The sequence below is a fragment of the Medicago truncatula genome, chromosome 7 (assembly GCF_003473485.1).
Source record: "Medicago truncatula cultivar Jemalong A17 chromosome 7, MtrunA17r5.0-ANR, whole genome shotgun sequence".
In the NCBI taxonomy this organism is placed as follows: Eukaryota; Viridiplantae; Streptophyta; class Magnoliopsida; order Fabales; family Fabaceae; genus Medicago; species Medicago truncatula.
The window spans coordinates 40,336,028-40,402,573 of record NC_053048.1 but is presented as its reverse complement, the minus strand read 5'-3'; the positions used below and the strand labels follow the sequence as shown (position 1 = coordinate 40,402,573).

At 32.3% G+C, this 66,546-nt stretch overlaps 5 protein-coding genes across 9 annotated transcripts; 2 read left to right on the top strand and 3 right to left on the bottom strand.

Annotated features, from left to right (window-relative positions):
* Positions 1-1,961: 1,961 nt before the first annotated feature.
* LOC112416696 (crooked neck-like protein 1) lies at positions 1,962-2,867 on the top strand. The gene has a single exon (XM_024771023.1). It carries the CDS (start codon positions 1,962-1,964, stop codon positions 2,865-2,867), a length of 906 nt encoding a protein of 301 aa, XP_024626791.1.
* Positions 2,868-14,433: 11,566 nt separating this feature from the next.
* LOC11438449 (uncharacterized) lies at positions 14,434-21,686 on the bottom strand. 3 transcript variants are annotated; one of them, XR_005643170.1, is made up of 7 exons: positions 19,518-19,673; positions 18,737-18,934; positions 17,738-17,815; positions 17,340-17,501; positions 15,818-15,904; positions 15,418-15,504; positions 14,434-14,604 (listed from the first exon to the last, which is right to left on the bottom strand). XR_005643170.1 is itself a non-coding variant. In XM_003624659.4 (6 exons), exons 2-6 carry the CDS (start codon positions 18,914-18,916, stop codon positions 15,481-15,483), a joined length of 531 nt encoding a protein of 176 aa, XP_003624707.2. In that variant the 5' UTR covers positions 18,917-18,934; positions 21,548-21,686; the 3' UTR covers positions 15,155-15,480. The 3 variants fall into 3 exon arrangements, 2 of the variants coding, with proteins under 2 accessions (XP_003624707.2, XP_024625245.1); XM_003624659.4 differs by lacking the exons at positions 14,434-14,604; positions 19,518-19,673 and adding an exon at positions 21,548-21,686 and having other exon boundaries at positions 15,155-15,504; XM_024769477.2 differs by lacking the exon at positions 14,434-14,604 and having other exon boundaries at positions 15,155-15,504.
* Positions 21,687-35,898: 14,212 nt separating this feature from the next.
* Positions 35,899-39,981, top strand: LOC11430152 (uncharacterized). 3 transcript variants are annotated; one of them, XM_024770063.2, is made up of 9 exons: positions 35,899-36,032; positions 36,722-36,771; positions 37,539-37,610; positions 37,706-37,773; positions 37,857-38,020; positions 38,974-39,051; positions 39,134-39,205; positions 39,306-39,378; positions 39,501-39,981. In XM_024770063.2, exons 3-9 carry the CDS (start codon positions 37,553-37,555, stop codon positions 39,648-39,650), a joined length of 663 nt encoding a protein of 220 aa, XP_024625831.1. In that variant the 5' UTR covers positions 35,899-36,032; positions 36,722-36,771; positions 37,539-37,552; the 3' UTR covers positions 39,651-39,981. The 3 variants fall into 3 exon arrangements, with proteins under 3 accessions (XP_024625831.1, XP_024625830.1, XP_003624702.2); XM_024770062.2 differs by having other exon boundaries at positions 36,722-36,776; XM_003624654.4 differs by lacking the exon at positions 36,722-36,771 and having other exon boundaries at positions 35,931-36,032.
* Positions 39,982-41,608: 1,627 nt separating this feature from the next.
* Positions 41,609-47,669, bottom strand: LOC11435913 (cationic amino acid transporter 4, vacuolar). The gene is made up of 14 exons (XM_003624651.4): positions 47,326-47,669; positions 46,476-46,677; positions 46,083-46,167; positions 45,676-45,816; positions 45,464-45,582; positions 45,283-45,379; positions 44,901-45,073; positions 44,735-44,801; positions 44,204-44,362; positions 43,849-44,110; positions 42,905-43,013; positions 42,656-42,768; positions 42,133-42,208; positions 41,609-42,050 (listed from the first exon to the last, which is right to left on the bottom strand). The coding sequence occupies exons 1-14, from the start codon at positions 47,474-47,476 to the stop codon at positions 41,894-41,896; spliced, it is 1,911 nt and encodes a 636-aa protein (XP_003624699.1). The 5' UTR covers positions 47,477-47,669; the 3' UTR covers positions 41,609-41,893.
* A 4,440-nt stretch (positions 47,670-52,109) lies between these two features.
* LOC11435912 (BTB/POZ and MATH domain-containing protein 4) lies at positions 52,110-59,897 on the bottom strand. Its single transcript, XM_024769844.2, has 5 exons — positions 59,442-59,897; positions 58,049-58,394; positions 57,611-57,890; positions 54,203-54,596; positions 52,110-52,247 (listed from the first exon to the last, which is right to left on the bottom strand). Exons 1-4 carry the CDS (start codon positions 59,810-59,812, stop codon positions 54,541-54,543), a joined length of 1,053 nt encoding a protein of 350 aa, XP_024625612.1. The 5' UTR covers positions 59,813-59,897; the 3' UTR covers positions 52,110-52,247; positions 54,203-54,540.
* Between the last annotated feature and the right edge of the window lie 6,649 nt (positions 59,898-66,546).

Genomic DNA, 66,546 nt, shown 5'->3' with positions numbered 1-66,546 from the left:
AAATTTGGTGTTCATGATCCGCACTTTCAACAAATCACCTTAACTCTAATCCTAGACAAGATTATCTTCACTCACCGATGTTACTTCTTTGCTTAATTTCATCTGATGTAAATACGGATATCAATCCTTTTTTGCTAACTCTACAACAACGACACTCTTTTTTATAATTTTGGATAATATGTAATCATAATTCACACATCATTGGTTCCTTTTTGGTTCCAATTGTTTTCATCCTAAATATTATGTCAATTCCTAATCTAATAAACTGATTATAAGATCTCTAAATCAGCCCATACATATTTTATGATGAATCACAATGTTCCGTCGTTTTAACATCTTTTCTTTCGAAGAATTTTTTTTATGTCATGATTATCTAAGGTTATTATTTTACCTTAGAAAAACATTAAATGTAAAAGTGTGGAGGGAAAAATTAGGTTAAAATTAGAGCTGACATTTTGCATAAATTAAATCTAGGGTTAATATAGTAAAGTCACACGAAAAAATTAGGTTAAATCTAGGGTTAATATTGCGTCACGGGTTAACTTTTAGAAATAAGAGATGTCATTCTGCATAAATTAAATCTAGGGTTAATATAATTTGTTTAATAAAATTAAAGAGAAAAATTAGGAGCATTTGTTTATTTTTGATTTCCCTAAAAATTAACGTTAATATTTTGATTAAATTAAACAGAGTTAATTAAATAGGGTTAATACAGTAAAATTAAACAAAGAAATTAGGTTAAATCTAGGGCAAAATTTTGCGTTCGGGTTAACTTTAAGAAATAAAATAGGTTAAGTATAGCAAGACGAGTTAACATTTATAAGTAAGAGATTAGGTTAAGTATAGCGAGATGAGTTAACGGTTATTCCTTTCCAAAAAACAGCATATAATTGGGAACATAATTTTATTTTACTTTAGATAAACATTAAATGCAAAAGTGTGGAGGGAAAAATTAGGTTAAAATTAGAGATGACATTTTGCATAAATTAAATCTAGGGTTAATATAGTAAAATCACACGAAAAAATAGGTTAAATCTAGGGTTAATATTGCGTCACGGGTTAACATTTAGAAATAAGAGATGACATTTTGCATAAATTAAATTTAGGGTTAATATAGTAAAGTCGCATGAAAAAATTAGGTTAAATCTAGGGTTAATATTGCGTCACGGGTTAACATTTAAAAATAAGAGATGACATTTTGCATAAATTAAATATAGAGTTAATATAGTAAAGTCATACGAAAAAATTAGGTTAAATCTAGGGTTAATATTGCGTCACAGGTCAACGTTTATAAATAAGAGATTACAATAGTTGTTATGTTATTTTTTATGTAGTGCTTTAAGCTTTATGTTGCAAATTTTGGTTTACGCAACTTTAATTTTCACATTTATAAAGGACAACAATTTTCCGTAATTTATAAGATCTTTCCTTCGGAGTTAAATTTTAAAAAAAAATACGTAACTAGTTTCTATATGGAAAAATAATGACATTTCAAGAAATTTCAATAGTTTCCTTAAAAAAAAAAAAATATTGCATTATATATGCAGGGGCTGGGGTTCGAACCCCGGACATTTCACTTCTCCACAAATAAATTGTGTAAGCTTTAGCTATTTAACCAAAAAAAAAAAATTAATTGGAGGATCGATAATAGAGTACCAAAAGGAAATAAATTTTGTTGATTAGCACATTTGATGCCTATATATATGAGAAAACAAAAGGAAAAGATGCAAACAAACAAGACTGGTGACCCCGGGCGGCACTGGTTAAGCATACCATAAAATAGAATTATTACCATAAAAATAAACTATTTTTTACTTTATTATAAATTAATTACACAATTTCAATGAATTAATTATTATATAATTTTCTTTTTCATATTCTTAACTAGTGACTGGCGCACCGTTACCATTTCCCAACAAACAAATGCACAGTTGAGGAACCCTAAACCTAAAAACGGTGCCATGTCTTCTTGTTCTAAAAACGCAGAAAGGAAGCTAGGTTTTCTCACTCGACCAACTAGGGTTAAGAACAAAAACCCTGCACCCATTCAAATCACAGCGGAGCAGATTCTTCGCGAAGCTAGGGCACTCCAAGAGCCTAAAATCCGTCCTCCAAAGCAGAAAATCATCTACGGAAAAGAGCTAGGCACTTACCATCTTCGAAAGCGAAAGGAGTTTGAAGATTTAATCCGGCGAGTTGGAGGATTAAACGTAAACGTATGGATTAAATATGCACATTGGGAAGAGTCACAGAAAGACGTCAATCGTGCACGTTCCGTTTGGGAAAGAGCCCTAGAACAACAAGTTCACTACAAAAACCATACTCTATGGTTAAAATACGCTGAGTTTGAGATGAAGAATAGATTCGTCAATCATGCAAGGAATGTTTACGATCGCGCTGTTATTCTTTTACCGCGGGTCCATCAATTGTGGTATGAGTACATACATATGGAGAAGATTCTTGGCAATGTCGCCGGAGTTAGAGAGGTTTTCGAGAGGTGGATGGAATGGATGCCTGATCAGCATGCATGGCTCTCTTACATAAAATATGAACTAAAGTACAATGAAATCGAACGACTTAGAGGAATTTTCGAGCTTTTTGTTACATGTCATCCTAGTGTTGGTGCTTGGTTACGTTATGCGAAATTTGAGATGAAGAATGGTGAAGTTCCTAGGGCAAGAAGTGTTTATGAAAGAGCTGTGGAGAATATTGCTGATGATGATGATGAAGCTCAGCAGCTTTTTGAAGCTTTTGCTGAGTTTGAACAAAGTTGCAACGAGATAGAGCGTGCAAAGTGTATTTCTAAAATTGCACTTGATCATGTTCCCCCTAAGGGAAGAGCTATGCTGGAATCTTCTATTTTTTGAGCAATACTAGGTTTTCTTCTTGTTACTTTTCTTGTTGGTTGTTCGTATGTTCTGGATTTTAGATGCCTTTCTGTATACATTATGGTTTAATTATGCTCAATTTTACGTTTTTGTCACATTAGATTAATAATTACTATAGGTACTTGGTTGATGTTAAGAGTATAGTACTATTCTTTCAACTTGATTGTTAGTTATTCTTCACACTTTGGTTTTACTAATGAGCAAGGCTTGTGTAATGTGATCGAAACCACAAATTTAAATGGTTTAGACACACTAACAAATGGAAAAAGAAAGAAATACTGTCTTATGTGCTGGCCCTTACACCATAGCAAATAGACCTAGTTATTGTCAAGAGTTGGGCACCTGATTTTGATTTCCAGAAGGAGATTCTAAAAGTGGTTCCTCTTTGGATTCAATTGCCTAACCTACCTCTAACATGTTGGGGACTAGATTCTCTGAGCCGAATTGGTAGTACCTTGGGAAATCCTTTGTTTGCTGATGAATGTACTTCAAAGCAATCGAGGATTTCTTATGCTAGGCTTTTGGTTGAAATTGATGTAACAAGACCTCTCTTATACAAAGTGATGGTAGAAAGTCCTGATGGAAAATGTTTTGAACAAAGGATTGTGTATGATTGGGAGCCATCCTTTTGTAAGAAGTGTCAGCAAGTTGATCATGTGTGTGATAAGCAATCTGTCCAACCTGTAGAAAGGCCTAAGAAAGATTGGATTCCAAAGACGCAAGTTAATTTAGTTGATAAGGGGAAGCAACCTGAAAAAATAAATTCTGACACTGAGTGGAATGTTCCGAGGAAAACAGCCACTAAACAGCATGTTATTAGTCAAAACTCTACCATGGTACCTACCTCAAACTCTTATGTTTTCTTACCTACTAATGATGAACTGCATGTATGTGAAGCTTCTACTTCTGAAAGGGGCGGGGACCCTATCCCCTTTGGTTCGATATGAAACTAGTGTGTTGGAATGTGAGGGGTTGTAACAAGCCCTTCAAGCAAAAAGAAATCAAAAACTTTTTGCTTAAAAATAAGTTTGATATGTGTATTTTAGTAGAAACTAGAATTAAAGCTGACAAGTTTAATAAAATTTCTAGTATGATTTTTAAGAGGTGGCCAGTGCTTAATAATTATGATAGTGCCGCTAATGGTAGAATTTGGGTCTCTTGGAATCCAACTGTATTGGATGTCAAGCCTATTGCTTCTAGTGCTCAAGCCATTCATTGTGAAGTGGATAATCTAACTTCAAGTGAGTGTTTCAATTTTGTAGCTGTGTATGCTTTTAATACCTTGGAACAAAGGAAGGAGCTTTGGAATTTTATTGCTCATACTAGTGCTCAAAACTCTAGAAATTTGTTAATAGGTGGTGACTTTAATAATGTGTTGTTGGTTGATGATAGGCGTAATGGTAATCCAGTGACTCAACATGAGATTCAAGATTTTTCCGATTGTCTGCTGCATAATAGACTATCGGAAGTGAGAACAATCGGAGATTATTATACTTGGTGTAATAACCAAACTAGTGGAGATAGAATATATTCTAAGATAGACAGATTTATTGCTAATACTAGTTGGCTGCAAAAGTTCACCAATGCAGTGGGCGAAGTGCTTCCTAAAGGAGTATCTGATCACTGTCCTATATCTATGGATATGTCTTGTCCTGCTTCTCCTAAGAATACTCCTTTTAGATTTATTAATGTTTTGACTGACCATCATCTTTTTCCTGCCTTGATACAAGAGAAATGGGGTCCGAATTTGCATACTATGGTTCAAGTTGAAAGCCTTGAAAAAAGATCTAAAAGAGTTAAATTCTACACATTTTCAAGGTATTGTCAAAAAAGTTGAAGATGTTAGAACTACTTTAGTTGATGTCCAAAAGCAGCTTAGTACTGATCCTATGAATCCTGATCTCATTGAAGCTGAAAAAATTTGTTTGTCCTCTCTTGAAAAGTGGAGTACTATAGAGGAGAAGATATGGATGCAGAAGTCTAGAGCTAATTGGATTCAGCTTGGGGACTCGAACACTAAATTTTTCCATGCCTATGCAAAGGAAAGAAGATGTCAGAATAATATTAAGTTCCTCATAACAGAAGATGGCACCAGAATTGACAAGCATAACCTCATCAAGGAGGAGATTAGAGGGTTCTATTTAAAATTGATGGGTAGTTCCGTTGATTCATTACCTATGGTGGACAAAAATGTTGTTAAAAGAGGTCCTATGTTATCTCAGCACCAACAAGACTTGTTGTGCTCCAAGTTCACAGCCGTGGAAGTCAAAAATGTGTTATTCTCCATGGACTCTTCTAAAGCTCCAGGTATTGATGGTTACAATGTTCATTTCTTTAAATGCTCTTGGAATATTATTGGTGATAGTGTCATTGATGCTATATTAGATTTCTTTAAGACTGGATTCATGCCTAAAATTATTAACTGTACTTATATGACTTTGCTCCCCAAAGAAGTTAATGTTACATCAGTTAAGAATTTTAGGCCCATTGCTTGTTGTTCAGTGATTTATAAGATTATTTCTAAAATTTTAACAAGCAGAATGCAAGGAGTCTTAAATAGTGTTGTAAGTGAAAATCAATCTGCTTTTGTCAAAGGTAGGGTAATTTTTGACAATATTATTTTAAGCCATGAACTAGTCAAAAGTTATAGTAGGAAAGGGATTTCTCCGAGATGCATGGTGAAAATTGATCTTCAGAAGGCTTATAATTCGGTTGAATGGCCGTTTATAAAACATTTAATGCTTGAGTTGGGTTTTTCCTACAAATTTGTAAATTGGGTGATGGGTTGTCTTACTACTGCCTCATATACATTCAATATTAATGGAGATTTGACTAGACCTTTTGCTGCCAAGAAGGGTCTTAGACAAGGCGACCCTATCTCTCCATATCTATTTGTGATATGTATGGAATATCTTAACATATGCCTTATACAACTTAGGAAAAATGCTGCTTTCCGGTTCCACCCAAGATGTAAAAGGTTGAACTTAATTCATGTGTGTTTTGTTGATGATTTGCTGCTATTTTCTAGAGGTGATGTGGATTCTGTCTCACAGCTTTTTGAAGCTTTTAGCTTGTTTAGTGCTGCTTCTGAGCCTTAAAGCAAATCAGGCTAAGAGCTCAATTTATTTGGGAGGTGTATCCATGAGCGTTCAAGATGCTATTGTCACTAAGTTTAACCTCATCAAATGTGAGCTTCCTTTTCGGTACCTTGGGGTCCCCTTGTCATCCAAAAAATTATTTGTTATTCAGTGTCAACCTTAGGTGAAGAGGATCATTTATAGAATCGAAAATTGGTCTTCTAAGTTCTTATCGTATGCTGGTAGGTTACAACTTATCAAATCAGTCTTGTTTGGTGTTCAAACTTATTGGAGTCAGGTTTTTGTGCTTCCTCAGAAGGTTCTAAAACTTATTCAAACAGCTTGTAGGGTTTTTCTCTGGACTGGAAAATCTGGCACTTCCAAAAGAGCACTTATTGCTTGGGAGCGTATATGTCTTCCTAAGACAGCTGGTGGGTGGAATGTAATTGATTTGAAAGTTTGGAATCAAGCTGCAATTTGTAAACTTCTTTGAAATTTGGCCAATAAGAAGGATGTTTTATGGGTGAAATGGGTTCATGAATATTACACTAAGGGGAGGAATGTGCTACTCATGGATGTGCCTGCACAAGCTTCATGGGTAATAAAAAAAGTCTTTGGTGCAGCAAAGACTATTTCAAGTGTTGATGGCTGTATTTTTCAACAAGCTAATTTCTCTATTAAGAGAATGTATAATGCTTTAAGAGGTGACTTTGCAAAGGTTGGTTGGAGGAAAATGATATGTAATAATCCAGCCCCTCCAAAATGTCTGTTTGTTACTTGGTTGATTATTCATGCTAGATTGCCAACTTGTGATAGGATGCTTAAAGTAGGTATCCAAAATGTGACCAAGTTTGCGTTTTGTGTACAAAGGAGAATGAAACTCATTCTCACCTCTTTTTTTCTTGTGATTATGCTGATGCTGTTTGGAAAGGTGTTATGAGATGGATGAATATGACGGTCAATACTAGCAATTGGCATTCTATTTTGCAATATATTCAGTCTCATTGTAACAGTAACAATGGTATGCATCAAGCTCATAGAATGGTGTTGAGTGAGACCTTGTATGTGATCTGGAAGGAGAGGAATGATAGAAAATTTCAGAATTGTTACCGATCTGTTCAACAACTCCTTAACCAAATCAAAATGGATGCTTACATTAGAGGATTGCAATTCAAGAAGGTGCAAACTCTGATGATTCGGGTGCGAGGCTAATGGTTCTTTTTGTTTGTTTGAGCTTAACTCTTGTTTCTTGGTTTTAGTCTTTCCTGATTCCATGTAGTTTGTAATAACTCTTTTGGTTAATGAAAGTTATCTCTATTTATCAAAAAAAAAAAAATTGAAAAATTAAATTTATCTTTTTGGTAGAAAAGAAATAATTTACTAAAAACATAATTGGTTAATGTGTATTTGTGTAAGATTTATCCTTTGCTATGTGTGCTACCACATAGACTTTGGTTTTACTAATATGTTGGCATGTGACCCACCGTGATTTTGTATAAGCTACAAAATATAGTTTTTGAAAAATCATAGTGGTTCAATATGACTATGACGTACTTACCCTGATATCAAACATAGTTAATTCAAAAGTTAGAAAGTGGGGGCACTGAGGCATATACTATTGTGTTGTGTTTGATCAGACATTTATTAAATGAATTTATAACATCAAACTTGGGATATCACAAATAACTGGACCAATAATTTCAATTTAACATTTGTTGGCTGAGCTAGGATTGGGATAATACTCAACTTTTTATTCACATATTGATGGATAACTTTTATAAATAATCTTGAAGGTTTCTTCAATAAAATGTGCAAAAATTAATCTTTATACATGATCAAATGAGTATGATGTATATTGCTACGTGATGTATAGTGTTTGTTTATAGAGGAAGAAATCCATATTATTAATACTAGTAACTAATAACGTGTCATATGAACAAATTTCAATTTGATGCATTTTCATTGAATAATCATATTGTCCTCCCAATGAGAAAACTGACGATGATTCAATTAACTATGTACTGTCCTCTTTCTTTTTTCGTTGCAAAATGTCAAATACGTTTTGTTCTATTAATTAATGGCAACAAGGAAATTCAATTATATAACAAACACATTGAGAAAGACGTAGAGAAGATGAAAAATCTATATGACGTAATAACCAAATGACTGAAATTACTATGCAAATGCTTTACCAAATGGAAAACGTAACGAAATTGATCAAGAATCCAATTAAAGCATGAATGTGACTATTTCTATAATGAAGTTCAAGATAGTATGTAGTACCTGAAACTCTAAAAAATGTTGGAACTATTCAAAACGTGAGTTTGTCAATTAGTACCAAATGGGAAAATAGTGACAAATTCAATAAATTTCCCTAACTTATCAAAACGTGAGTTTGTCAAAAATAATTGAGTTGGGCAGATTTTGGACTTTTGTTGTCTCTTTCAAGGGTTGATTTTTTTCTTGCCAATTAGGTTGTTGTGATTTGGTTTATATTGTAGGTAAATTAATTATTTATGATAGTACCATGTCTACTTTGAAAAGAAAGGTAGTAATATATTCTTCAAGTTGCAACCACTTTATGTGAAAAATGTAGAGTCGTGTAGTCTTCATGCAAAGAACAAACCAATTTAGTTACAAGTGGATGGTATTTGTTTTCCCTTTATCCGTATTGATGCAATTTGATTTTAAGCATCAACAGGATTCACTTGCATTGAATAAATAAATATATTTACAAACACACCTTAAGAAATGAAAGCGTGCATACATACATGGACACATACCCGAGTTTGAAGTACCTATATATTTGCTTCATTAATAAACCTCCATTCTATTTATGAAAAAAGATAAAATCAAGTGGTAGATTAACAAAACTCATTCTAATAAGTATAACACACTAACAAGTCCTATTAATCTTTTTATTTGTGTCTATTTCTCATAAATTAATAGTGTAATATGGATAGATGAATAAAGCAAATTCAGACTCCCAATTCTTAAAATTATTTTGCAAGGTTTTGACACACAATGTGGTTAATATAGAAGACTAGAAATGACAAATCATTCGTCGGAGAGAGCATGCATAGGTGGAAGAGGTGGTATGGTACATCGCATCAAGCACTTGTCTTTGGAAATGGTTTTTGGAAAGAAAATTGGGTTATTCTTGTTTATTTTATGACTTTTTTTGCAAGCCCTTTAGAGCAGCTCCAACGGTGGTTTTTCAACCCAGTCCGCCGGCTTGTCGTGAACTAATTTCCACTTTTTTTTTAAGTTCATTGAGTGGAGTCAGCCAACTTGTAATAATCGTTACTTAAGCAAGTAACATTCCCTAGCTGCAATTCAGACACAACATGCACTTTTACACATTTTTTATATTAAAAACAAATAAAATATTAATATGTGAATTAATTATGTGGGTCAAATATGAGTTCTTCTAGTGTTACAACATTGAAACAAAGTATCAATAAATTACTTCAAGATTACATGGTTTATGGGACCACAAAATAATCTTTAGTTGTGGTTCACCATTAAAGTTGTTCTTAGAATGTATCCGTAGAAAATGATATATTCCCTTCGATCTCAAATGTAAATAATTTTTCACATTTTAGATTCATTTAATAAATTATGTATGTGGTCCATACTTACATTTGAGATCGGATGGAGTATTGGTATTTTTGGATGAATTACTTATAGGCTAAATTGCACTTTTTCCCTCTATCTTTTACTAATTGTGCGATTTTGCACCCCATCTTTTGCCAATTGTTTTTTGTTAAAAAATCATCATTAAAAGAGAGGAAAAGGGGCTAAAGATAAGGTTCAAAATCGATAAAAAAAAAAAAAAAAAAAAGACGAGGTGCAAAATTGCACAATTAGCAAAAAGATAGGGTGCAAATGTGCAATTGAACACAAGGATGGGGTGCAAAATCAGAAAGGGTGCAAAATCGCTCAAAAAAAAGAGGGGATGCAAAATTGCACAATTAGCAAAAGATAAGGAGAAAAGTGCAATTAAGTCTTACTTATACTTTTTGTAGTGGTAGATTTAGTCGTAGTTTTAAAACTCGGCTCGGACATTGACTCGGCAGGGGTACTGAGTCACTGGGTCAATGGTTGAACCATTGGGTCATTGGTCGAACCGCATGACTAAACCGGATCAACTCGGATGACTCGGTTGGATAACTCGGTCTTGAGATTAAATTTATATAGCTATTTAACCGGATTGAATCAATGACTCGGTCACTTTTTTTTTTTTTGTAGATAGATGAAATGACAAAACCATTATAAACTCACACACACAAGTGGAGGTACCAGGGTTCGAACCCTGGTCATGGCATCCGGCTTAACAATTTCGGCACTTTGTCAGTTGAGCTAGGACTTCTGGATGTGACTCGGTCACTTTAAATACGAAAATAATGACACATGTAAAATAAAAATAAATATCCAACAATAATAATTTTATCGGTTAATTGTTCAAATTCGAAACATAGACATAACTCAAAAAATTGAGTCATGACCTAGTGAGAATGACCTAGTGGTTTTTGTTGTCTTGGTGGAATGTTTTTTTAATGAAAATATATGAACAATTTGTAGTAAAAAAAGAATTGAAACATACATGAAGAGTGTACCACCAGCTTCAATTCTTTCAAAATAAAAACGTGTACCAGATTTAAAAAAAATAACGTAAAAAAAAAAAAGGCTGGTGGAATATAGTATATGGCTTTTGAACCTGAATGTGTTGAATATAAAAAATAGAAAGTAGAATTAAACACAAATCTACAAGTGGTGTGTTGGTTAATTTGGATGCGCGGTCAAAGGCCGTTGACTCGCCCGGTTCACACAAACCTACTGGGTCACCGGTTTTTCCCGAATTTGGCCGGTTCTCACCGGTTTAACTGCATAGCTGATCCATCATGCAGACCGAACCGGATACCCCACCGGTTCCTGGTTGGACCGGTCCGACCCGCCGGTCCGAGCCGGTTTTTTAAAACTATGGATTTAGTACCACACTTTTAACTTATATAATCAAATATACAATTTTGTTTGCTGTTAAAAAAAAATAAAAAATAAAAACTTCTCATAAATCAAAAGGATAACATGAAGAGCCTAGACACAAGAATTCATTTAGGAAGGTTCTTAACCACATGGTGAACCTCAAGAAGTTTCAAAAATAGACAATATTTATTCACTGTTCATAAACTCTCAGATGAAGTTCAATATGCAACAAGCAAATGTGATAGGCTTATTCTTTGACTTGTGAAATCAGTTGGTCCCAATATTTATTTTAATATTATTACTAATATTATTATTATTATTAATGAAATGTTGATATAAGTAGAGCTGTCAAAATGGGCCGGCCCATACGGTCCGACCCATTTAGCCCAATTAAATATAGGGCTTGGGCCTTAAATATTGAGCCCGAATTTTAATAGGGCTTTTTAGCCCGGCCCTAAAAACCCCGCTACCCGTTAGGGCTAGCTCGAACGGGCTGAGGGTAGCCCGCTAGCCTGCATAAAAAAAATCCTATAAATTATATATTTTTTTCAAATAATTCTTTACTTAGTTGATTATCAGAGTAATAAATAAAAGTGAAAATTCAATGAATTAACACAAATATACATGTAATATAAAATTATATTTACTCGTTTCGTTATTTATAATTTTAAAGATCGAATATATAAATATCTATAACCATAACGTATCTAATTTATTTAAAATTGCTTTCCTCGCCGGTTTAGTTTATGACGTTTGTACGAAAATGTTTACAATTTATTGTTGTTCTAGGCATTATTTAAACATATTAAAAATATTATTTATAAAAAAAAATTTATAGGAGTATTTTATAGTATTTTTTAAAATATATATATAATTTTTAATACGGGCCGGCCCGTTAAGCCCGCGGCCCGTGTAGGGCCAGGCTCGGGTAGTTTATTTCAAGCCCGTTTTTCAACCGGACTTTTTGGCCCGGCCCGATAAAGCCCGAAGCCCGTTAGGGCCGGGCCGCCCGTTTTGACAGCTCTAGATATAAGCATCTTTTCTTCGGAAAAAAAAAGTTAGACTTTTCCTTTCATTTTTGCCTTGCATTTAAAATATTTTATCATTTTTATAATATTCTTCAAATTATCAAATTTGTTAAATCCCATTAAAACATGAATAACTATAATATATTAATAATAGGAAGAAAAAGGACACTAAAAAAAAATTGCCCTTGCATATTAAAATATTGTGTTTGTAGTGGTATAATATATTATTAATGATTTTCTACCATCATATCCTTCCTTGCTGGGAACTAGCTAAAGGAAGTATATCTAGCTAGAATCAAACCAACATTCAAAAATATGAATGTACTTGCCTAATAATAAAATATTAAAAAAATAAAAAACTTATTTCAAAACATCCTATTTTCTTTAGGGTTAATTATGTTTTAGGTCCCTATAAATAGACGTGTTTCCATCATTAGTTCCTACTTAAATTTTATTAAATTTTTGGTCCCCAACGTTTTTTTCCGTTAGCAAAATAGGTTCTCGCTGTTAATTGTTGTTGATTGAGCAAACGGTGAAGCACACATGGATGCCACATCTGACTTTTTTTTTTTGTTAAATATGTTTTTAGTCCCTATAAAATTGAGGCATTTTAAGTTTAGTCCTTACTTAATTTTAATCGTTGTTTTAGTCCTTACAAAATACTATGTACTCAGTATTAGTCCCTGCTCAATTCAAATTTGTTCAATTTATGATTAAACTCTTGTATACTACCACTAGTTTTGCATGAAATGGGAGCATATGGGTTGGTTCGAATTAATATGGAATTATTTTCCCACGCTCATTCAATATTTTGCCCCTGGTTAATGATATTAGGTTCTATTCAAATAATTTATGCCGATTCAACATCTTTTGGTCAATGTAATTTTTTAAAAAATAATAGCTTATTCTTCAGTATCTCACATGAGTTTCATAATTCTAGGAATTGGTTCTATAAGTGATATTGGGCTCAACGCGGCCGTTTTACAAATAATATCTCATGGATTTATTGACGCTACCCTTTTTTTCTTGGCAGAAACCAGTTATGATAAATTACGTCTTCTTTATCTTGACGAAATGGGCGGAATGGCTATCTCAATGCAAAAAATATTCACGATTTTCACTATCTTATCGATGACTTCTTTTGCATTATCGGGCATGAGTGGTTTTGTTGCCGAATTGATAGTTTTTTTGGAATAATTACTAGTCAAAAATATCTCTTCATGATGAAAATACTATCATAACTAGTTTTAGTAGGTTTTTTAGTCCCTACAAACAAAATTTACTTCTAATTTTAGTCCTTGCTAAAACAAAGTTTGTTTAATTATCCTTAAACTCTTAAATTTTAGAGATTTTTTTTATACAAGTTTAGAACACTATGAAAGGTTCAATTACTAAAATTTAGAATTTTTTAACATGAAACGAATTAAATATGAATTTTTGAAAACGATAAAAGTAATAAAATTTGGACATATAAATCAAATTTTGCGATAATTTTTTGCGGATAATTTGGACATATGAATTTTTAGTAATGTTCTTAACACGTCTACAAAAATTGTTAAAAAACTTAAGAGTTTAAGCATAAATTAAACAAATTTAAATTGAACAGAGACTAATATTGAGTGCATGGTATTTTTGTAAGGACTAAAACAACTATTAAAATTAAGTAAGGACTAAACTTAAAATGCCTCAATTTTATAGGGACTAAAAACATATTTAACACAACAAAAAAATGTCAGATGTGGCATCCACGTGTGTTTCACCGTTTGCTCAATCAGCAACAATTAACAGCGAGGACATATTTTGCTAACGGAAAAAAAAAGTTGGGGATCAAAAATTTAATAAAATTTAAGTAGGAACTAATGTTAAAAACGCGCCTATTTATAGGGACCTAAAACATAATTAATCCTTTTCTTTATATACGGTATATATTTATGCTACATAGTAAACGACAATGTTTTTGTCAAACCAACTTAACATATAATTAGTGTTAAACAAATCAATAATTTTTACTAAGTATATATTTTGAAAATTAATCATTGGGTTGAAAGTTTGTGCCATGTAGAATTTATCCGTAAATTTTTAAATAAATCTGAAATCATTCTATATGTTATTAAAATCAGCGCTGTTATTTAATACGGAAGATTGAGTACGAAATTTGACGAAAATAACTTTCTTAACTAATATTACAATTATTATAAGAGTCCCACTTTCCACAGTACATGGAGGTGGTTGGTTAATATTAATTTTTAACAACAGTGCTGCTTAATGGAATACATGGATGGTGTGGTTAAAAGCAATCTATTAACATTCGTTAATATCTGTCTTCAATTTTTCCGTACTATTAAGCATTACTCTATTAAAATACGTTAAGATATCCTTCAAAAAAAAATCTTTAAGATAAACCTCTTAAGCACTATTATTAAACGATGTTAATCATCGTGTATCAACTATCAATGACATCAACTAATTTCAAATTGATATAAAAATTCAAAAGGTAATCTATACGGTATAAACATTTTAATGTCAAATAATATTAACAATTTAGGAAACATGTGATAGATGATTAAAAATGGTGAGTAAATCCTTCAACAACAAAAAAAAATGGTGAGCAAAAGTCCACCCAGTTTCATGAATATTACACTAAGGGGAGGAATGTGCTACTCATGGATGTGCCTGCACAAGCTTCATGGGTAATAAAAAAAATCTTTGGTGCAGCAAAGACTATTTCAAGTGTTGATGGCAGTATTTTTCAACAAGCTAATTTCTCTATTAAGAGAATGTATAATGCTTTAAGAGGTGACTTTGCAAAGGTTGGTTGGAGGAAAATGATATGTAATAATCCAGCCCCTCCAAAATGAATGTTTGTTACTTGGTTGATTATTCATGCTAGATTGCCAACTTATGATAGGATGCGTAAAGTAGGTATCCAATGTGACCAAGTTTGCATTTTGTGTACAAAGGAGAATGAAACTCATTCTCACCTCTTTTTTTCTTGTGATTATGCTGATGCTGTTTGGAAAGGTGTTATGAGATGGATGAATATGACGGTTAATACTAGCAATTGGCATTCTATTTTGCAATATATTCAGTCTCATTGTAACAGTAACAATGGTATGTATCAAACTCATAGAATGGTGTTGAGTGTGACCCGGTATATGATCTGGAAGGAGAGGAATGATAGAAAATTTCAGAATTGTTACCGATCTGTTCAACAACTCCTTAACCAAATCAAAATGGATGCTTATGTTAGAGGATTGCAATTCAAGAAGGTGCAAACTCTGATGATTCGGGTGCGAGGCTAATGGTTCTTTTTGTTTGTTTGAGCTTAGCTCTTGTTTCTTGGTTTTAGTGTTTTCTGATTCCATGTAGTTTGTAATATCTGTTTTGGTTAATGAAAAATATCTCTATTTACCAACAAAAAAAAAAAATCCACCCAATTATGCAAGCTTAAATAAGACGACGGTTGAACATTCAACGACTTCATCAATCTTCGGTTCCTCATCAGTAATGTTCCTCATCAGCCAACTAAAAAAAATTGAGGAAAGAAAATCATTATTTTGTCAAACATATTAAAACAACCGAAGAAATAGGTAAAACAAGATTATTAAGCTAGACATGATCATGTAAAGTAACAACCGGCTTCAATTTATCGGCTTATCGTTGGAATTTTTTTAAACACGTGAAATGAAATAGAAATTTAGATAGACGAGTTTTGAAGAATCAATTTTCAAATGTTGCCAACATGCAATGACATAATAGATGGAACGAGTTTGATGTTTCCGTTCAAATAAATATTTGTCTCGTTGACAAAAAGGAAAAGAGTTCAAGAGAGGATTACTGGTTCGTCTTCAAATAATTTTTCAAGGCGATCTTCGTCTTCAGATAATTTTTCAAGGCGATCGAAGTTGACTTTGTTACCGAGCCTCTACAAAAGATACAGGTAAAAAATACTATTAGTATTTAGCAATATATAAACAATTTCAGAAGATCTTATGCAGATAAATAAATAAAAAATAACCAACACTAATCTTATATTGCTCATTGAGCTTACCAGTACAACTATTGGTACATAAGTCAAAAACACATATGGATGTAACCTCAAACTTATCTAAAATAATACTTGTAACTAACCCATGACAGCTGTCAAACTGCCTATAACTAACTAACAGATGTCAGTTAGATCAGTCACCTAGAACAATCAATAAATAGATTGACGCACACTCAGATGCAGAAAATCAATACAAAAGAAATACAGAAAACAGAATTCAAAGATTCACCCTGAATACATAGCATAAATTCTAATAACTTCCAATTAGCCTTGGAAGAGGACATTGGAGTTGCAGCATGGAACGAAATGAGCTATTTGGTTTCTGAAATTAGTGTCACCATCAACAGATTCTGAAACAAAATAAGAAAACAACGGTGGTGGTTTCATTGGTAAATTTTCCAGGGGTGGCACAAGGTAGCTGAGAGGAAACTTTGGAAGCAGCGAAAACGACGGATACAACAAACAGAACTGATGGAGGATGGTCGTAAATCGTAGAGAATACAGCGGAAAGGAATAGTTTCTAGAAAACAGATTTTCGAACTTGTGTATGGTTGATTAGTATAATTTGGTGAAGTTTCATAACTTAGGAAACTTGTTAGTGGAATAGTGACAAGCCAGGTCACAGAGGATACTACCACATTGAAGTTATGGGTTTTAGTCTTTTAGATAAAAGGAGAAGAGAAAGAACAAGCTTTGAATATGATTATGGTATAATGTGATTGATAATGATTTGATACAAAAGACTATGCACCAAACCCTTTTTTTACTAATAAAAGACACTAAATCCCATTAAATGGAGAAATTGGGAAATAAATCACGATAATAACTAAGAAACATGATAATAATCTTGAGAGATAATCTAAGATGTTCTATGATTAAGAAAATAAATAAATAACCGTATGAGGTAAACTAAATACTCTAACATAATGTCCTGATATTGGATATAGTCTAACCCCCACATGATTAAAGTGTAAGCAATGCTATAGCTCTGGTCATAAACTTATATCATGGGACAGGATCAATTGATACCAGAGACAGTACAATATCCTACATGATATGATTTTTTGAGAACTATCACATTCTTCACGTATACCATTAAATTGTTTATCGATAGGTCAAAATCTAGTAAAATAGACAATAGTTTTGTAATTTGAAAAATCATATTCTAATTTAATGGTGTCCTTAGAAAACATAGATTAGAGTCAATGAGTAATTACATTTTTAACACAATTTAGGCAATCAGTTTCAGAACTACAATTCTAATAATAGATTTGTGACGATCTCACTAAAAGTTGAGTCAAAAAGTACCTACCGTTCTGAATTTTGCCAAAGTTGCAACAGCAGATTCATAATGTTCTTTTGCTTCTAGCATATCCTCCATAGTACATTTATTCAAAATAGCTTCATAAAATTCCTTCTTAGCTGCTGCAACTGCTTCATCAGCTGCTGCAGCTGCTTCATCAGCTGCTTGCTCCTGAAAGAAATATAAAGTTGAGTGAGATCAAGTGCACATCAACTCCAACAAAATACTAATAATGAAATAGCAATACTAATAATAAATAGCAAACCAGTGGAAAACATAAGTATGCTAAAAGCGCTAAAAGCACCCAGTTCATGTTTTTAAACAATCATGATAGAATGTGGAATAACTAACAGACTACTTTATCCAACACTACTACGACAGTAAATATAACATAAAAGTGTATGTACCTCATCCTCTTGGCGCCTATTTTCCCATATTATATTCTTGCATTGCATCTCTTTCTCGTTGCAAAGGTACCCATCAACCTAAGTAGCATTTTAACATCAAGAATAGTTAGTGTGTTATGCATGACGGTAATACAATAGCGCAGACACAAATATGCATTCTTTTGTGTAATTCAAAGCAACATCAAAATGAAAAAATTTCAAATGTCTAGCAACAAACAAAAGTAAATTTGGACATGAGAAGCATTAAGCTTCAAGAACAATAGAATCCCAAAATCTTGAATCAAATTTATATTAACTTCTAGAAAAAACAACCATTTGTAATAATCAACCAAACCACTTTGGCATAATTGAGGATGAAGTTCATTTTTGTTGGATGTTGGATTCAAATCTCAATCCCTAAATTTTAAGCACCAGATAGCAAGAAAGGGAAGAAAAATATGATGGCCATGACTCATGGCCCATGAGAAATGGGAGATAGAACTAGATAAAGAACACAATTTGATTGTAGTCATAATGATGATCATTCTCACTATTTATTATCATTGGTTATACTTTCCTATTTTTTTCTTTCTCAAAGAGATTCTCTCTTTATATACAGTTTTGTACAGCCTCATAGTGAAATGCAAGTTATCCATTATAAGTTATTCAAGTAGTCCCCCTGCAAGTTATCCATTCCACATAGACTACTTTGAATATTATATGCTTTGCATGGACTAGAATTTAAAATCTGATTCAGGACTTATTGACAACATATTACATACTAAAAAAACACTACCCCACCAAACCAAAAAATCAGAATCAAAATATTAAAAAAAAAAAAAAAAAGACTTGTAATGAACGAAAAATAATTAGCTTCTATTTGCACATCTACCAAAAAGACGATGTTCAAAATCTGAAAATAGGTTAGCCAAAAACAATGTAACAGTCATTTGCATCTCTAAAAGCATAAGCATATTTTGATAAACCACTAACACATAAAACATTATACTTGTTAGTCACCTCTTCGTCATCGATATCAGAGAAAATTCCCGCTTCATCCTTGTAGCATGATTCACACAGTCCAAGATCAAAATAGTTCACTTTGCTATCTTTGTGTTCACACAGTAGACCTTGTGAAGTAGATGCAATGAATTCATTGTTTTGCAATACAGACGGATTTTTTTCATGCTCTTTTACCATTGTATTCAACTCCTCAACCTGTAACCATAATAGAATTATGAAAATTTTCAATTCATTTTCAAATCCAAGATTTTGAGTCCTACATAAAACATACTCGAGTCCAAATAGTAAAAATTTATGAGGAAAAAAAATACTAATAGTAATAATTTTAGCAATCATATTTTAATTAATCATATAGTTAGAGTTCCTAAATTTTATATCACACAGTAGCAATGAATAGGAGCCAACCCATAATCCCGCAGTCACATAGACACCACGCCAGTAAACATTGAATCCAGATCGCCACAATTTTCAGGGTCGGAATTTCAGTTAAAAAATATATCAAAATCTAATTAAAATCTTCAGACCAATGTACCGACTTGGTGTGACTATGTGAATGCAGAATTTTGGTTTAAGTGTTCAATTGCGTAATATAACCTAGCGGAAAAACTAATATTCTGATATACTATTTGTATAAAAACTACAAAAATCAATACTGAGAAAACAAGGTATAACTTTGCAGACAGTGAACCAAAGAAAGAAAACTCGTAGACAAAAATCGGAGCATCAAATCCAAATCAAAAAGTGATTAGAATGAAAAATAAAAGGAAAACAAAATTACCACCGGAGAAATTGCACAGAAACTCTAGAAAACGCGTAGGACTGCCGAAGATGGAATTGCGGCCAGGGACTGAGAGGATGAAACGCAGAAGATAAAAGGCAGAGCCGTGATGACTAACGAAATCAAATCTACAGCAAATACCTAATATTAATATATATATATATATATATATATATATATATATATATAGTTTTTACGTGGGGAGTGTTTTAGCAAATATATAACTAAAAAGTTGTTGTTAAATACACGTTAAGGTAATATTGCTAAAACAATATTTTAATTCTGTTTGATTCGAGAGTTTTGGAGGGGAGGGGAGATTTTTAATTTGAAGTGTTTGGATCAATTTTTAGGAGGGGCAAAGAGGGGAGAGGACGGAAGCAAATTTTATTGCAGTGCCAAAATTATCCTTAGATTAATTTAAAATCTTATAATTATCCTTATAACAACATTTTTTATTATTATTATGTTATATTATCCTTTAAACAACTTTTATTATTATTGTTATTAGGTTATATTATCCTTATAACAACTTTTATTCAATATTATTAACAATTTTTATTACCACTTGTAACAACTCCATTACTATTCAATTATTTTATCGTCTACATCGTGTTGTTATCGATTACATCGTTATTGTTTCTTTACTTTATTATCCTTATTTAATTAAGTTTAAGAGTAAAACAGTAAAATAATATTAAAATCTCTCCTCTCCCTTTGCGAACCAAACACATTTTTAATTAAAATATCTCCTCTCCCATCCGTTAAAGTCCCTCCCTTTCCTTTCCCTTCCCTCCCCTCCCCTTCCTCTTAATTCTCGAACCAAGAGAGAGATAGAGAAGAGATGGTAACTCTCTCTTGTTTGGAATGCAGAGAAAGAGAGACTACAAATTTGTGGGACTCACTGCTTTTTGAATCTCCTCTGCTTAACATGTGTGTGTGTGTCTAGCTAGAATCAGTCGACACCGGGTGTCAAAGATAGCATACTTACACCTTCAACAATTTTCTATACAAAGCAAATTTAACAAAATTTCAAAGATCTAGGCTACAAATTTCATACAACTCAAACTATTTGATACTCCATCACGTTACTTAATTTTACATATGTAAATATCATCAGATCCTAACCCTCTCTCTCCCCCTCTCTCCCTCTCTATCTCTACACATACACACACACAAACATAAAGCTCAAGTAAGCAACGTAGTCAGAAATCGGGATCCTAGGTACGATCAGGGAAGGGTCACAAGATCGTAAATCATAGCATCGCAACATGGATCGTAAGAACCTACCAAATTTAGAAATTTATATAACAGCTTAAATCAAAGCAAATCGAAAAAAAAAAAAAAAAAAATCACACCTAATAACAACTAAAACCAGTGAATACATGAGAAAACCACCCAGAATTTTATAAAAACAACAAAACTTTAAGTGCTAGCAGGAAAACCCAGAAATAGCAGAACACGTAGAATCCACCGTTTGCTAGCAATTTAGGATTCCAATCGGCACGGAACACAGTGATAGAGAGCAACATCGTAAAATCGTAAGATTTAAAGTGCTAACAATAGATTTTGACTACCATGCAAGTAAGAAAGTTTTCAATTTAGAAGTACAGGTAATGATTAAATTGAGAACATAAATCGAGATATAAACATCAGTGGGGTTCATATCAAATACAAGTTCAACTAGCAATTTAGCCAACAAAATTACTGAACTCGGTGCTGGCAGCAACTAGCTAGAGACTATAAACAAAACTATATTCTAGCAATAAACGAACAAAAGCTTTTAATGAACAAAACTACAAGCATATACCAGCAAACACAGTTCTAGGAGTTTTTCCGTGAGTGAAATTAAGTGAATCGTATATCATTAGATTTTTTACTAAAATCCCTAGATTAAGTTGAAATAATCTAGTTTATAAGAACGCATTAACGAATAAGTTGAAGCTACAACACTCAATTAGGTATGTTAGTGAGTGAACGAAAAAAGGATGCAAATTAATCTGATTCTGAACAGATAGAGATATAGAACTTACGGAGATTTCGTCAGATTGAAGATGAAACAGAAATGGGAGACTCCCAAAACCCTAACTCCCTCCCTCAATCGATCGATCTCCAGTAGTGGTAGTACTGATAAAAAAAAAATGGGGATTTTTTTTAAATAAAAACCCAACCCACGTCTTAATGGGTAGTACTCCCTCCGTCCCAAATTGTAAGACGTTTTGGCCATTTCACACGTATTAAGAAATGTAATTAATATTGCGTGGGGAAGAGAAATTATGAGTTGTTTTACAAAATTATCCCTAATAAATGGTATGGAAAAGATAAATGAAATAATTGAAAGAAGAGAGAGTAATTAATAGTTAAGGATATAATAGAAAAAGTAACATAAATATTTCATTGGTATTATAAAGCGACATATAATTTGAGACAAATTTTTTTTCCAAAACGACATACAATTTGGGATGGAGGGAGTATTACATGTCAAATGGGTCATTCATTCGAGTAGGTATTTCGGAGAGAAGGGAGAATGGGTTACGGGAGAGAGAAAAGAGAGAAAAGGTTGTGTTATGTTTTTAATGTGAAAAGAAAGAAAATGTGAATGTGTGAAAGAAAATGAAAGTAGGGAGGTGAGTCACATAGACTCGGTGAGAGCGTAAAATACCAAGTAGACAGGAAAGAGAAACAATAATTCGCACGAACACAAAAATAGAGTATGAGAAAAATTATACAAAATAAGCTAACTTTATAAATTAGTTATGGTTTAAAGTTAAATTCTTTGTAAGCTTTGAGATTTTCATTTAAAGCAAGTAGTTCACGTTTCTTGACTTAAGGTTTCATTTGTTACCATGAGCCGTACCTCATAGACTACATTGTCTCTTCGTTGTAGCAAACGGATATAATATTCTCATTTGGAACATTAATCAAAGTTTAATAAAATAATCTATATCACCAAAATTAATTCATAGGATTGGAACCCTCACAACAGTGTTACCATATGACAAGTTATCCACATTATCACCAATTATCATCAAATTTGTAATCATCAAAATCACGTCCTTGTAATTGAATAAACACCACAGTGAAATCTTATTATTATTATTATTATTTTTATTTTTCAAAAGAAAATGAGATTCTCTTTTAAAAATATTACTTGTTTCTCCCATAAAACAACATTTTAACTTATAAAAACATGCCACAAGGTAATTTAGCTACTCACAACTATGAAGCTTCAAGTCCGTTCCTAGCAATGCCTTCCGGAACGGGCACCGGAGCGATTTCCACCGAATCTCAAGGAACACCAAAAATCAAACCCTCCATGACTTAGTATTTCCACTTCTCACTCAACCATGAACTTAACACTAAATGTAGAACATTTGATGAGAATTAAAGGAATGATGGTGACAAAAATGGAAAAAAAAAATGCAATGGGGAATGGAAATGAGCACAAAACACTTTGGAGAGAAGGGAGAATGGGTAACGGGAGAGAGAAAAGGTTCTGTTATGTTATTTAAGTTGAAATATAATACAATTTTTTTGGATAAATAAACGAGATAGCAAAGTCATTATAAACTCCTCACAAAGTGGAGATAATGGGGTTCGAATACAATACAAATTTATTAGAAAAAGATAATGAATTTGGATAAACTCGCATCATCTATGTTAGTTGTATAAAAATTCAAAGTACATAAGTTTACGGTACGACTATATTCAAATGTTTCAAATATTTATGTATTTGGATATATAATGTTGAGACACATAAGTCATTGATTGAATTTTCACTACATCGAATTTGATACAAGTTAAATCTAACAAACACACTAACAAGATGAAAGTGAAAAAACATTGCACGACGACAAACAAAACAATGTCGCACTAAGAAGACGAAATCACAAAAGATTGAATGTAATGTAACAAACACAAATAGAAAAGCAAAAAAAATGTTGCACAACGACGACAAACAAAACAATGTCGCACTAAGACGATGAAATCACGAAAGAAAATATTAGTATGCCTGAAACGGGAGAGAGAGGTATCTTAATTTTGGTGTTCCATTTTTACCCATGTATTCATATTTCATTTATGATTTATTTTTCTGAAATTGCAACAATGATTATCCAATATGAAGGATAAAACAAAGGGAAGTTACAGGAGACAAGCTGAAGCAAAATAGAAAAACTCTTTTGCACACATGAAATTAAGCTGCATATATGGAGCAGAAGAGGGATGTAGATAATTAAGGCTTTGCAGCTACCATAACCGATTGCCTCCATACCATGAGCTGGAAGTAATAAGGCTCTGAATGCTGTGTATGGAGGAGAAGCCTCAAGGATGTAGATAATTAAGCTGTTTTTTAAATTTATTTATTTATTCCTTCACTCTTTTCCTTTTTGTTTTTATTAAACGGATGATTTCCAATAAGAACAAAAAAAAAATGAGTTATAATTTATTTGGATGAATTTACAAATTAATGAAATAATTAATTTTTAATAATAATCTTCATCATTTGGCAAAAAATCATCATCATTGTCATCAACAGATTAAAAATTGGATTAAATTATTTAATAAATTAATTTTGATTGAAGGTTTATTAATTATGGGTATTTTGCTACTTCTAAAGATAATCAACATTTATTTCTTCTCTATTTCTTTTATATCTCTCTTCTACCAAACAATACCTCAAATCTACTCTATTTCTCATCTTTTTCTCTCTTTTCATTCTCTCTTACATATTTCTCTCTTCACAACTTCTCTTTTAAACCAAACACACCCTAAAGGATAGGGTTGCAATTGTAATAGATTATATATTTATTTCTTTAACAAAATAATAGCACGGAATTTCCACAAATTTCTCAAATGCTTGTTGCTTAAATAAATACAATAAAAATAAACGAAAAGACAGAATTGGAGAAAGCTGCATTTGCATCTTAACGAGAAGATGGAAGAGAAAAGACAAATCAAACAAATCTCATAGAAGATGTATGAGAAGCTAAAAATTGGGACAAGAAAGAGAAATGAACATGAATACGCAGCGGCTGCTGTTAGTGTTGCCACTATCAGGGTTTGTTGTTGGTGTTTAGTAGTTTAGTAGCATAGTTTTCGGATCGGTAGGTCAAACCGGTCCGATCGGGACTCGGTGTCTATGCCGGTTCAAATCATACATTAGATCGGATATATAAATAAACTGGTAGAAACCGGTAAGATTCGCTAAAAATCGGTTTAGACCGACAACCCGGTCGGTTTTCGAAGCTAATCCGGTTTAATAGTTTTTTATCATAACTATTTATTAATTAGATCCATTAATGCTCCATAAAGCAGTTTAATACTGTAAATGGTCTGACTTTTTTTAATTTAATGTTTTTTTTTTGTTTTGAAATATTCAGTTTAATGCTCTCTCAATATATGATTTATTTGACCATATACATTATTGACTTAATATATTTGACCATATTTTTTTACTAATTCACAAAAATAAATAATATCATGTAAGATGTTGAATTCGTCTCGATGAATATTTTTAAAATATTAAATTTTCATAATTTTTTAGTACAAAATTGAATATATAAAAAAGTTAAAACATATGCATTGGTATGCGTGTCGGAGTCAACTAGGTCATCTAATATTGGATGGAGGGAGTATCATAAACCATAAATGCTCTACTTTTAATTTTTGTAGAATTTTTTTTTTGAGAGATTTTTATAGAAAAAATTAGAATTTGAAAAAGTTGGGGTTTAGGGGATCGAACCATACAAATTAAAAGGAAAAGGAGAAAAATTAGTTGTTTTTGTTTACAAATGAAATTTATTATATATTTAAGTAGTTAATGTTTTTTTTTTTGACATAGTAAGTATTTCATTATTAAATATATTATTACACAATAACAGTAATATCATATTACGGAGGTAAGCGCCACGGTTGTTAAGCGAGCTAAGCATTTGGTCGTTGACTGGCAGGTTGCTAATGCTCCCACCGTCGTTGATCCTATTCCTCAACAGCAACCGCAACCGTCCGGTGGAGTGGGAAATTGGGCGCAGTTGGCACCTCTGATGAGTCAATAATTATCTATTTTAGTATAATATTTAGTTTCGTTTTAATTAGATTTAAGTTTATTTTATTTAAGTTTTATTTCATTTTTAGAACTCTTTTACTACAATTGCATATTATTATATTTCAAGAACAAATATTCTAAAGATTGAGTCTTGGAGCAAAAGAAATGAGAATTGGAGTTGATTCGTGCCAAAAATATAAAAGATCTTATACAAAAATATCTGGTGCAAGGATTGAGGACAGAAATATGAATATCTCATACAAAATATCATGTGCAAAGAATTTGAAGATCTTGTACAAATATATTTAAGAGGCGGCCCTACTTTAGTCCTTTTGCTGTTTTTGCTTAGATTTTAAGCTACTCTATTTTAGTTTTCTTGTGAAACATTCTAGTGATGTAATTGCTTAGATTCTAAGTCGAATGTAAACTATAAATAGAGTAGCTAGCCATCACAAATATTCATCTTTTGTTCTCTGAAATAATAAGTGACAATTGTTTCTTTGAATAAAAGTTCACCTTTATTTTATGTTCTTCTTCTTCTTCTTCTCTTCTATGTCTACAATGAACGTTAGTGAGTAGACTTCTCTTGTCTTGGGATTGTTGGATAAGTCTAAATGACATAATCCTAATCAAACCAAGCTTTAAACCTTAATCTTATGTAACCCTAATTTCTAATCTAAATTCACTGTTTTAACATGAATTAACCATTATCAAACTGTGGAAACGAAAGTGGAGGGTTTGATAATTGTTAATCCATCATCTCAAATATCAATTCATAAAACGAAAGTGGAGCTTTGATATTCGAACAAGTGAATTTAGACAAAGATTGTAAAGGCAGCGAAATAGTCTTTACAATCTTTGAGACATATAGTTTCGAACTTCAAGGATTCTAATTGTGATCAAGTCAGCGAAATAGGCTTGGTTGCAACCTATAACCAAAATCTAATAGTAATCAAGTCAGCGAAATAGGCTTGGTTGCTAGAGGAACAAAAGAGAAACTGTCTTTAAAAGTTAGGTCTAACATAAGGTTATAAGTTTAATAGTTGGTTTGTGAAGGACTTGTAAATTAGATGAACCAATAATCCCAAGGCTCTTTTTATTTTATTATTGTTATTTTCTTTTAATTAAACAAAATACAACTTTCTACCTTCTAAACTTTCAATCTAATCATTATTTAAGGTTAATTGAATTCATAACTCCCTGTCGGAACGATACTCTATTTTTACTACTTCGATAGAACCGTGCACTTGCGGTTTTATCTCATCAAACTCGGCATCCGTGTCACCTTCTAGTTGGCAGCACCTTTTGCCGGGCAGGTATGAGTGTAATATTCATGATGCGTTTTTCTCTCATCTTAACCATACTGGTTTGGGTATTTGTGTTCGGGATTCTGAAGGTACATTTGTCTTGGCTAAGTTTGTTAGTTACCCATGCCTTTATTATGTTGACGTTGGTGAAGCGTTAGGTCTTCATTCCACATTGCAATGGTTGAGTGATATGCAATTTGACAATGTCGATTTTGAAACAGATTCTAAGCTTACTTGTGATGCATTCCATGCTAATCGAGACGACACTTATGAATTTTGGTGCATTACCTCATCATGTCGGTCTCTGTTCAGTTCTTTCTTTACCAACTCTAGGGTGGAGTTTGTTAGGCGACAAGCAAACAGGGTTGTTCATGTTCTTGCAGGAGATGCCATGTTACTAGCTGGTCCCGTTGTTTATTTTCATATACCCGATTGTATTGAACCTCTTATTATTAATAAAATGCTATAAGCATATTTTCCTTAAAAAAAAATATCATATCTCCCATGTCTTCATGAGCTTAGCTCAGTTGTTACGGACAATGCATAATATATGCAAGGTCCGGAGTTCGAACACCGGCCACCACAAAAAAAAAATCATTTCTCCCCTAAAAAAAATATACACATCAAAACATAATTATGCTCCTTAAAAAAAATGTACTTATACACATATTAATATAAATATTATATGTCAGTTTTTTAGTTTTAAGTGGTCGGGTCATCGGTTTAATCTGATTTAATCGGGTTAATTACTTATAAAAATTTAATCTTAAAAACGAGTCATCTAACCGAGTTATTTGGTTTAATCTGATTCAGTCATGCGGTTCAACCAATGACTCAGTGGTTCGACCATTAACTCAGTGACTTAGTACCCTTACAGAGTTGATGACTGAGCAGAATTTTAAAACTATGGTTAGTAGTGGACTAGGGCTCTGTTTAGTAAGGCTAAAACGTTAGCTTGTAGCGGATAACTTATAAGCTCGTCTTATTGATGAGTAAAACCACAAGTGCGCGGTTTACTGAAGTAGTAAAAGAGTATCATTACGACAGGGAGTTATGAATTCAATTAACTTTAAATAATGATTCGATGAGAGTTTGAGATTAAAGTTTGGATTTTTAATTAAAAGAAAATAATAAAAATAAAATAAAAGCGCCTTGGGATATTATCGGTTCATTTTAATAACAAACCCTTCACAAACAAACCCTAAACCTAACTTTATATTCGACCTACTTTCTAAAGACAAGTTTCTCTTAAGCATATCAAAGCTTCTCTCGAAGTCAGTGAGTGTGTTCCTCTAGCAACCACACCTATTCTCATGGTTGATTGCTATTAGAATCCTTGAAGAACAGAACTTTATATGTCTCAATGTTTGCTAGACTATTCTCATGTTTCGCAACCCTTGTCTAATTTCACTTGTTCCAATATCAAAGCTCCGCGTTCACTTTATGAATTGATATTTGAGATGATGAATAACAAATACTAACCCTCCGCGTTTGCTTTATGAGTTTGTTGTTAATTCATTATAAAAACGGTGAAATTTGATTAGAAAGTAGATTTATATAAAATTAGGGTTTATGGTTTGGTTTGATTAGGATTATGTCATTAGACTTATCCAACAATCCCAAGACAAGAAGAGTATACTCACTAACGTTCATTGTAAACATAGAAAAGAAGAAGAAGAAGAAGAAGAACATAAAATAAAATAAAGAAAATAAAGATGAACTTTTATTCAAAGAAACAATTGTCACTTATTATTTCAGAGAACAAAAGATGAATTGTTATGATAGCTATCTACTTTATTTATAGTCTATATCGACTTAAGCCCTAAGCAATACATCACTAGAATGTTCCAAAAGAAACCATGTGCTTTTAGGTCTGAAATAAACTAATAGGTAGTTTGTCTTTGAAACAGAAGCAGCAAAGGGACCAAAGGGGGCGCGCCTCTTGTCGTATTATTGTACAAGATCTTCAAATTCTTTGCACATGATATTTTTGTATGAGATATTCATATTTTTGACATCAATCCTTGCACCAGATATTTTTGTGTAAGATCTTTTATATTTTTGGCATGAATCAGCTCAAATTCTCCTTTCTTTTGCTCCAAGACTAAATCTTTTGAATATTTGTTTATGAAATATAATAACCTGCGATTGAAGTAAAAGAGTTCTAAAAAGGAAATAAACTTAAATAAAATAAATTCAAATATAAATAAAACGGACTCAAATATTATATTAAAAACACTAATTATTGACTCATCACTTACAAAAAAACCTATGTTTGGTAACCGTCTTCTTACAACGAGCTTATAACTTATTTCATGAGCTTATATCTTATTTTCAAGTAGCATTTAAGCTTATAGCTTATAGCTTATCATCTTTTGTCCCATTTTTACCCTTATTATTTTAATTAAAACCCATGTTTACCCTTTATAATTTATTATATTTTAAAAAGATGTTACTGGACGCGAGTTAAGATCCTTTACATTTATGTTTCTCTCCATTTCTTCCATTTGGAAAGATAAAGATACAAATTTTTTTTAAAAAAGTATAAAATAATTAATGATGGTGGAACTCACCTGGTAGTAGTATCTTCCATCTATTTTTTTGTGTTTATCTCTCTCCAAATTGCAAACTCCATTTATTTTACCAAATGGAGAAATCTCAACCCACCGGACGCGGTATGATGCTTCTCTTCACACACACATATATATCCACTGTGTGTTTTTTTAAATGATAATATACCTTACTTTTTTTTCCTTGTTTTTGAACCGTATAAAATTGTTTTAAGTCTTTTGTAAAAAAAATGATTTTATGTCTATTTATCCCTTCTTGATTGATAATGCATTTAATAATTCAGGAAAGTAAATTACAAGAAGGTCCCCTGAAGAAAAAAAAAAAAAATCATGGTAACTATTAATTATTGTTTTTTATTAAGACTATCAATTATTGTTAATAATACATATTTTTTTTTTTTGTGTTATTAATAATACATATAATAATAATAAAACATTACGATAACTGTCAATTTTTTTTGAAAGAATTATGATAACTATCAATTGTTATGTTTAATTGTTGTGTAAAGTATAAACAATCAAATTAAAATAAATATCAAATAAAATTTTACTGGATAAAATTTGATTTATAATATAAAAGATATATTAAATTTATAAATTTAAATTACTTTTAAAAAAAATATGTTAAATTAAGAATTCTTGAATACTTTAATATCAATTTTTATTTTAGAGTTACATATCAATTTATATAAACTTTATTATGAATTAATAATATCCTTTTATGTTTTTTTACATTTATCAGCTAGTTGAACCGTTCATTTTACCAAACACTTCGATTCGCTTATAAGCTATCAATCATCAGTCATCAGTTGTAAGCTATCAGTCATAAGCCATCAGTTATAAGCTAGCTAGCTTATCAATTTTCTGCTACTTTTACCAAATAAAGCCTAGGAGTACCGCTCTTCTCAGAACAATTTTTCTCATTCCCAACAAAATAGCCTAGCATGAGTTAACTTACGCAAAAGTATTTTTAGCGTCAGTTAACTCACGCATGAGTATTTTGTGTTGCGAATAAGAAAAAAAATATTGTTAAAAGAGCCATTTTCATGGACCAGTGGTATAATGGACCTCTCAAAATAAGCCCAAATACTATGATACTAGATAACAAACAATAAGTAACAAAGGTCATTTAGTTTAATATGATTAAATTTAGATATATTTTTGTAAGTATTACTCATGGAGCATATGGTTACTTTAGTCTCTAACTATGTACTTCGATGTTACAAAGGTCTCTGATTCAGGATTAAATACAAAGAAGTCTCTGATTCTGCACTTCCGTTATCATTTTAGACCCTGACGTTAAATAATTAAATAATTATGTTAAGTGATGATGTGACACAGGTTTTACGAAGACATTGCATATGAGGTGTCCTCGTGAGCTTAGCTCGGTTGTTATGGACAATACATTATATATTTAAAATTCGGGTTTCAAACCCCGGCCACCACAAAAAAAACATGGCATATGAGGTGTCAAATGGACTAAAGTGAAAGTAAAAATTGGTCACTTTGGTCCTTGGACCAAAAATCAATATCCCCAAATTGAATCTTAAATCCCTAAATGTCATCTAATTCTCTCTTTTGTTTAAAATCATTCTTCCATTAAACACCTACCTACTGTTAGGTCCCTGACTTTGCATACTTACTATCAGTTAGGTCCATAATAGTAAACATGTATTGTCACTAAGATCCCTGACAAAATATGAATGCTACCTACCGGCAACAATAACACATTAGTGCAAGAAGCAAGAAGGAGAGGTTAGTATTAAAAGCTTGTAAACTATTATTATAATACTTGCCAAAATAATTCCATAATTGAATACCAAAATGTAGTCTTCAAGTTTCTTAGGCAAAAGTTGAAGTAAATGATCAGGAACATTATAGCTTTGAGCAAGGATCTGACCACACCATGAGTCTGACCAAAAGTTGATTATGCTACCATCACCAACAATCCATGAACAACTGTCTATGAGAACCTAAAATTCAGCTTTGACACTACTCCATATTGAAGAATAGATATGATGTGCAACACATCTATTTTCCCTTATAGCTTTTCGTCTAATGATGGTTACCCATTGCTCTTGAGACTGTAGCACATTCCAGCACATCTTTAAATTAGTGGCTTCAATAAGACAAACAAGAGACTTTAATCCCAAACCTCCTTCATCATAAGCTGCATAAATTTTCTTCCAGGCTACTGTCACCATTTTCCTCTTTGTAACATCACCGCTCCATATAAAATTCTTAATCCATTTCTCCATGTCTCTGAGAATTTTAATAGGGCATGAATAAATAGACATTGTATGAAGGAGCATACTTTGGACATCTGACTTAACTAGTTGAACCCTTCCTGCAATGGAGAGTAGTGAAGCCTTCCAATTTGCTATCTTAGCTTTAAATTTATCAGCAATAGGTTGAAAATGAATGCATTTTGGTTTTCCCTTAAAAGATGCCTCTATATAGGTGAAAGGTAGAGTACTCACAGTAAATCCCGAAAGATTGACAATGTGATTCAACCTACTATTGGAGATACCACCAACATATATACAAGATTTTCTCAGATTCATCATTTGACTAGAACAAGTTGCATATATCGTGAAGAGATCTTTCAATGCTTCTAAACTAGAAAGTTTACCTTTACAAAACACCATGAAATCATCAACATAGAAGTAGTGAGAAGGTATATTAGTCTCTCTTAAAGTTGTACTGAGATCTATCTTTCCTTGATCAACCAGAGAAGCAATGTGTTGGAACAAAATGTGTTTAACATTAACCCTTGAGAGTTTTGATGATAAGAAGGTATTAAAAATTGTCAATTGGATATGCTAATATTTGTTCAAGTGTACATGACTATAGACAAAATTTGACATCTTAAAAAGGTCTTGGAAGAACAATAAAGAGCAAAGGAATCAACAATAAGGAAGCTTAAAACATCTGAAGAAAACTGTTCCTGAAGACAAATCGCTCATGAAGACAAAGTGCTCCTAAAGTGGTGACGTCATCAGAATCGAATTCATCAGAAGCTGAAAATCACCAGAAGCTGCAGTTCATCAGGAGATGCAACATAAAGCTTCAAAAGGCTTTTCAACGGATTTAATCTCGTCTAAGCAATGCAGATGACTGGAAAATTGAAGCAATGACTATTTTGAAAGGATTTGAAGGCATTGGATGCTTGTTCTTCAAAGAGCGTTGACAAAGTACGATTGTACGAAGTGTACAACCACTACCTTCACTACTATGTTTTTGTCTCTGCTACAAGACAACAAAAACAGCTTTGTCTGCAACGATGTTTCTTCGCAATGGAATGCATTTGAAATTGATCATTCTTAGAAAAATAACCATATCAGGCAAAAAATCATTGGTGATTGATCAAAGCTTCAAACGACTCTATTTTGAATGTACTGGCAATTCACAACGTGTCTTTCACACCTCTATATAAAGGAGTGAAGACTTAGAGATTGGCAAGGACTCAATAACAATTTACAAGCACCAAACCTCTGCTGAAATTGTTCTGCATTCAAAAGTTCACTTAAAATTTCTTATCAACTTCCATATTTTAGAAATTCTAGAGTCTTAAGAGTCTGTATCTGATTTGCATTGTGAACACCACTGATTGTTAGAGCTGTCAAAACGGGCGGCCTGGCTCTAAACGGGCCGGCCCGGTCGGGCTTCGGGCTTTATCGGGCCGGGCCAAAAAACCCAGGGTGTAATATGGGCTCGAAAAATAGAGCCCGAGCCCGGCCCTATGCGGGCTCCCGGGCTAGCCCGCACATATTTTTTTATTCTTTAATGACTTAAAAGAATAACATAATAGCACAAACTGAGCATAACACAAACAGTTCTATGACAAAAGAAATACATCTGATGTGTGAAAGCATTTGGTATTGAAGAAAACCATTTGAAAGTGAGCATAACAGTTGGTATTGAAGAAAACCATATTTTGTGAAAGCATTTTTTTTATTTGCTAGGATCATTTGAATTGCATTCAAAGAAAAATTCTGTCACGGGAAAGAATTGACATGAACAAAAAAATTTGGTTTTGTTAAGTCTTAATATTTTGGAATTTGGTGTATACTAGCAGTACCAGTACTAGTACTTGTTCTAATTATTTGGTAGGAATATATGTCGTAGGTTAGTTACCCTTAGTTAAATCCATTTAACACTTTCCAATTTCTTAAAACTCACATAAATTCATAATCTATTCAAAATATTCACAAAAAAGACCCACTCTTAATTTTTTGCGGGTTACCAAGTTGCCCGTGGCCCTAACGGGCTATGGGCTTTTTCGGGTCGGGCTAAAAAGCCCTGGAAAAATTCGGGCTACAATTATTAGGCCCAAGCCCTACGTTTTACTCGGACTTTCGGGCCGGCCTGTTTTGACAGCTTTACTGATTGTATATCAAGTGTTCAACATCAAACATTTTTCTTGTAATTCTGTTTGAATTAAGAAGTCTCTTGCAGTTGTGCTTGAGCAATAGAAGTCTCTTGATTGTGTTCAGGAGCATAGAAAGTCTCTTGCAGTTGTGCTTGAGCATTTGAAGTATCTTGCTAAGTTTAACAGTGAGCAGTTGTAATCAGATATGACTTTTTAGCGAACTCTCCTTGGAAGTGGAAGGGGGACAAGACTACTTCCGGTTTGTGGAAGGAACCTGTATAATTGCTTTGTGTCTTTCTTCTTTCTCTCTCTCCGTTTTTATCCGCTGCAAGTTAGTTCTGAACATCACGTCAGAAGCAGAATTCTATTTGCTTCTGATCAGTGTTTTCAGCTTAGGAGAAAACGAAGAAAAAGCCAACACAATTCAACCCCCCTTCTTGTGTTTTTCTCACCTTCAAATATGAGGTCCTGAAGTCTAAGGTTCAGAAGAACAATGAAGTTGTTGCTCCTGGGGGATCAAAACAAAAGGTTGAAAACCTAAGGTAATGATTAACCATAAGCTACCAAACTTACAGCACAAGGTACAAGAAGTGAAGAGTAAAACTTTCAGTACTAACCTGAAAGGACCCATAAAACAATGGGTACCTAAATCTGAAATTGTCAATGCAACAGATATGTCTAAGGGGAAAGAAAAAGCAAAAATCTTGGTACCTAGACAGCGGTTGCTCAAGGCATATGACAGGAGAGAAGTCTATGTTCCTCACCCTCACAATGAAAGAAGGAGGAAGTGTGAAGTTTGGAGGCAACTAGTCTGGCAAGATCATTGGTACATGAACTATTGATAGCTCCTCTATCTCCATCAATAATGTGTGGTTGGTAGATGGTCTTTAGCAATTCAATAAAACTTCTATAACAATTATAACAACCTAAACCTAAACCTAAACAATTCTAACATAAACTATCCAAAAATCATAAAGCCTAAACCTAACAATTCTAACAATTTTAAAAATTCTACAACAAATCGTCAAAACAATAAAACCTAAACATAAATCTAACATATCATAAAATCAATAAACCCTATATAATGAAAATTTAACAAAAAATACCAACAATTCAACCACAAAACAGCAATGCAATAGGATTCTAAAAATTTACTTGTTTTTGTGATTGAAATTGACTTGGAATGACTTGAAATGGCTGAAAATCGCACCTAGGAGAACCAAAAAGGTAACAATGGAGTTTTGGAAAACTCTTATGTCCGTTTTGTTCTTATTACAATCATCAATACTTAACTGCCGAGGTTTTCCTCGGGAGTTAACTGCAACCGATTTTTTGAATTTGTCGGCAGTTAACTATCGAGGGATAGTTTTGTCTTTTACTTGTGTTTCTCAGCCTTTGCATATGTGTCAACAACAAATTTCCAAGTTCATCAATCCCGTCCGTTTTATTGTCTTGTACAATGACCCGTTTCTTCATAAGCATGTCGGGTTACACTAATCCGACCCGTTAAATTCCCTCCTTTCACGTTTTGAATTTCCTTTTGCTATTTTAATATTGGGTTAAATATGTTTTTGGTCCCTATAAATATGTCAACTTTTCGTTTTAGTCCCTCTAAAATTTTCCTTCAACTTTTAGTCCCTATAAAATATTCAATCTTCATTTTGGTCCCTCTTTTAACGTAAACTCATTTGTAGAATTCATATTATTTAATAAAAAATTTGAAATTTTTTTAAAATATTATAGGAATCACTCCAAAAAAAATTCATAATTTTTTAACAAAACATAAATTTAATATGAATTTTTATATATTGTAAAGTTAAAAATTCATATTTAATTTGTGTTTTTTTCAAAAATTCTAATTTTTTTTAGAATATTTTACACATTTCTGCAAAATTTCATTAAAAAATATAAAAATTAAATTAAATATAGGGACCAAATGTAGTGATTGAAAATTTTATAGAAACTATAAGTTGAAAGAAAATTTTAAAGGGACTAAAACGAAAATTTAACATATTTATATAGGAACCAAAAACATATTTAATCGTTTAATATTTCATTTCATGCTATTTGCCAGCTCATACTTCTAATCGTTTCTTATTCACTTTTGCCGCCATATAACAAACCATATTTCATTTGAACAATACTAGAGAAAGAAAACCAGAGAAAAAGCGTGGGAAAGTGAAAGAAACTCAGAGTGAGACATGAATGGTGAATCCGAAATTGGTAAGTGTTTATTATTTGCTTGTAGTTTTGGATCTGGAAAATCAACGTAACAGAGCAATTTCGTTTTAGTTTTTTTTTTTTTTGTATCGAATTCCAGTGCGATTGAACATCATCTTGATTTTCTGTTGTTTATGATTTTTGTAATGATTTTCATTTTGTAGTTTTGGATCTGGAAAATCAACGTAACAGAGCAATTTCGTTATAGTTTTTTTGTATTAAATTGTTTTTGTATTTGCTATAAGTGGTTTTATAAGCTATCTTAGAGAACTTATGAATTTAAGCTGAAAAAGGCTTATGAAAAGTGTCATAAGCTGTTTTCATAAGTTTTCGAAAAGAGTCTCATAAAACTTATGCCAGTAGATAAGCTCAATCTAATCCAAACAGGCTTTAGTTTCTTTAAGCATTGTAATTGTACCTTTGGATTAAAATTCTAATTGCATAGCCATACATAGATTAATTAAATGCTTAGTAGCTTACAACATAAGTGCTTATCATGAGTTATTTCTACACTAAAAAATAAAATAAAGTCAAACTGTTTTATAAGCTATTGTGAAGACTTTATGAAAATAAGCTAAAAACAACTTAAGGATATGTTGCAAGTTGTTTCATGTCAGAATTTATATCTATAAATTTTTCCAGAGCTTCAATATTGTTTGATGTTTATTATAAGTGTCAATGTTTCTTCTCAGGACTATGAGTTGAATATGGTGGATACTCTTGGTCACGCTGATTTTTAGTGGTGAGGTAAATTTAGATAAACTGCTTATAGCATAAATGTATAAGTTATATAAACCATTTCTATAAGATGAAAATAAAATAAAATAAAATAAAGTTAAATTATTTTTGTATTTGCTATAAGTTGTTTTATAAGCTATCTTAGAGAACTTATGAATTTAAGCTGAAAAAAGCTTATGAAAAGTGTCATAAGCTGTTTTCATAAGTTCTCGAAAAGAGTCTCACAAAACTTATGCCAATAGATAAGCTCAAATAATCAATTCCAAACCGGCTTTAGTTTCTTTAAGCATAGTAATTGTACCTTTGGATTGAAATTCTAATTGAATAGCCAAACATAGATTAATTAAACACTCGGTAGCTTGCAGCATAAGTGCTTATCATGAGTTATTTCTACACTAAAAAATAAAATAAAGTCAAACTGTTTTCATAAGCTATTGCAAAGAGTTTATGAAAATAAGCTAAAAACAACTTAGGGATATGTTGCAAGTTGTTTCATGTCAGAATTTATATCTATAAATTTTTCCAAAGCTTTAATATTATTTATGTAATGTTTATTGTTAAACCTTATTTTCTTGTCAGAATTTATGTTTTAACTTTTTACTAAGCTTCAATTTGTTGTTTGTAATTGAAGTTAATTTTTATATCTTATTATGTGATGTTTATTGTTGAACTTATTAAATTTCTTTATTATAACTACGAATTTTCTGCAAGCATTTTGACTGTTGTGTGAGGGATAACATAATCTTTTGAATGTTTGTAAATTTTTCACAGATGTCCTTCCTCCTATGGACGAGGGAATGGCGCAGGCATTTGATTTGTTGTCTCAGATGGACACATTTGAGAGTACACATTTACATTTATATTTATATTTTGATTTGGTTTGTAGATTGTTTAATTATTTGAGATATATAATTATTTAAATTTGTAAAATTTTGTAGCTGTCATACCTGATATCAACGAAACAGTGAATATATTAGCTGGATTTAGGAGGTCTTTGCTCGATGAGGTTGTTGCTTAACATAATATTTTATAAATTTTTATTGTATTGGTTTCATTTTGTTCAAAATTTAAAGTTTATACACTTAACAGGGGTCTATTTCTGAGCACACTCTACGATGTTTGGAGATTATGGTCGAAATTCCTATGAAAAGGTCGGTTACATCTTACCAATATCCCCAGGCTGACTGCCTTCCGAAGTACTATCATCTGTACTTGGAGGATTTAGAGCGCATGTGTACTCGAATTGTCGAGAAGTAAGATATTGTATATATAATTCCTTTTAAATTATGAATGAATAAAACCTATGCCTATATTTGACTTTTTTTTGTTTGTTTTAAAACTTAATTTTGGTCTTGGATTGTTTATGATCTCTAACGAGAACTAGCCTGCTTGACTTATTGATAGGTTGATAACTACTTGATTTTGCTTGACTTTTGAATTTAATAATTGATGGCCATTTTGTCAAACACATGCTTATCTGTTCATTTCAATGAAAAATGAATTTTCCTGTGGCACTGCTTCTATGTGGTGCCAGCCAGCTCAAGTTCTTAGTGTTGGCAAGGTTGTTCACTAGTGCTATCATTAGCCTTCAAATTATCTATTCTCATTGATGTTAATGTAGACACTGAAATTGCTTATTTTCCAAATTCAAGATAATTTGAGTTTGGGAATTGGAAGCTTCTTGCACTTATAAGCAATTGACCATTCCATTTCCAATTTCAAATTATATATGATTATTTTGATTAGGTGGTTTGTAATTTAAAAAAAAAAAGTGATATCAAGAGATGTGGTCATTCAAATTTAAATAATCATAGTCATTTATTTTATAAACAGTAAACACGTCACGACCTGTATCATGAAGTCAATGGGGAGGGCCTGTTTTTGGGGGATGGTTTGGACAGCAGGAGCACTTGTTTTAAGTCTCTGTTAGGTGCTTTTTTTGGCTAGTTTTTATGTCTCTATTAGGTGTGTTTTGGCATAACACAGGTGTGGCTAATGTTGGTTGAGATTTTCATGAGTAACATTCCAAAACATGATGATCTCAATAGCTTTCTGAGCTATTATTATTATATTGTCTTGCATATTGTTCTATCTGTAAAATCATTTGCCAAAACTGCGTAGGCTTGATGATATAGCTGAACCAATGGCTACTCTTTCTCTTAGTTGTGAAAAGCCCTTTTATGTTTGATACATATTGTTGGTGCAGGGCTAAAAATCCATTTAGACACATGTCAGCTTTGGAGGCTGATGTAACTCCCTTTATGAACAAGCTATCCGAACACAAGTATTTTCCTATTTGTTGATTATTTTGATATATTTTTAATGTTTAATTATGTGAATATTCATGGGCAATGTCATCTTTTTAGTGTTGTGGGTTCAATATTCTTGAAAAAGCTTACTGCTGCGCGTGTGGCCTTTGACACTGGTGACCGAGAATGGTAAACTTGTATTTTCAATCTATTTTGTGTTTTTTTTTTAACAAATCTATTTTGTGTGTTTATTCACATTAAAAATAAATTTTGAATAAATATTTTGTAGCTTTCGAAGGCTTCTTGATGCGCTGAACGCTGATATAATAATTCTTTTTCTTAAGCTTACTCCGTATTTTAAGGTAATACACTACACTCTGATACTTACATGTTTATATTAGATTTAGATTGTTGGAAATTGAAATTATATTATATTTAAATTTTTGGAAATTGAAACTTTGATTTTTTTCTTGAATACTTTCAGCTGGTGAAAAAGCTTAAACGATGCCTAAGGTTCGATGACCAATTCCAATTTGGTTTCGTTGCTAATTCTAATGTTGCAAATGCTGTCCGTGTTTCCGACCGTGCGATTATACAGTGGTTTACACGGATTTTAATTGAGCTGTTGGATTGAGTCACAGAATTATATTTGACTGTTTGTGTACATATTGATTTGATGTATAATTTTTGAGTGGGAGAATTATATCAGATTTAAGCCAATATTCTAACTTTTCAGGAAAAGTCTGTTATTACAATTAGAGACAGCCAACCTTTCTTCTCTGTATAGATACTTGATCCACAATCCTTAGATATTAAGTGGTACATTTTATTTGTGTTGGATGCGGACGAAATTTTAGGTCTCAAATACGTTTTTCATTCAAATGAACTGTAGATTGAAGCATGAATCTCTGCCATATGTAGCATCTTGATTATGAAAGTTAGATAGTAGTAGTTTATGCCCTTTCTATTTCATGTTAATTAACTTTTAGTTTACATTGTGTTATTTGATTCAGTTTCAAGTTGATCTTCCTTTCTTCCAAAATGTATATAATTGATGTACCCAGTACCATTCATTATTGAAAGTAAGAAAGCGTTGCTTCATATTCATAATAGGGTATCAGTCAGGGGCGGATCTAATGAGTGGTTATGTGTGGCTAAAGCCACACATCCATGCCCCAAAGTTTTTATTTTTGTTTTTATAATAAATAGAATACACAGCTATATCAAAATACTTATTTCTCTCGCGTGAAACAATTAAGTGCAACACATTTGTTATGATTTATAAGCTTTTAAATTTGGCTTTGCTCTTGTGGGTAGCAATTGCAATAGTTGAATATGTTTTTTTAGCTACAAAATTTGTGAAAGTCAACTATGTTATGTAAAAGATTTTAACTTTTCACAAATTGCGAAGCCAATATTATGAATCAAAATGTGTGGATGCAACAACTGCTTTAATTTCTGCAATGTTTCCTGTCACTTTAATCAGAATTTGCCGAATCTAAAACTGAAGAATAGAGAGCTCCTAGAGTCAGAATTTGAAACTTAGTATGTATGGTATACAATCAAAAGCAAAGTAGTTTTAACAAGACACCAAGCTCTGAGTTAAGGCATTAATTAGTTAATGGCAACAAAGGAAATTCAGTTATATAACAAACACATTGAGAAAGACGTAACCAAGATGAATATAAGCAACGTGACGTAGTAACCACATGAATGAAATAAATTACTAAGCAGATGCTTTGACAAATGGAAAACGTAACGAAATCGATAAAGTATCAAATTAAAGCATGAATGTGACTATTTCTATAATGAAATTCAAGATAGTATGTAGTACATGAAACTCTAAAAAATGTTGGAACTATTATTTCTATACGGGAAAATAGTGACAATTTCAATAAATTTTCCTAGCTTATCAAAACGTGAGTTTGTTGAAAATATTTGAGTTGGGCAGATTTTGGACTTTTGTTCTCTCTTTCAAGGGTTGAGTTTTTCTTGCCAATTAGGTTATCTGTTGTAATTTGATTTATATTGTAGGTAAATTATTTATGATTGTACCATGTCTACTTTGAAAAGAAAGGTAGTAGTATATTCTACAAGTTGCAACCACTTTATGTGAAAAATGTAGTGCCATGTAGTCTTTAGTCTTCATGCAAAGAACAAACCAAGTTAGCTACAAATCGATGTATAGTTCAAAGTGTAGATGACACTTGATTTCCCTTTATCGTACGATGCAATTTGATTTTAGAATGATGCTACACACACTTTCCTACTCATTTCTTCATTGGTTAAAATTCACATGATCCACCCAATTCATATGGGACCAACATAATTTGGAAGGAAGCGTGTGAATTTTAATCTATTGATAAAACCGCCAAGAATTGGAAGGACACATGTGAATTTTAATCTATTGAAGAAATTGTGTGTTGAAAAGTGTTTTGATAGACGATATTTGAATGTCACCACAAAAAAAGAAAAAGAAAAAAAACAATAATTGAACGAGCATTTGAACCTCATTCTGCAATATTTTTATTTTTGTTCTAAATTTGGTTTCAAATGCTCCTTCGGAAAACAGCCCCATAGAATGAGTAGTAGTGAAGAGTTGAATTGCCGATTTTCTTTTCTATAATAAAATGAGAACTTACTTATTCTGACTATACAAGTACCTCACTTCACATGACATTTTCATGATACACCACATGCTTATATAAACAATTGAATAATAGCGGTTATCATTGATCTGATTACAGAGACAAAGTTTTGGTTCCAGAACAAGATATTTACAAATTGGTGGTGTAATATGCACAAGGTGGCAATTCCCTAATCAATGGATAGGGACCTTCTGGCTGTGAGGTAACTGTGGTGCCTGCTGTGTAAATACTAGGCTAAATGATTTGCTTGAGAGCGATGGATCTCATCAGCCCGGGCTGAGGGAACATAGATTGCATTTAACAATGAACTGTGAGTTCGGCCGTAGAACAAGTATATAAGTACTCCGATTAACAACCACACAGAAACTCTTAGCCATGTATCAACCCTGAAATTCAAACACAAGAATGATTAGATGTTGGTAATTCAGGTAAGTTATGGATACAATGAAGCATCGAAAGAATTCTCACCCAAGATCAATTAGTAAGTAGGTGTTTATTAGAATGCAGGCAGCAGGTAAGAATGGTACAAATGGGCAAGCAAAACCTGAAATACAAGGAATCAAAATAATGGGGTAAGACTGATTTAACCAAAGGCTGTGGTGAATACACCAGGTTGAAAGTTTGTAAAGATGATAAATTAAAACTTAAATATCTTTTTTTCCCCTGCAAATATGCCACTTTTCACTTTTTAGTTCCTGGGAATATATCACTTTTGGCTTTTGCTCATTGTTTTGTTTTAGTCACCGACGCCGTAATATTTATTCATGTTGGACTTGGTCCCTTAAATAACATATTTTTTTTAATTAGCCCTTTAATAACATAATTAAACTAGTCTTGATCCTTGCAGGTTTGCTGATAATAAGCTGACATAGAGAGAAGACTCTTCAATAGGAGCTAGCAACAAAAATTGCAATTTGTTCTATAGTGAAGTTTTTAGCAATCCACTAAAACCCGATTAGATTGATTATTTAGACATGCCTAGTGCACATACCTCCTGAGTGTCCAAAGGTATGCCTGGTATCATCTTGTTTTATGCAGGCCAGCACAATTATGCTGCACAAAAAAATAACTACACCCGCTCCAAACAACGTTACGCGCAAAATCCTGCATGTGCACGATCACCAAAAGGGAAAAGAAACAAGGATAAAGAAATAAATCAAAGGAACCGCTGTTCTTTCAAAAATGAACACGGAATGATTTCATACTTCAAAATTAGCAAAGATGGTCAAATTTTACAGACCTGGGACATCTTTCGGCCGAAGCTGAACCAGAAACTATGAGAATCCCTATACATAGAAGAGCTATGGTCCATGCTGCAAGTTTTCTCCTAGTCTTCTCATTATGTTGCTCTGTATAAAGAAGACAAAACTCAACTTTTTGAACTCGCGTATAAAAAAGAATGGAAGCAAATGTTATACAAAGAATGCCAAATAACTTATTGACAAGATTGAAACTAGGCATGTGTGAAATATATCAAAGTATTTGAAGTTAATGTGTATATTTCAACAAAAATTCTCCAACAAAATGTCAGCATTAACTGCTTTTTGTCAACCCTTCAATAGTCTTCTCAACCAATTTTCATCAAGTAAACCGGTCCATAATTATGTAACATCTGAGATCAATGTACCAGTATCACATGAGAAGAACACAGTGCCCAATTATAGATGATTTATAAAGTAGTAGTCAAATAACAAGAAGGGGTTCAAACAAGAAAATGACCTAATGCACACCCTGAACTGCCAATGTTATTATTATGTTTACCAAGAAAAAAAAACTGTCACAGCCTAACAATACAAATAGAGTATTCATTATTTCATTCAAAATTCTAGTCTTCCTGAATAATTTAAACAGAAATGCTTATTATTACAGACTCGTTGCCAAACGAAAGCAAATAATTTAATCTCAGCCACATATCTTATTTTCAACCTGCCGTATGCATTCGACTGCATCCTACTGTTTTGTTTTCGTTCCTTGTGTAAGAGTAACTCTTGCATTTCTTACTGATTGTTTTCGTAATAAATAGCACAGCCCTAATTGGGCACGGGTTAAGGAAGCAAACATAGTAGGTATAGTAGGTATTGCATTGAAAATTGACAGAATAGCAAATACTGGAAGAAATTGACATTTTAAAGTTTATCGAAAATTCATTCCATAAAAAGGACAGAAGATTCAAACAACAATTACCTTTAGTTACTTCTTTTATGATTAAAGGATGTTCAAGAAGAACGTCTGACTTGTCATGCAGGTGACTATTATCAGAATAACTAGCAAGATCTACAGGACTTACGGTCCTGTCTTCCTCAATATCATCACCAGAATGCCTCAACAATGGATCAACGGATGTTAGCAGTGAAGCTGGAATGGGTATTTCATCAGGCGGAACATATCTGATTATCAAAACCGAAACTGCAACTGTGGTAAATGCAAGCAATGTTCCCACACTGACCTGTATTCCCAAAGTAATGTATACGGCAATTGTTTAAGTTTACAATAATCTAAGAAAGATGCGTCAACCAAGTTATCGTAGAACAAAACTTACCATCCCTGCTAACTGAGAAACATCCATAAAGAATGCAAGAACAGCAGCAAAGAGACCAGTGACAATAGTGCTTTTCAAAGGAATCTGTGTGCGCCTATGGATATCTGAGAAGAAGGTGGGCAACAAACCATCCCTAGCCATTGCCATAAAGACCCGTGGCTGCAAAACACACATACCAAAGGAAAGATATATTTATCATGAGCAAAAAACAATAATGGTACCAAGTATCAATGTACACTAACATATCTATGTGTATCTTAGATAGTTATTTCCAAAACATTTAGGAACATTGCAAGCGAATATGAAATTTGGTATGGTTTCAATCTCAATTCCTGACTTTCAGTTATAGCATTACTTGTCATTCAACAGTAGGAAGATGACAATGAAACAACCGAGTAACAAATAAGGGCAAGAATGAAATGGAAAAGTAATTGAGGTTGCGGAAATCCACAACCATACATAACTAAGTGAACTCATCAACAGAAATACTATTTAGATAAAGTATTAAATATTTTTTACTTGTTTATGTACCTGAGGAAGAACTGATCCCAACAAACTGGAAAAAAGAGCAGTGACAGCTCCGGTTGTTATTATGTACCTGTCATGGGTAAAATGAAGCTTGAAGCGAAACATTCAAAAAGAGACATTCATATATTTAGATTAAACAATAAAATAAGTGTGCCCAAGCAAACCTTACACTGCCCATTCCATCCCATAGCTAGAAAATGCTGAGGAGATCGGGGTATCAGGGTTCAACTCATAATATGGTACTAAGCCAACAATAACTGCTGATACAAGCATATACAGAACACAACATATAGCTAATGCAGTCGATATACCGATTGGCAAATCTCGCTGAGGATTTTTTACCTGCACAATAACAAAATAAAAAACTTAAATCACAGAGACTTGATGTTGTTTCACAAAGATGGTATTAAATAAAAATCTTAAACAACAAAACGGTATTAAATGCATTGTTCACGAATGAATGTGTGCTTGATTTATGAGGTTTGCATTTAGTTTCGGCCAATATGAATTACACATGAATTAAAAGATCAGTCCCTCTTATGAGTGTTTACCTCCTCGGCTGTGCTGGTCACTGAATCAAAACCAATGTATGAAAAGAAAACTATTGCAGATCCAGCAAACATCCCGTTCACTCCGTATGGAAAATACCTGTGGTATAAGATAAATTTCAGCTATATCAAGAACAGACATGCTATAGATGAAGAGCTGAAAAGAAGAATCAATAGTCATTACCCGCTCGGGAGCTCATAACCAACCCATCCGGCTTTGAAACCTAGATATCCACCAACTATAATAATGAATAGCATGACAGAAACATTAATTGTAGTCACAATAGATTGTACCGTTGAACTCTGAAACATCAATTGAGATCAAATAGGTTGGTATGATAAAATAGGTAATTGGAAAAATGGTGATCATGAATTTGTTTTACTGAAAATGCATACCTCCTTGATTCCAAGGCACAAGAGGAGGGTGATAAGAACAATTAATACAGCTGCACATGGGTCAACCACTATTCCAAGACCTGGCAAGGTATGACGAGCCAGAAATGAAGGTAGGTTGTCTTGACCACCAAAAAACAAGGCCTGCAAAAAGTATATACAAAACTAAATTGTTAAGTGAGTTGTACTAGTTGGGATGAAATATATTGTATGTATAGATACATCACTAAGAGTTAAAAATCAAAATACATTCAGGATACCCATGTCATGCAATTCATGACTTTTGATAACCCAGAATTCATGTGTTTGATTACTCCCTTCACGCATTCTCAATTATAAAGTAGCATGATGGTAAAAGATAACATGAAAAGTTAAAGTTAGAAAAAGGAAGTAAAAAAAGTGTAACACACCAGATTTGGGGTTATGCCACGAGCAACAGCTGAAGCACCAATTGTGTATTCAAGAATCAGGGACCAACCAACCAACCAAGCAACCCTGAGATAAATATAAATATTTAAAATCATGGATTGTTAATGATGATGAAAAATGAATATAGAAAACAAAATCAATTCACACATCTCCTTCATCTTTAAGAATAAATTTTTTATTTTAGAGTAAAATCAATAATGTCAATCTTCTCTACATAAATATCCCCACTCCACATGTGGCAGCGGAAACCACGAAAACACACCAGAATTGTTTCGTCAATGTCGTTAACAAGCTAATTTTCCCAACTATCATGAGTAGTTCCATTAACCATTACACCGAAACCTTTATTCCAAAATAGACAAAATGCAACTCACCCTTCTCCAATGCATATGTATGTATAATGATAAGCACTCCCTGCTGACGGACACCGACATGCAAGTTCTGCATAACACAACGCTGAAAGTGCAGCAGCTATTCCAGCAATAAAGAGTGATATTACAAGTGCTGGTCCTGCCTGCTCCCTAGCAACTGTTCCAATAAGAATATATACTCCAGCTCCTATTGTAGCTCCAACCCCTGATTTTCAAGAATAATCAATTACCTTTGGTAAAGTAGATAAACGTCTAGTAAAAGGAAGCTAAAATCTACATATATTACAGATAACATAAATTGGAACTTGACAATTGTGCATGTTATAATGAATAGGCCACCGTCATTCTTACGTATACTCAGAAACTCAATCAATTTCGGCAACTATCTCTTATGGTTTTGATGAAATTCAGTTCAATCAAACGACAAATTTTAATAAAAGTTCTGGTGTGGTGTTTCTTCATTTTTCTAATTTTACGACCATATTATCCTCAACTTGCATCATTGCCGGTGAGAAAGAAACATTTTCATGTTTCTACTTCTTTATGTTTCACAAAAGACAAAAAAGACAAATTTACTTCCCACATGACACACCTAAGCAAAACTTTCATACATATAGATATTCTCACTCTTTTAACTGACAGCAAAACCATATCAAGTCAAAATCAACATAAAGACTAATGTTAAATCACTTCATTAACCAACATTAAAATTTTAAAAAGATAAAAAGCAAAATCAATCATCAAGAATGAATTGAAAAATTTTAAACTCAATTCATTAAGTCATAATCACTAATTATTCAAATTTTTCACTTCTTTCTTATAAATTGAAATTGAAAAATTAAGAATGAATTACCAATTCCAACAAGATCAACAACAGATAACTTCCTAGCCAATTGAGGATGACCCCTGTAATGAATAGAATCAACTTGTTTCCTCCTAATCAAACTTCCAAACCCTCTAAACCTCCCTCCCCCTTCTTCTCCATTCCCAACTTCCACAATCATTATCCAAAACCAATACTCAAATTCCAATTCCAATACAATAATAATACTTTGAATTTGAATTTGAAGAAAGATGAAAACTTTGATGAACTCCAGAAAATTTTGTACACAGAAAAAAGCACCCTTTTGATTTTGCAGAGGGATGGGAAAGGATTGAAGCGCGATGAGTCAGCAACTTTTGCGAACACAGCAACGATATGAATGAGAATAAATCCTCTACGGACGAATCTATTATATTATAATCCAAAATAATACACTAATTCAATTTTTTAGATTAATTAATTAATGGATGGATAGATATATGTCCTTAACATTTTTTTATCAGGTAGTCTGGTGGCTGGAGCTCGCACATTTTAAATGTGTAGAAGTGGGGTGTTCAGCGTTCGAACCATGGCCCCTGCATATAAAATATATTTGTCCCTACCAACTGAGCTAAGCTCACGGGACAAGGCATTTTTTGGTGGTGTCTAGGGTTCGAACTAGAGCTGTCAAAACGGACCGGCCCGTTTAGCCCGAATAAATATAGAGCTTGGGCCTAAAATATTTAGCCCGAATTTTAATAGGGCTTTTTAGCCCGGCCCTTAAAAGCTCGGTACCCATTAGGGCTAGCCCGTTAGCCCGCATAACAAAAAAAAATTCTATAAATTATATATATTTTTCAAATAATTATTACTTAGTTGATTATCAAAGTAAAAAACAAAACTGAAAATTCAATGAATTAACACAAATATAAATGTAATATAAAATTATATTTATTCATTTAGTTATTTATAGTTTTAAAAATCGAATATATAAATATCTATAACCATAACATATCTAATTTATTTAAAATCATTTTCCTCGTCGTTTTAGTTTACGACGTTTGTACGAAAATGTTTACAATTTACTTTTGTGCTAGACATTATTTAAACATATTAAAAATATTATTTATAAAAAAATTATAGCAGTGTTTTATAGTACTTTTTTAAAATAAATAAAAATATAATTTTTAATACGGGCCGGCCCGTTTAGCCCGCGGCCCGTGTAGGGCCGGGCTCGGGTAGTATACTTCAAGTCCGTTTTGTCAACCGAGCTTTTTGGCCCGACCCGCTAAAGCCCGAAGCCCGCTAGGGTCGGCCCGTTTAGGGTCGGGCCATCCGTTTTGACAGCTCTAATTCGAATTGTAGACCTTACATATATTATGCATTCGAACTGTAACATTTTATATGGGGATTCAGCTTCTTTAAAGTTATGGATTATTAAAAGTTACAGGGTCAGGAAATCTAATGATTCCTTAGGTTAGATTTTATAATAGGTTAATCCTTTAAATTTAATTTGTTATAAATTGATTTTTATGTTTTTTTTAGTTAAAATTGATTTTTTAAGTCATAAGTTATTTATACCGTTATCAAACTATTCTACCAACTTCGTTAAAAAATGTTATTGAATCATTAATATTAAGATGGTAGGTCTAAAATTGACTTGTAACATCAAATGATTACCACATTTTATTCTTCTTACTTTTGATTTTGAATTCAAGCATAACTTTACAGATAAATATTTCATCAACAATGTTATAAATTAGGTAATTGATCAATTTTGTGTCAAATCAAGATTGAATAATACACATATGAACTCTAGTTTTGAGAGCGGTGATTTTAGACATATCAACTTAATTTTTTTTGAACAAACAAAAATGGAATATATTAGAAACACAAGAGATTTCTCAAGCACAAGGTGTGCTAGAGAAAGCTCAAAAGTATACAGATACAAGGCCAAAAATAAATATGAAACTTTGGTTAGCCAATACATAAACACACAAAAGGGCTCGACCACCATATATGAAAATTTAGACATATCAACTTAATATTAACACATTCACATAAATACTTTTAACTGAGTTATGAAAACAGGATAATAGTGCAAATATTTTCTGACTTAAAAACCAACTTGTAACAAAAAAAAAAAATTAAATGATTAACTTATTATAAAAACATAACTTAATGGATCAGATATGATATTTGACTCAATTTAAAATATAAAATAAGAAATATCAATTAATAAATTGATAAATAAAAATATATTCACCAAAGAATAAGTAATATGGATTTAGAATCTTTAAATTGTAAAGTAGGAAAATCAATGATTGTTATTATTTTAACAAGCACGTGATTTTTTTTATGTATCTACGATATCCACATTTGAATTGTTAATTAATTATTTTATTGATAAAAAAAGTGAGTTGTTCAATATAGAGGAGTTGTAACCAAATACTATTGATACATTACAACAAATCATGAATTTGTTAAAATAATTTGACTCACACTCAAAGTCGTAGATTCAACTCCCGTTATCTGTGTGAGTATCTTTTTGTTATATTATATGTAAGTATCTATGTTAACGTTCACTGAATTTTGTTATAACATAGATAACTATCGAAGCTCAACTCATCTAAATTTTTCTCATAAAAAAATAACAATTTTTTATTTTCTCACTTTATAGTTTACTTATTCAAAATTGTACTCTCAATACATGAAATCAAATCAAATTTCTATGCAACTACCAGCATCAATTGCGTATGTTTTTTCAACTGCATAGGTACCGCGCATCGAGTTCAACTTTACCGAATCTCATCCAATAATTTCTCCACAATTTTATAAAACTCAAATAAATACTTTGAAATTTTTTAAATAAAAATATGTTTACTCACACTTGACGGATCATGTACATGACAAACAGTGCCGTTGTTTGCATGATAACTCACTTCGCTACCCATTCTTTTTTTGGGTCACAATATTAGTAGAAAAACGATAAAACCATATCCACTTCCAGAGTCAGAGTAATGATTGAATCATAGAATTATAATCAATTCCACATCAAGCCAAATATGTTAGTTATCCCGTGAGTATACCCACGATGTACGGTTGTCATTTTATTTTTTTTGGTAGAGATACTTGTCATATACGATCACGTGTTGGTTGGTATACTGTCTCTTTTTCTTTTTTAGAAAGGAATACACTAAATGTTTCTATATAGTCACTTTAAAAAATTGTTCATAAAATTAATCAATCAAAGGAAAAAAAATAAACATATCACATCATTACATGGATGTGTTAGTTTAGAAGAAACTGTATATGTTAAGACAACTTGTATTTCTTTCTCTCTCTTTTTTAATTAGTAAGCGATTAGATTAATAAAAATGCAAATGATTCTCGAAGAAGGTTAAATAGATACCAGTCTTGATAAAGATAAAACTTGAGCACATGAGACCATCAGCTAAAAAAAAAAGGTGTGTATTGTACAATCACTTGGTTTGTGTATTGCTAAAGACTAGTTTTTGTTGATAATAATTCAATTTTGATTACTTACACATGGTTAACTTAGTTGTTAAGAGAATAACTAATAGTTTATTTAGTCACTTAATTTTCAACTACTTTTTTAGTTTGTCGTATCAAACTCTTGTGTAAATAATGAATTCTCCCGTTTTTAATCGATTTCACCACGTGTGAATTCAGGTTTTTATTGCGATTTTACCCGAATTCAAATTTACATGCAGCCTAACACGAAATTCATGACTATAAAATTGGGAGGTTAACAATTTAAAACACAATTGTCACAACCTTCAGTTGCACACAATCAAACTATCATTTTACCCGCAATTTATCACTCAAAACCTTGCACGCAATTTATCCTTTGTCTTTTATTTACCTATGTTTTCTGTAGTTTATATTTATAGTACTTAAAAAATCCAACAATGTGTACTTAAAACTCTTTGGAGAAGTTAAAAACCTACATCTGAGATGCATAGTTCATTCCTTACCTAATTGCGAGCTACCAGTTGAATCATTGGTTTGTCCGGGACATAAAAAATCTGAAGACCGGCGCTATATGCAATAGTAAGGAGGTGGAATACCTCAGATATTGCACAAATCTCATCTTTTAAACCACGAACCAAGAAAATGATTAAAAAAAATCCATGACTAAAGTTACAAAATTAAATGAAAACAGAAAAAATATTAACAGGAAAAGAAAAAAAATACTGAAGGTAAGAACTGCAGGGTAGTTTGGGTACCACTAACCCATCAAGTTGTCCCATCGAAAATCTGCATCCAACGGTTTATGTATCTCATCATTTCTGAATTGAATTGAAGAAATAAACCAAGTGTCATACAACAACACTGCACATTGACATATTCTTTACAGCCTGAAAATATTCTTTAAGAAACACAACTATCAAGTAAACCAATACCAGTTCTTCATGATAATGTACTAGACAAGCTTCCATACAATGGTCAACGTCATTACTTATTGCTACCACTCAAGCCTTGTAATCATATAATCAATAAATCAAAAGAAAAACAACAATGGTTTTGTTACAATGGTGGCGTATCTCAGCCTCCTTTTTTTACATTGTTTTGCATTCCTCCCCCCTTCTCCATCCAAATAGGGGGCTTATTGTTGTCTCTGCAATGGAGTGTAATCTATATTTGAGCCTAACTAACAAGGAATGGAAGCTTACTTTGTCAAGCTTCTTGCCCTGGACTCCGATCATTGTTAACACCATCAGAAAGGTTAACCCATAAGTTCTGACCTCTTTCCACTCCGTTTTCCCAGGTTTGTTGTCTTACGCTCCTATCATTAGTCTCACCGCCATCAGAAACTTGGGCCCACACACTTCGGCATTTTCCTTCACCGCTAAATTCCTCTTCGCCTCCTGCAACTGTCTTAAGCAGTTCTGATTGCAGCAACGGACAGTTTTCTTTTAGATACTCAAAACCATCAGACTGCATCACAGCTGCAACAGAATAAAGCAAAAAATGACATTAGAATCAATTATAATGCAACTGAGGGACACTACTTGGTCGTTTCCTGATTTTTAGGCAACGACTGAAAATGAAAATCACAGAAGATAAACAGATATTATCCAGGATGAGGTGCCACTGAAAAATATTGGAAGTGAAAACTGATGAGCACAATTGATAAGTATGCAGAGACAATTATTTAACAGTAACTACAGCACAAATATAACCTAAACTGTGTGGCTGAGTAAACATTCTTTCTTCCGTTTCTGGACTCATTTATACGACTACTGCCTGGGACAAAAACAGGTCATTGAACACCTTTTGATCAAATATTTGTTTCATATTTCAGAAACAAAAATAAAAGAGACAGATAAATAAGAGCAAAAACAGAAAAGTAAATGTTTTATGAAGGGATTGAATTTAAGCACTGTCGAAACCAACTGCTGGACCTCTCACTCCCTCATATACTAAAGTTCTTCTATACAATATTTTGTCAATCATGTTTCCTTGGACTTGAAAAAAAAGGGAAGAAAGAAGTGGAATACTGAAGATTATAATTTTGTATACTAATCAAAATCATAATTTTGTAGACAATTATGCTAACTGTTATGTTGTGCTATAAAATGTAGAATCTTTTAGCATAATTGAGCTATACATGTGTTGATGAAGTTATTCTTGTCAAGCTGAAGAGCAAAGTGATGGTCTATGACTAATGTGAAGAGTTTACGACTTAAATACAAACATGTTAAAAATGCTCAAAAGCAGCGCACAAATTCCTGACGCTGGAAACATGACCTAGGCACACTAATGAACACATATCTGGAGTGTAAAGTCAATTTGAAATGAGACATTTAAAAGCTAACATCCATGCCACAATTGAAGAGACCAAGACCTAAATAAAGTTATCAAGGACTTAAAATTTCCCAGAAAAAGCACAAAAGCCATGAAGCTAAAAGCATAAACCATGTCGCCACTATTCGACTCATCAATGGGGTTGAGAGGGTCATGAGACCGGTGCTATTTGAAAGCTAACATCAAGCACTACAACTCTAATAACAACCTTGAAGTCAAATATTGGTGTTTTGTATCTCGTGTCATTTTGATGGGTACCAATATTGGTGTTGGAAGTCGACGATTCAATTCTGATGGGTACTAATCAAGCCTTCACTCCTGTTTTAAAATATTTCCATTTTGGATGCCAATCATGTCTGCTAAACTCCCACGAGGCTAACTCAGGTGAACTGTGTAAACTTGCTAGGAATTGCGAGTTAGATCCCAATTTCGCAAGTCTGACTCATTCCAGTGGGGAGCTTGGGTGGATTTTCGTAGGAGGCCAAAGAGTTATAACATACTATAAATTCCTCCCTCCGTCCCGGATTAACTGAGCCATTTACTCAAATCACACATATTAAGACATGTATAAATGAAGGAGAGAGAAAAATGGTTTTAAGTGCTATTGTTAAGTATTGGTGTATTCTCCAGTATCATAAATGCAAAATGGAATATATTGAATTGGGAGTGATGAAAGTAGTATTAATTATAGTTATAAAGGGAAAAAAGTAATTAATGATGTATTCAAAAGTGAAATGGCTCAGTTATTTTGAGACACTTTTTTTATTGAAAATGCCTCAGTTATTATGGGACGGAGGGAGTATAAACTCAATAAAAGTTTAAAGAATTCTATGTGGTGCAGTGGTAAGATTCGGTTGTTTTTGTTATCATGACTGCAGTTCGAATCTTATGATTGCCTTTTTTTATGTTTACACTAAAAATACAATTGAAATGCTAAAATGTTGTAAAACAGATTCGATCCTGTATCTTTCGAGTCGCAGAGGCGCGCATAACGACTGGGCCACCACAAACATTGTTAAATAGTATAGAGCATTTGATATATAAATGTACACACACACGCACCTATTAAGGAAAAAAAAATTGGGGTATGACCAACCTTTGTCCCGACTATGCTCCGCCACTGACTGAATGCCAAAAAATCCCAAAAATTTACCCCAATATTATGGCGGTGCTGCAACGTCACTTGCGTACAATTGCGATCCCATCCTTGCATCACCGCACTGTCACGGCACACAACCCAAACAGATCCATCAATCTGTTTCTTCACTTCAATTCCTTCTTCATGTGAGTTTAGAACTCCCAAAGAATAACTTCGACTTCCTTCCCATTCCCGAGCCATATACAGAGCAATTCTGAGGCTCCCCAGTTGTCTCATCCAGCATGGCTGCTAAATTTACCACGTCACCCGTGACACCCAGATTTGGTGCCAAGTTGTTACATGCCTTGAAGTAGACCTAAGCACAGGTCTTGACTCTTGACACAGACAAAACCTGCTTGTGACGTATAATTAAATCTAGAAAAAATAAGAGATGTAGTACATCCATCCTTGACAAAGTCTTCCGTAGAATACTCAAATTGGGGTCATAATTTGATCTCCTTTTCACCGAGAAATTTTACTGATTATAAGAAGTTTTTGACGGTTAATATCTTTTCTTACATTTTGTTTTTATTTGTTGGCATACTTTATATAAATTTTCATTTACTCTTCGCGGCTATATTAGAAATAGTGACTTTAGTCAACCAAATATTGAATACTAAATTGTATAATTACTTCTCGTGAAATTCCTATTCAACTAACAAAAAAATCAAAGGTTTTTGTCCAAATAGGTAAAGTAAACTTTCAAAGTACGCAAAATTCAAGTAATCGTCTTAAAATCAGGGTGTTGGAGGTTTTATAAGACTTAGGTCTCCATTTTTCTCTATTAAAAATCAATTCCCAACCTTTGTTGTTTTAACCACCATTGTCTAACTTAGCTTTTCGATTTTTTCTAATTTTAGTAAAATTGATGGCAATTCCATTTATTTTTTTGAATACTTTCTATGCGCCCTAGTTGTGACCTCCTCAACTCAATACAAAATGAAAGACATGCAAGTACAAGAAGAAAGAAACTGATAATTTTTTCGACAGAAAGGTCCAAAGGTAGAACATTGAATTAAATAGGAAACGAAAGTCATCGATGGTAAAAATATGGGTTGATAGTGCTTTTCACCCCTATAATATATGCCATTTTTGGTTTTCGCCCCTATAAAATTTTCGGTTTGATTTGCACCCTCGTAAAAATTTTATTTTCCGGAAAACACCATTAATAGGCCATTCAAAAACCAAAATTTCTTGAAAAAAATAATCTGAAAATGGCCTATTAGGGGCGTTTTCCGGAAAATAAAATTTTTACGAGGGTGCAAATCAAACCGAAAATTTTATAGAGGCGAAAACCGGAAATGGCATATATTACAAGGGTGAAAATCACTATTAACCCTAAAAATATTATATTGGTATCTCTCCTTGAAGATCCGATAATTCAAATTTTGGTTAAGTATTAGCGTCATCAGCGTATCTGTTGGAAATTCTGCTTTAAGTTGCCTTCATTGGAGCCCCCAACAGCACCAATGAGCTACGTGTGAGGGATTGGTATAGTCCCACATCACCTAGCAATCTGACCTATGTAGTGCTTATAAAAGCTTTGGATGTCTTCACCTTACAAACCGATTTTTTACGGGTTAGTCAAGCCCAATCCAAACCCAAATTCTAAGATAATTTAGAGTTTATCCTAGATCCATTATTGGGCTTCCCGCATTGGCCACACTCTAGATCCACGGGCTTGGGCATGAGGGGAGTGTTGGAAATTCTGCCTTAATTGCGGTCTGCCCCTAGTCACGTTAATTGTGGCATTTTAGTTGCCTTCGTTGCAGCCTCTAGCACCACCATTGAGCTGAGTTGAGGAGTTGAGTTTAGTCCCACATCACCTAGAGTTATGATCTATTTAGTGCTTATAAAAGGTTAGGCAATGCACATCTTACAAACCAGTTTAGTAAGGATAAGTTAGGCCCAATTTAAACTCAAGTTTTCAGAGTATCCAACACTGAAACACATGTGAAATGTCTACATATGAATCTAGGAAGTATCCTACATCTCAATTATTTTCATGAAATTGACCAGTAAGTTTGGAATACGGTTCCAAAGACTGGCCTTAAAGCTTGTAGTACAACTTTGTTTGTCGTCATGCAGTGAGAACTGAGAGGAATTGGAATACATACTCCTTTACCTATTCTTTGAAGAGAAACAAAATGAATCTGAAAAGTATAGAGGATTTCGTTTGCATTCCAACACTTGACTTTTGCTAGTGAAAGATGAAGGATATGCTAATGCAGAGATGAAGTTGTGGGACACAGTATTTTCAATCGTGGATCGAAGAAAATAACAGTCTGTTCAAATTCCGTTACAAAACAGTGTTATAGCACCACTATGGCCGCTATTTGACAACATATTGTATCAAATAGCGTATCCCGTAACAATGGTGATTTGTTCAAATTTCGCAATGCTACGCACTATAGCATCACTATGGCCGCTATTTAACAACATTGATGGGACATAAGTGGAGAAGCACATGATCCACTTGATGATGGTGTTGGGCTTCTTAAATTGGCAGACTTGTCACTTGACGAAAAACGCATAGTGTTGTCTCTTGACGAACTAGACATAAAAACTAAGTTTTTTTTTGGACAGTGGGATTGACAAAACAAGAACGATACAGTAAGGATCAAATGGTAAATAATAGGCAATTGTATAGAATTGAGACATTTTGGAATAGGACTAATGATGTTTCTTGTGACATTGGGTTGGGCAAAAATATGAAAATTTTGCGACAACTTTGTAGAGAAAGAATATATTCTAATATGGGTAGCGAAGATATGTATCCTTACTTTTTTTATTTCTATTATGATAATTATATACTAATATCATAATGCATAAAAGAGAAATTAATAATATCTATTTATATATATTGTGCATTTATATAAATGTTTATAGTTTCTATACATTTGTGTGTGTATAGGCTTCCAACCTATGCAATATTTTTCTCACTAGAAAATGGATAAAGATATGGTTGATCCCACAAACACCCGGAAAATAAAGATCATTTGCCTCTGAGTCTAGAAAAGGATATTTCTTCCACAATTATTATACAAACAAGTCGAAAAGATTTTCAATATCATTTACCATTATCAAACCATATATAGCTAGGCCAGAAAATATTCCAATGACATATGTAACACAAGAGCTAGGACTGGTTGATCAAATGAGAGTGTCATTTTTTAACCACTCTTCCATTTCCTACGTTATAGTATAAAGTAAAAATATTTATATTTTGGAAGATAATAATCTTTATTTGGTAGATACACGGCATAGAAACCTGACATAAAATGACTCGGATAAACAAAGTGATATTGATATACTATAAGCTCAAAAGTAGCTGACTATACTTTCGTGGGAAATAAACAAACTCACCGACAAGGTTTTCAGCGGAAAATTGTAGACAGATGGCCTTTAACTCCGTGGCATGATAGCGATCAGCAAGAGCCAGAATATAGGCAACAGAATCTATAGATATATCTTTGCAAAGTACAGACTCACACATCAGCTTAAGTCTAGGCAAATCATACTTTTCCGCAGCAGCTAACAATTTTGCTGCAAATGTTTCAGATATTGAAGGCAGGAACGATGAACTTGACATGAAGAACTCTTCATCTTCTATAAGAGTGTCTCGATAAATAAAATGAAGCAAAGCCTGCTCAACAATAGAACTCAAGAAACATCAGATAACCAAGCAAATAATATGCAACACTTGATTAATTTAATCAGCACATGCATGTCGGCATGGAGCATGGAATAAACATAGCTACAAAAGGACGGAGGGAAAATGATACTTTAGAGGAAAAGGGCTACCTTGAAAACCTTAGGTTCCATGTCCGTAACAACTACATCACGGTCATCTTCCTCCATACTATTGAAAAACTCGGTTTCAAATGCAGTTGACCGAGCTGCCATAACAAGTTTATGTGCATGAAATCTTTCTCCACCAACAGAGAAAGTAACATCAGATCCTTCCTCATTCTCTAACAGCATGCCAAAATGCGATCCAATGTCAGATTCAGGAACATGTATGGTGGTCAATTTAGAACAATCAATGGACGACACAACCACACCAACAGTGCAGTTTATCTTCAAGCAGTCATCCTTAAGGAAGGACGACGCCTCAAGTTGAGCACGTTTGAAAAACCGCTTATACCCCCTAACACAGAAGCAGTGTATCATTGGTTAGTTCATAAAGTACATCACAAAATGGATGGAGTAGCCAACTAACTACTCCTGATTATACATAAAGTATATCAGAACATCAATAGTTTTTCATCAGAATGTTAGAATAAGAAAATCACCAATTAATAGGAATCAAGCTATCCTTCGTTTATTTTTTTAAAGGAAAATTGGTTAAGAATAAACACATGCCCAGAAGGAAATAACTCCATGGAGAAACATTATTACGAATCAAGATAATAAAGTCAAAAATTAAAGAACAGTAAAGAGCAATCCAAGTAGCACATAGTACAGTTTAAATCTCGACATCAGGTTAAAACATTAGAATACGTCACTTAGCATCTGTGAAAAGTGTACAAGCAAGGATATACCATATAGACAGTCACACCGTTGATTCAATTCAAAGTACATTGTAATCTTAACTCGCTAAAATACAAGGACACGATACATCTTAATTGGTACAATTTACCAACAAACTGACTTTAGATTAGAATAACTTTTTCAAAGAAGTTAAAGCTCATAATGAATCAACCCAAACCCTGTCATAATAAAACCGCGTAAGTGCATGTTTAATTGGCGGGTGGAATTATCAGAATCACTGCAAGCCAGTCCAATTACAGTAAAAGCTGCACTTCGGAGCTTCTGCCACTGCGATTTTGATAAACTCACCACCCACACAAAACATACACTAAAGCTAGTTTAAATAAACTTTCTGATAATCACTTCTACAAGAACAAAAAAAACTCCTATAGATGATAACTTCCCCTCTAAGTTGAAATCAACCTCTGCATCTCAATTTCCCCGATGCCATACAGGGCCCAATAAAATCATGCCACATGGCCCAATAAGCTGACGTCGCAGACTAAAAGCAACAATTTTTAAATTTGCAAGGACTGAATCCTAACGTAAAAAGGCACTATATTTAAACCTAAAAATGAAAACCTAATCCAAAATTCAAACTAGTTACAACTCTAACTACAGAATTGAATTAAAATTGCGAATAAGTATGAAAATAAAAACTCACCACATGCTGCCGCGATACTTAAGAGTATAAGGACCACTCTCAAGAGAGCGATCAAAATGACTATGAACCTTATGTTTGCAATTAGGACTCTGATCAAGCAAAGTGAGTTCAAAAAGAGCTCTAACATCGGTACCTTCAGAAGCGAGAGCAATGAAAACAGAAACATAAGCAGAATTATCTTCTGGGTTTTTACCGTCGGGGTAGAAGTAAATTGCCCATTGGTAACCGCCGACGGTGAAAGTCTCGCTGGCTATGTGTTTACCAACTCCCATTCCTTTTGCAAGTGAGTAGCCTTTGATTACAAACTTGTGTGAACCGTTTACCGTTTCTGTTACGGAACGGGAACTTGTTCGTGATGACAGAATGCTCATGGTGATGGTAGTGGTGCTATTGTCGCTTCTGGTTAGGTTTTTGATTTTTTTTAAGGGAGATGGGTTTTGCTGGAAACTCAAAGTTCTAATCTTTATTTTAATATATATTTTTTCTCATATAAAGTTATAAATTATTTATTGTGTATGGTTTTAACCATTTCAATCAGAGAAATGAGATCTGAACAACCATTTTTTGACAACTTTTATGACAACTTTCTTTTTCATATTTACATTATATTTTTACTTTCTCTCTATTATTTTGGTTTTTGTATCAATCACTCATTTTCTTTGTAAAATTTTAGTTGTTGCAAAGGTTGTCATATAAAATGACATTCAAATAACACAACTCTTTTAAATAATGGGAATAACCATAACTTGATAGCCAAAAGTTTTCGATTACAATTTGTAAATACATTCGATTCTAAAATTATATTACCAATTCATCATATGGTTTGAACTTCTTTAAAAAAAATGGTTTGAACTTCTCCCATAAAGCCAAAAGATATAGACATATGCTTCATAACCAAAATACATGACCACCTTAGGTTTTAGATAACCAAAATACACGATCATAGCATCATACATGTCCATAATATATAAGTATTTAACCAAAATACGTAACAATTGTACATTGCAAGAAATTTCAAAAGGCAGTGAGACGTCCCATTGCAAGTATCTCCCATCAAACAACCAATAAGTTTTGAATCATACAAATTTGAATGTGATCTACATGCACATCAATAATATATATCAAAGGTTATTATTATAACAGACTCATAATTTGCTATCATGTGTCTACAATATTAATTAACAGTTGATATTACCCACTTTAAATCGTAAAAAGTGAGTTGCTCAATCTAGAGAAGTTAGATCCCATAAACAAGAGAGTCCTTAGTATGGACCTCTTTTTTTAGGGTCCACCCATGGTCCTTGTTAAAGGACAGGCAATGGCAGGTTATACACTTCCTTTCCCGTTTCCATTTGGTTACAAATTAGTTTTCTATTTTTGTCCTCCATTTCACATTGTAAACTTTCCTACATCCATGTGAATCTTAACCAAAAAAATACTATTTAAATCTAACATTATCAACACTTTGATGTATAGAATCCTTCAATAAAAAACTGCGACATGGAGAAAGTAACAGCCACAAACAATTATATGAAGAAATATCACCAATTGAAGAAGTTTGCCTATCTCCAATCTTCAAAATGTGACGGTTCTCTTGTTGAAATTGGTTTCACAACTTCAACCGTGGATATCTTTGTTATTACTGGAACTGGTTCAAGAAATCTAGGAAAAAAAATGTTTGATCCAAAATCCTTATAAAAGTGAAGCTTGTTTTCTTGTTTAAGGTCTTGTTCAAATGCTAGAGTTGCAATATAAACTTTGTTATGAAAGGTTTGTTTTGTCTTAAGGAGAACGAGGCTTATGAATTGGCGTTTTGGATACTGAAGTTAAATTGTTGAAATTGAATTTAAATTATTGTGTGAATGATGAAATTTAAGTTGGTGTAACAAAGAAGGAGTTTGGGTTGTTGCGAATTTAATGATTTTGATTTTCGATTGCAAAAACTCAGCAACGTAAAGATTCATATGAAGGAGGAAGGGAGTGTGAAACGAAGAAATAGAAAAAAGAATATAAAAAGGGATGCACTACATATAAATAAAAAAGGAAATGGGACTACCCACTATTGCAGGTATTTAACAAGAACCATGGGTGAACCCTAAAAAAAGAGGTCCATATTAGGGGTTCCCCTTAAACAAACCTTCCATTAATTCTAGAGTAAATTGCATTCCTCTTTCCTAAAAAATGCTTAAATTACACTTCACTCCTCTCTTATGTTAAAATATACACTCCCCTCTTTTGAAAAGTAAAATTTATACTCTCCTCCCTTGTAAGATGTTTGAATTACAACTCTCTCCCTTAATAATTAAATATGTACTGCACTTTAATTTATTTTAACATAAATAAATATTTTTATGATATATATTAATTTTGAATCAACATTTAAGAAAAATTAATTCATTTTTTTATTATTTAAATGTCAATGATAATTAAATTTAAATATTTTTCTATTTGATTTTATAATTTAGAATATAAAATTAACTTTTAAATAACCATGCTTTATAGTCTTTAGTAATTTTTCACATATTTTAATTTTATTTTTGCTTGTTTTATATTTTATAATAGGATTTAAAACTATATTTACTAATTTTAATTGAACAGAGGATAAAAGTAAAATTAAGATTTGATCATTTTACATTAGAAAATCAATATTGAATATTAGTTAAATCATACACGTTAGATTCTGCATGCCTCTCATGTTTTAAATATGATTTTTCTTTTACAAAAATGTTTTAAATATGATTATTGAAATCATGGATATATATCTTCAAGAACACCATCAACTACTTACATGGTTTTCCCTTGTTTTCATCTATTAAATATGAATTTTATAATCATGCATGTCATGTGAGGATGAATATTGTATATGTTAAACATAAAAAGTGATTATAAATTCTAAACTCTTGTTACATTTATGCGTTATATTTTTGTTATCTATCAAATTATTGATTTTTTTTATCTATAACAGAAAGAAAAATGTTAATTTATGTCATTGAACCATAATTTGAGGCTAGAAGGATAAATATTTTCTTGAAATGTGTGTCTTCTATGCTGTAAATTTATAATCATTCATATTTTCAATACAAAATGTATTTCATATTTTCATTTTTAGTTCCTTAAGTTTTTCCCAGGACACAGGTGGGCATGATTCAAATAGAAATGATTAGAAATTTATTAACATAATTTGTTAAAACTAATAGAAATAGTTTGTGTTCATAAAACTAATATAATCACTAATTTATTAACATTTTCCTTTAAAAATAGTAGTTTTTTTTAAATGTATCAATTGTTTTGATTACATTCATTTCCCTCAAAATTCATACTATATATGTGTGTGTAGGGTTGGGTTGGTATCGCGTGATCCAAACTGATGATTAAAACTTTTTGATTGTCCTAAACTTTTAGGAAGAATGATGTTCACATATAATGTTTGGCTGAAAAACACCAGTAATTTATCAATAACTGTCGATAGATTTTTAACCGGCGGCAGTTAACTGTCGATAGACATTTTCGTCTTTTACTTGTGTTTTTCAGCTAAAGTTAAAGTGTCAACAACAATCTTCAACTTCTAGTGACCGACTAAAAACTAAAGACGTTGAGTGTGTGAAAAACATCATGATACCATAAAATAAATTAAGGTGGATGTAATGCATTCAAATGTTGATTCATACCAATTGCAACATTGATACATATGGTTGGACCATGATTTAGATTCAAGTTCATAAACTAAATAAGTTATACATAAATTTTATTGTAAATCCTCAATAAATTTCATTCTAAATAAACATTGTTCGAAATTTTTACCACTACCAATGGAATGCATAGCTTAAAAGTATGTGTTGGTCCCTGATAAATTGAAATTTGTTTAATTACACTTAAACTTTTATATTTTTAAATGATTTTTAACAGACATGTTAAGAACATTATAATAATCTCTTTTATAAAAAAAATTAGATTTTTTTAACATGTAATGAATTAATATAATTTTTTTAAAACCCCAAAAATTCAAGATAAAACTAATGAAAATTTGCACCTAAAATTCAAATTTTGAGCTAATTTATTGTGGCGGAACCTTTTATAATGTATTAAACAAGTATATAAAAAATTATTAAAAATTTAAAATTTTAAGCATAATTAAACAAATTTTAATTTAACAGGGACTAAAAACACTAACGGAAAATTTTGTAGGAACTAAAAAGTGGTATTTATTTTCATAGGGACTAAAAACAAAACTGCAAATATTTATATGGACCAAAAACTTAATTAACCCTTGTAAAAATAATGAGTGCTAATTTGAGATTTTCTTTTTTTTGGTACAATTTTTGAGATTTTTTTTAACATCATTTACATGCAAAAATATGAGAAATAATAGTGATGCAATAGGGAATGGATTTCGGTCACGGTACATATAATAAGTGGTGCAGTAAAGGAGTTTTAAAACAATTATAAGTAGATGAATAATAGTGTATGGAAGTTCCATTTTGAGAGGTGTCACATCAGAATATTTCATACGCGGAAAATTTTGAAGGGTTGAGGTGTCGATAGAAGAATTTAAAGATCGTTATGCGGATACAAATTAGAGTATTATTTTTCCCATCCTATAGGATTCTCGCACACCCTATATTTTTTTTTTTAAAATGTCCATGAGGTTTCCGGGTTTCATAATCCGGGATGGTGTTTTCCTTTGTTTTGTTATAGAGTGAAAAATGAAGTTATGGATTTTTTTGGATTTTGTAATCCGGAAACTTTAAAAAATAGGGTGCGTTACATGATGTTTTCGGATTACATAATCCGAAAACCCCATTTTTTAAGGTAAAATAGTTCGAATTATATAATCTGAACTGTATGAGCACAAATCATAAACATATTTGTAACATGTATAACTATTTTAGGGACAATATTAATCTTTCTAACTCTTATCCTTTTGTTTTGAGTCATTGTTACATGTTTTTAATCAAAAATTGGGTTTTCGAACTACTTGATCGGATTGCTCTGAAACTTCCCCAAAAAATCAGAAAAAATTCAAATGACTCCTAAAGAAGGGACTTCTTACGGGACTCCGCCCCTCAAAATCCAAAATTTCATTGTTTAGACCCATTTTTCATTTTTTTTTTTATTATTCATATTCTCATAAAAATATGAAAAAATTTGCACTAGTTTTAATTGATTTTTGGAATTTTTTGGTGGTATATTTATGATTTTATTTGACAGGTTTTTAACATTTTTTATTTAGTTTTTTTGTGGTTTTTAAAAGCAGAACTTAAAACTGCTGAAATGTGAGAGATTCTGATGGCTATATATAAGAATTGTTCGGATTATAAAATCCAAAATAGTAAACATGATTCCGGATTATGAAATCCGAAATCTTCAAAGGGATTTTCGAAAAAAACGCAGGGCATGCAAGAATCCTATCGAATGAGAAAAGTAATACTCCACAAATTATGCTTGGGATGTTTTACGATATTTTATGAAAGGAGACAATATTCATCAACACTAAGATTACTATGAGCTCCCCTAAAAAAAAAAAAAAAAAGATTACTATGAGCAATTTTTCCGTCATGAACAATTTATCAGCCAAAAAATCACATGTGATAGCTTGGATGCATATAGGAATTAAGATCACCACAAAGATAATAATATTTTGCACGACCACTATTTTCTAAATATTTACTAAATTCAATGTTTGTGAAATGTTTAGAAATGGATGTCAAAATACAGAGCAAGACTAAAATAAATTGGGGAGTTCATTATAAAATTTAAAATGTACTTACAATCTACGTGCAACAGATAGTTATACATCCAGAAAGTTGAAATCTATTAGTTGTCACTAACTCAAATTAAAAACCAAAATTATTTTTTCAAAAGGAAAAATAAATTAAAAAACACTAAGCTAGGTGCAAGATGTGCAAAGATTAGACCAAAAACTTACAAACAAAATAGGAAGAGAACATTAATGTTATTATTAAAAGAATCACCTAAGAAATTTTAAACGAGTTCTAGAGTCCGTATTCTTTTTTCCGAGGGATCTAGAGACGAATTCTTAAAACTAATAAAATGACTAATTTATTAACGTTTTCCTTTAAAAATAATTGACAAAACTATAAATACATAAATTTTTGATTACTTTCATATCCTTATTTGTCCTCCCTAATTTTTTTTTTATCTGTATTTTTTGATCAACAAGAGATTTTAAATAATTCTTATCAACAATCTCTCTGATGTGATACTCCTTAGAAACGTCGATGGAGGAATTGAATGGGATGTCGGAGACTTGGAAACAAGTCTTAGAAGCGTATGACTTTTGAATGAGTAGAAGCAAGACAGAGTATATATAATATAATTTCAATAAAATGCAAAGTAGTTCGACCTTAGGCATGAAGTAGTCCTTACCATTTGCAAATAATATTTTTTTTAAAAATGAAGTAATATAACTATTCCAAAGGTAATACTACTTTTTAATGGTATGTAACATAAAATATTATTTAATTTCAAATAGCATGTTTATTAAAATAAATATCTTTACATTTTAAAAACAAAATTCAGTTATCGTGAAACTACCTCAGTTGGTAGAGATATTGTATAATATATGTAATGGTCGGGGTTTGAGTCTCGGACACTCAACTTATTCACCTTATAAAGGTGAATTCTTAGCCAATAGGCTACTTGAACAACAACAAAAAATTCACACTAATTTAAAAATAAAATATGAGTGTATTGGTTTACAATTTTTTCATTTTTTTTTGTTTTGATATTCATAATATTAGCATGCAGACGAACACTCCTCTGCTCATATGTTTACTTTTTCTATTATGTTAACGTGTATATATTCTATTATATTTTTTTTTTATCATGGCGGAATTGAAATTTAAACTACATTCTTAAAAAAAACAAAAAACATTTAACCTACATTAATAGGTTAAATGTTGAATGTTCTTTGTCACGGTTCATATGGTTATATCGTACAAAATTAATTAAGCATGCAAGTCCCTTTTCCCATGTCACTATCAGAGCGGTACTTTTTCCCAAAATAACAGACGACACCAGACAAGTCTTCAAGGAAGGCATGGACTTGACTCCAAGACTCATAACCTATGGAACTACGGTTTCG

Coding starts and splice junctions, on each gene's coding strand:
- LOC11430152 (XM_003624654.4), top strand. CDS start 36,011: ATGAATGGTGAATCCGAAATTG. Junction 38,021..38,973: donor TGTACTCGAATTGTCGAGAA/GTAAGATATTGT, acceptor TTGTTGGTGCAG/GGCTAAAAATCCATTTAGAC. Junction 39,379..39,500: donor AGCTTACTCCGTATTTTAAG/GTAATACACTAC, acceptor GAATACTTTCAG/CTGGTGAAAAAGCTTAAACG.
- LOC11435912 (XM_024769844.2), bottom strand. CDS start 59,812: ATGAGCATTCTGTCATCACGAACAAGTTCCCGTTCCGTAACAGAAACG. Junction 57,891..58,048: donor TGGAACCTAAGGTTTTCAAG/GTAGCCCTTTTC, acceptor ATTGTTGAGCAG/GCTTTGCTTCATTTTATTTA. Junction 54,597..57,610: donor TTCCGCTGAAAACCTTGTCG/GTGAGTTTGTTT, acceptor CGTCACAAGCAG/GTTTTGTCTGTGTCAAGAGT.
- LOC112416696 (XM_024771023.1), top strand. CDS start 1,962: ATGTCTTCTTGTTCTAAAAACGCAGAAAGGAAGCTAGGTTTTCTCACT.
- LOC11435913 (XM_003624651.4), bottom strand. CDS start 47,476: ATGATTGTGGAAGTTGGGAATGGAGAAGAAGGGGGAGGGAGGTTTAGA. Junction 45,817..46,082: donor GTGGCATAACCCCAAATCTG/GTGTGTTACACT, acceptor TACTTTTTGCAG/GCCTTGTTTTTTGGTGGTCA. Junction 44,363..44,734: donor TGGGATCAGTTCTTCCTCAG/GTACATAAACAA, acceptor TGTGTTTTGCAG/CCACGGGTCTTTATGGCAAT.
- LOC11438449 (XM_003624659.4), bottom strand. CDS start 18,916: ATGGTAAAAGAGCATGAAAAAAATCCGTCTGTATTGCAAAACAATGAA. Junction 15,905..17,339: donor CTTTGGCAAAATTCAGAACG/GTAGGTACTTTT, acceptor TATCTTTTGTAG/AGGCTCGGTAACAAAGTCAA. Junction 15,505..15,817: donor AATTATTTGAAGACGAACCA/GTAATCCTCTCT, acceptor AATTTTTTTTAG/TTGGCTGATGAGGAACATTA.